The sequence below is a fragment of the Bactrocera tryoni genome, chromosome 4, assembly GCF_016617805.1.
Source record: "Bactrocera tryoni isolate S06 chromosome 4, CSIRO_BtryS06_freeze2, whole genome shotgun sequence".
Classification (NCBI taxonomy): Eukaryota; Metazoa; Arthropoda; class Insecta; order Diptera; family Tephritidae; genus Bactrocera; species Bactrocera tryoni.
In genome coordinates this window covers 22,365,321-22,437,409 of record NC_052502.1, presented here as the reverse complement: position 1 = coordinate 22,437,409, position 72,089 = coordinate 22,365,321, and the positions used below count along the sequence as shown (strand labels likewise).

The 72,089-nt window shown below is 36.3% G+C and overlaps 3 protein-coding genes across 3 annotated transcripts in view; all 3 read right to left on the bottom strand.

Annotated features, from left to right (window-relative positions):
- Positions 1-1,912, bottom strand: part of LOC120775662 (SET domain-containing protein SmydA-8) — a 24,495-nt gene extending 22,583 nt beyond the window's left edge. The window contains exon 1 of the mRNA XM_040105931.1: positions 1,008-1,912. Coding sequence (XP_039961865.1) covers positions 1,008-1,871 — 864 coding nt within the window. The 5' untranslated portion in view covers positions 1,872-1,912. The remainder of the gene's footprint in view (positions 1-1,007) is intronic.
- A 12,410-nt stretch (positions 1,913-14,322) lies between these two features.
- On the bottom strand, positions 14,323-23,811 carry LOC120775766 (SET domain-containing protein SmydA-8). Its single transcript, XM_040106099.1, has 2 exons — positions 22,621-23,811; positions 14,323-15,176 (listed from the first exon to the last, which is right to left on the bottom strand). Exons 1-2 carry the CDS (start codon positions 23,470-23,472, stop codon positions 14,730-14,732), a joined length of 1,299 nt encoding a protein of 432 aa, XP_039962033.1. The 5' UTR covers positions 23,473-23,811; the 3' UTR covers positions 14,323-14,729.
- A 26,381-nt stretch (positions 23,812-50,192) lies between these two features.
- On the bottom strand, positions 50,193-52,927 carry LOC120775059 (ubiquitin carboxyl-terminal hydrolase MINDY-3 homolog). Its single transcript, XM_040105040.1, has 8 exons — positions 52,741-52,927; positions 52,174-52,320; positions 51,941-52,074; positions 51,489-51,881; positions 51,130-51,421; positions 50,909-51,068; positions 50,670-50,829; positions 50,193-50,579 (listed from the first exon to the last, which is right to left on the bottom strand). Exons 1-8 carry the CDS (start codon positions 52,778-52,780, stop codon positions 50,433-50,435), a joined length of 1,473 nt encoding a protein of 490 aa, XP_039960974.1. The 5' UTR covers positions 52,781-52,927; the 3' UTR covers positions 50,193-50,432.
- Positions 52,928-72,089: the final 19,162 nt, after the last annotated feature.

Below are 72,089 nucleotides of genomic sequence, written 5' to 3'. Positions count from 1 at the left end.
GCTGCTTTTGACTTTTTGGAGAAGATACTTATGTATTAAAGCATTACTTCAGCACTTCAAATGGTCTAACTGAAATATTGCAAATGATTCAGGAGGATGAATAACTTTATTCGGACAAAAACATTTTATTAAAACAATTACATTAAAAAATTTCCATTTTTTTATTTTGTTATTTTATATATTTAGTTTACCGAAAATCTTTTCAAATTTAAAAAAAATTGTCAAAAAATAATATTTCTATATCTTAACCCACTGTGCGGTAATTAATTTTGATCGTGCGCGCTAGCTTACTGACTGTAAACATATTTGTTGCTATGGCATGTGCCACACGACAAATCAGTATTGCTTTACCGCTTGAAGACAATAAAAGCCTGAAAACGACGAATGGAGACGACAATAACAAATTGTTGACATGCATGGCAAAGAGTCGGCAACAGGTGTTCGCTTACTTTGCATTGTTCGCTCTATTTGTTTTGTGGTGTTAATTTTTCTATCTGCTATGGCTGAGATGCTGAGGTGGAATGGCGTATAAGCAAGATAAATGAACTGTGTGATGTCGAAAGAAGAAGTTTTTGATTGATATGAAGACTTATTGTGAGAATATTAGATAATATTTTATAAAAATGTTTCAACTTAGTTTAGTATTAAACATTTTTCGTTTTTAATATTAGCAATTTTTGAAAATTTTCCAAATTCCGCCGGTATCATAAATTATCAGCTTTCTTAGTCATTCTTTTTGAAATATTAGCAAAAATTTTGTATATGCTTGCCATTATTTGGAACTCACGGAAGCTTCTATGAATATTTAGTAGTTTTACTAAGATACATACACACACGTACACTTTTTTGATTTATAAAATTCTAATCTGATATTTGTGTTCGCAAACATTCAGCTAATTCCAGCCCACACAAATGTTTTTTTAAGAAACACACACACACACACACTTGCACAACTTATAATATTTCACAGTTGAATCAAAAATTTAATTGCTTTCCTCATAACTCACCGCCGGATCCAAGCAGCGTTTACACCTACAAGTAAAGTGTTTGGTGCCGCGCAGAAAGAGTTGACGCGCCAAAGTGTTCCACAAGATTTTGGTATATGTGGCGGTAATCTCCTCGCCCTGCGCTATATCGCGCGCGGCCGTCACCACAATCGTTTGCGCGTTCTCAAAGTGATGCGACACATTCGGCGTACAGTTATGATTCATGAGTCCTGCCAATGCGAAAAGCGCGCGCACGCTCGTCTCATGCCCGTCCACAATGCTGCGGCCCTCAAACGCGTTTGTATTGTATACACTAACCGTGCGGTAGAAGAATCCCAGTGTTTCCTTATCTTTCGGGAAATTCTCAAAACACTCCGCGGCGCGTTCCACTTCACGCTTATAGTATTTATCAGGGTTCGCCTGCATGGCCAGCAGTAGCCTACGTTTCTCGGGGCACAAAAAGTAACAACGCATCACACTTAGTATGCGCAGCGCATAGGGAACTATGCGCGTCGTGTCCTTGGGCACCCAGTAGCGAAACAATTTGCACTCCATATCATGCGCGCCCGATTGCTGGCAAGCGACGCAAATTGGCAGCGCGCAACCGGCGGCGCAGAGCGCTTTGTCCTCGTCAAGCAGGCAAAAACAGACGGCGCAGGTATTAAGTACCGTGTCCTTGGAGGCCGTCGGTCCGTTGAGCAGTGTGCGCTCGCGAAATATCAATTCGCCGCGTTTGATGTCACGACGCGCAAATATGCCACGACCCGAAATCGGCGAGTCTACCACTTGCCAACTGGGTTCCTGCTCACACAAGTCACCCAGATGGAGGTCAATCAGATGCGCAACCTCCGAGGTTGGAATGGTATTGGCATTTTCCAAAGCCATTTTATTTTCAAAGTTTCTATTGTTTTTTATAAATATAACTTATAGCTTAAACGTCTGCACGCGTTTGATTATGTGGCCGTAAATTCACTTGCAACGCGTTCACTTGTAATATTCATACTAGTTGCCACTAATTAATTTAATTGCTGATTGCGTAAAAATCTTAGCACAAGCATGATATATTTATACACATGTACATATGCTTGCACTTTATCTTAATATTCGCCTTTCTTTTGCTTTTTTGGCAACCAAACCACGACGTAACTCAAACGCGACTAGTATCGTCGCCGTTTGTTGCAGGCATTCATGACGCGTTTAGCCGCAACGGCGCTCTATAGCCGGTTCTTAGTTTTGAAATGATATTTTGAAGATAGCGCTCTGCTCTCTCCCAGTTTCAGTTGTTGCCTATACCTTAACTCAGTTCAGTTCATTTGGTTCCAATCGTACAGTTAAACTGCCAAATGATCATCAAAGCTATCTCACTTCCTGACATATAATGTGCATGCTGCGTTGGTGGCAAACACAGAGGTCGCTGTGTGACAGAGGCTGTGTAACTAAAATGATTAGGGGGTGCGAAGTAAATATCAAGAAAAACTTACCGCAACCTAACAGAAAGATAAAGCAAGCGGAATTAAATATTAAAAAATGTCAAATGTTGTGGGAATAAATCAGCGAAATAGATTTGTTTGGAATAATTGATATCAACCTTCGCGTGCCGAAGTGTAAGGAGTCTAGGTCGAGATAGGCCAAAAATATATGTATTCTACTATTTTCTGCCGCAGAAACTATATTTATCAATACTTATACAATCCTAATACTTATGTATCCGTCCACAATTTCTAAAATCGAAGCCCAACTGTAACCCCTTGAAAACCCCTTGAAGGTGGCGCTGGCTTCTTAAGAATCAAGGACCTGAGTTTTTTATTAGAAAAGTGGACTATTCAACGGTTAGGGCTAGTTTTTATACCCTGAACAGGGTATATTAAGTTTGTCACGAAGTTTGTAACATCCAGAAGGAAGCGTCGGAAACCCTATAAAGTATATATATAGTTGATCAGTATGTCGAGCTTAGTCGATTTAGCCATGTCCGTCTGTCTGTATACATACGAACTAGTCCCTCAGTTTTTAAGATATCGTTTTGAAACGTTGTAAACGTCATTTTCTCTTCAAGGACCTGCTCGTTTGTCGGAACTGCCGATATCGGACCACTATAACATATATCTGTCATACAAACTGAACGATCAGAATCAAGTTCTTGCATGGAAAGCTTTTACATTTTACAAAGTATCTTCACAAAAATTGGCACAGGTTATTTTCTGAGATAATAATGTAATCTCCGGAGAAATTGTTCAGATCGGCTCACTATAGCATATAGTTGCCATACAAACCGAACGCTTGGAATCAAGGGCTTATATGGAAAACTTTCGCATTTGACGTGGTATCGCCACGAAATTTGACATGGATTACGGTAATAATATAATCTCCGAAAAAATTGTTCAGATCGGATTACTATAGCATATAGCTTCCATACAAACTGGACACATAGTTACTAAAAGAAATGCACCTGTGAAGGGTATATTAGCTTCGGTGCAGCCGAAGTTGACATTTTTTCTTGTTTTTCGATATTTTCAAAAAACATACAACTGGCGTTCTGTCAAGATTTCCATAGGAAAAGTCTTTGCTACTGTGAAAATAGCAAGAAAAAGCACCTGGTCAGCGCTGGGCCACCATCGGTACATGCGCTACGCAAAAGTCTTAGTAAGGCTAGCCTCTCCCTAGGAGTCATTGTCCTATTGGCGTTCACGTAGTAAGGCTGAGAATCCTACCAGATGCCATCTGCAGAAGCTTTATGGAAGAAGATGAGGTGGAAACAACTCAACACTTCACTTCTTGATTGTCCCTCGCTTGAGAGGTTAAGCCATAAGCACTTGGGAGCGTATACCTTCAGACATCACACCGAGCTGGCGGTGCAAATTTGTATTGGCCACTAAGCGTTTTGCTAATTTATAAGATCGAACACAGGAGTTCTTCTTTTCTATGGCCTCACAAAGGACTACACTTGCCATTTTTGATCAACTGTTTAACCTAACCCTAATCTAACAATCACCTTCCGGGAAATGCAGTTTGAAATCCTTCTTCTAAAATGGATAACTCATATCATGATGACGACATTAAATTATCAAAACAATTAGGATATCTGAAATGTGACAAGACTCCATAAAAATTGGACCATACATTTCTAGTTGCCATAAACCAAAAATGACAATCATTAGCTCTAATATATTTTATACCACATATATAGAGCAATGAGAGGATTTCGTTAGGTAAAATTGATATAACTTGGAGGTAAGGTGAAACCAAGTCGAATTTGTCCATCGACTATGAAAATTTTCGAAGTTGCGATTTCTATTATAATGCTCACATATTATAAGTCTTTATACTACGTATCTCCATAAATTTAAACGAGAATAATTTGCTTTGTGTAATGTGACTTTGGCTAAAAACTGTGAACTTATCAAAAAGGCGGATAATTGGTCAAAATTTTCACGAGTAGGTAGTGTTGAGTATAGTAATAAAGTTTTTTAGTTCCTATGGCAGCGTTTACAACAAAATGCCACTGTAAAAGATGCATATGCATGTATACACTTAAAAAGTATGAGGCCCAAGAACACACACTACCCCCCACCAAATACCGCCACTGCCACACAATTCGTTTATTTACTTTGTTGCCTGACATGGATTCGCACGAATGTTTTTATGAATGCTTATTTCACAATTTAATGGATGGGTGGATTCGGCCACAAAATATATGTGCGTATGCTTATGTGTTTGTAAGCACATGTACATATGTATGCTTACATACAAAATATACAAGCTAATAGATGGGCGCATGAGATATATGAACCATGGAATAGCATGAATGGGCGCGTAGGTGTGAGCGAATGAGGCAAAATTAGGCAGCAGTTTGTGGCAAATGGCTAATTTACATACAAACAATATAAAGGTTGGCATATGCAATAGTGGCGAGAGTGTTTACATTACGAAGTTCACATGGAAAAATGCCACAGCTCTGAAATTGAGAAAAGAAAAAGAGAGAAACCCAGCATGTTTAAATGTATGTATGTATTCAATTATTTTATTATATATAGTACATATGTATTGGCGATTTATTTAAATAATTTATCAATGAATATGTTTTGTAGGTGTGTATATATTTTTGATTAATGGTCTAAAATAATTTATGCTGCCGAAATTGATAATTTATTAACAACATTAATTTAATTAACTAAAAAATTTAGACAATTTCAAATAAAAATCAAAAAACAAATATATTTCACTAAATTTAAATAGTTCATTTCGCCTTTTTCATTGCCTGGCTACTTAATATTCTGTACTTCTGTAAAATCATAAATATACCCACATACATATACATATATGTAAGTAAAATTTCCGATATATTCGACAAAGTGTTTATAAGTCAGCGAATTATTTTAACAGCGACAAAAATTTGAAAAATCATCCAAGTGATTGACAGCCGTGTGATGCTGCAATATTTTCACTTCGATACAGCATCTCTAATTTGTCGAACTAATGACCATAACCATTGACATACTACATATATCGATCCATAATGTCATAAGCATCTAAAATATTGTATATTATTTTTGTCCCGCTCGTCGCCTAAAACTATGTTACATATTTTGGAAAAGCTTTTGTTTTGAAATCGGCAGTTTTTGAAAAGCTGCACGGAAATGAGTACAGGGTGCTTATAAAAAAATTTCGAAATAAATAAAGCTAATATCCGTAACAGACATTTAGTAACAACACCATGGGTAATGAGCACCCTGAAAAGATTCAAGAGCTTCCATGTCATCCAGAAAAAAAAAACAACGGTTTAGTGTGGTTAGTGTGCCGGTGGAATCATCGTTCAAAAATGATGCTGGTGAGAACGTAACCGTCAATGTCGACCATTATCGCGCCATGAAAAGACTATTTGATGTCTGAAGTCGAAGCTCGTGATAAGGGCGACATTTGATGTAACAATACGGCACCACATCTCACACATTGCATCAGTCAATGGATTTATTGAGAGAACCATCGGTGAGCAGATAATTTCATGTTTTAGACCGGTCGATTGGCCACCAAGATCATGTGATATCACACCGCTAGACTTTTTCCTGTGGAGATATGCAAAGTCTAAAGTCTATGCGAACTACAAGGTGGGTTCCAAAGTAAACATGACTTAAAAAAAATAGAAAAAATGGTATTTTCGACAAAACCAATTTATTTTATTCAAAATAGTCCCTTTCTGCTTTAATACAGCTTTTTGAACGGTCCAAAAGCATGTCGAACGAGTGTTTTAGCTCCTTGGCCGGTATGGCCGTCAGTATGCCGGTGCAAGCCATTTGAATGGCCTCTACGTCTGCAAAACGCTTTCCTTTTATGGGCAAATGCATTTCTCCGAAAAAGAAGAAGTATTATGGGGAGTGGTTAATGGTTAAAATGTGATTTTTGATCAAATAATCGGTCACAAGTGTCGATCGATGAGAGCAATTTTTGGTCATCAGTCAATTTGTGCGGAACAAACCGTGCACACACCTTTCGTAAGCCCAAATGTTTGGTCAAAATGCGATAGATCTATGTTTTTGAGATGTTCAATTCCATTTCCATGAATTTCAATGAAGATTCGGCTGGTTTTTAATAAATTCGCGCACAGTTTCGATGGAATTTCCGGTGATCATGGATTTTTATTAGCCCACATGTTGACAGTCATTTATGTCCTCACGACCGCTTTGAAAACGTTGAAACCTCTCGTGCACTCTACTACGGGATATGAAATCAGCGCCATAAACTTGATGCATCAATTGAAAAGGTTTGGTAAACGTTTTCCCAATTTTAAAACAAAATTTAATGTTGGCTCTTTGTTCGAAGCTCATTTTCGCGCCGAAAACACAAACATACTGACACTTAAAACGCTATAGCTTTACTTCCATTCAATGAAATGTCATGAAATTCACACTGGACAATCGATATGGATAGCAGTTTTAACACACCAGTCGACATATAGATGGCGTCAACAGGGGGCGCTAGATTTAAAAAGTCCTATTTACTTTAGAAAGCACTTTGTATTATGCTGCTTGTTTTTAGGGTGGGGTAGGATGAGAAAAATGCCTTCCGCATTATCAATAGTATGTGCCGTTTGCAGGTCACTTAAAAATAGAGAACGGAACCGTTGCCCACACTGGACCGCTTTCACATTTCTTAGGGGTGGTGTTCCATATTTCTCGTTTAAAGACTCATATGTCATGGTCTCGTTTTTTTAACCGTAGAACATTTTCTATGTAACTTTTCCCGTTCTTCCATGTTCAGGGGACCGATCAAAGTGAGTCAACGCTTGCATTTGACAAACCTGTGTTCAGCGTCGTTCACGATTGATGTAGGTACTTCCTAAACTATTGGTGGCCGAATTGCATCAGTGTACTTTAATAATTCACCTCGCCATGTTTCCTGCTAGACAACTCTTTGACGTTTTTGATTAACCTAGCCGACTAGCACGACGTCCTTGCTCCCAACGAGTTAGGCATCGTTTCAAAGTATTATTTTTTCCTCTCTTGTGGAAGTGATAGTTGTTTCTTGTTCCTTCAAGGTGCACATTTTCTTCCTTTCAAATTCTAGTAAGTCGATAGAGCTTCGCCAGAAACTGTGCGGTATGCCGATATTGTACTTAGAGCTGCTGTGTGATACACTTTTTCTATGGCTTTACAGCGAATATTTTTCTCAATGAGTCTGTCCATAAGTCTGCTGTGTAAAGCAAGACATTCATGGTGATTGACTTTCTCCTGTGTCGGTTCTCAGATGTTGGCAGCATTCTAATTTGGAAAATAATTATAAACGCCTTTATCAACAGCTTGTAAACGTGACCCCCGAAAGATGGGAGAGGCACGTCAGGGATATTATACCTCCTAGTGAAACCATTTCAGTTTTACTTGGGTTGACGGGTAAGCCGCTTTTATTTGACCAGTTGGATACAACGATTTAGGAATTTTCCTTTAAACCTAAGCACAAGAAGGAGATTATCACCCTGCTGCCTCGCTGCTCAAGTTCTTTAAGTTGGTCGTTGACTAACATGACAAAAAGCAGTGAAAAAAGTACGACACACTGTGTCATGCCCCTATTAACATTTCAGAATGTTTTTGCAGTCGCCACTCCATTACGGCTATTCTGTCGCAAATAAGACTATATATGAGACGCATGAGATTCGATTCCACCTCAGAGTTTTACAGGGCTTTAGCCTCTGCCTCCGACCGCATATTGTTGAAAGCCCCCTTTATGTCGACCGTCCAATCATCACTGAAGTCCCTTCTACGGGATTTGTTGAAGAGTCTTCTGTTCGAAGATCTGATCACCGTTAGCCCCGATGCCCACAAAGTTGGTTTTATAGTGTTGCTCATTGACTGTAATCGTGACCGACCATAATGCCTTCATTTTTGAAGAATTCCAATGATTCTACACAGCACACCAAACAGTTACTTTTTGATGATGTAATGGCGTCTTAATAATGGCTTGCGGATTATCGTCACTCCAAATGCGACATTTTTCTTAATTGACATACCGATTGAACCAAGTGTGAGGCCCACGAAATACTCTTGTCAAAATCAGAATTGATGGCCATCTCTATTTGAGCCCATTCACCGAAGGTGCGACATGCTTCGGTGTCTGTTCAGTTACAATTATTACACAAGTTGAATTTTTTAACCCTGCAAACCAAGATTCTTCCACAAAGTCTCACCAGATTTAATTATATATGTAAATAGTTACTAGAAGAAATGTGTGCTGCTAATGTCAATGTTACTAATAGTCTGAATGAGAATATCACACTCAAATCCATATAATGTAGTAACAATTTCCAGTGTAATAATCTTTTACCCTAACTTGAAAGAAAATTCATATTTTCTAATTATTTTCATTTTTATTAAGACATAAATATATTTTACACATTAAAATTTGCTTCTTTCATCCAACAAATGCTGTACTGAAAAATAAACGCTTTCTATACTTGCCCGAGCACCCATGTGTTTATCTATCTGTGGGTGTGTTGAGTCATTAAACGCAGGCGAAGAAAACAAAAGACAATCGAAATTAAACAATTTATTGTAATTTTGCATAAAATGTAAAGCTAAATATTCTCTTAAATATATGGACTCGAAATTAACCCAGTTTATTATCGTTGCAAGCAAGTCAAATGTCTAGAAAAGCGAAAATTTATATTGCAACAAGCCATTAGCAGCCAAGCCAAACGAAAGCAAATTTTCATACTATGAAAAGAGGCTCTTTGCACATGGTACAAGTATCTCATATTTAAATTTGTTTAATTATTTGGCGCGCAAATGGACTAAACCGCTGGCAGGCTGGGAGCATATGTCGCGGTGGCGGTCGGCTACTGAAAAAGTAATATTATTTTGAAAATAAACAGAAAAAATTTAACAAAATCTTTGTAAAAGCTGTGAGAGAGCGTTTGGCAAATGGATATGAATGGACACATGTGTTATATGTCGCTATTTCTTTGTTTTTGCTGTCATGTTTGTTTAGCAAATAACACGGCATATTGTCAGCACACTTTCGGTACGACAAATTGGCGTTAAGACAAGAACATGGAAAAATAATAATTGTGCACAAAAACTGAGAACATAAAGGGAAAAATGAGCTATGAGTTCAATAGAACACAAAAAAATCACGCAAAACTGGTAAACAGTGTATAAGGTTTAGGAATCATTATACATAATCTATAGCATTAATTTATAATTTTTAAAAACAATGAGTTAAACAGTTAATGCCAAAATTATATAGTTTCCTTATCACTAAATTATAAACACTTTAGCCTATTGAGATAGTGAGTAAATTCCTACCTATAGTTAATACAAGAAGAAGAGCATTAATATGTTATATACATAGATGACAGTCGAGCGAAAATTGTAATTGTAAGCCAGTTGCGCCCTTTCTTAAAAAAATTTCTTCCTCAAGTTTCCGGTTTATTATTTAACAAAGCTGATGCTGAGACAATACACTGATTACAGCGATATTTTAATTTCTCGATACCCATTTTTTTAAAGTCTTTTGTCCTCTACTTCAAAATAATCTCCAGTTTCTGCGAATATTTTTACACTGTTGCCCGCATGTTGCTGTTGGGAGCAAACAAGTCGCTGTGTACTAGATCCAGGGATTATGGTGAGCTTGGAAGCAATCCGGAGCTCAATTCAAACAAATTTTCGATCACTTACATTTATTTTGACAAGGTTTTGATGAAACAGCGCTTTCTTTTTCTTTAAATATGGCCGTTATCTCTCCATTCCGAAATATATTTCAGTCTCGGCGACTAACTCTAATTAATTAGATTAATTTTGAGCTCTGAGGACAGAAAAAGTTAATGTAAATCAGGTAATCAGATCATGGTGAACTTCGAAGCAATCCGGATAATTTTCCGATCTTTTCCCTTCATTTGTGTCAAGGTGAGATCTCTTTATGAAAAAGTGCATCATTCTTCTCCAAAAGGAGCGGGTTTTCATCAGTTTCAATAAAGACTTGAAGCTATACCCCCGCGTCGGCGGTCAACTTTACATTCTTGCCAATTTTCTTTCCAGCGAGCTTAATGTTGAGATCTAAGAATTCATTCTTAAAATGGTCAATAATACTAAATGTATTAAATGATGGTGGTTTTCCTTTATCGAGATAGTTAGCCTTCATCAATCAATGCACATTCAAAAAATATAACCGCTATAACTTTATCAGCTCAGATGACTATCGGTTGCACTTCGAAGTAAAATGGTGGATTCACTACTGTGGGAAAAGAATAGTTCTTGGATGAATGACTGTCAGTGATATCTGTACCAAATGTCAGTATAGTTCAGTATACGCTCCTCTTTCTGGAGTACATATAAAAAGTGCATTAGGCGATTTTTACGATGAGTGAAATTATTAAACAAAGAAGTTCCATTAAATGTTGTGTGCGGAATCAAATTTCTGGTGCCGTAACGTTCAGCATGTTGGAAACAGCCTTTGGTGATAATTGTTTGTCGCGAGCAATTGTTTTTGATTGGTACAAATTATTCACGTCCAGGACGAGCCAACGAAAAGTGAAACCACGATTGGTTCCAAAATCACTAAACGAAACGACGAAAAACAGCGTCTCGATGAGTCTTGAGCAACGGTCTCGAGAATTGCAAAAAATCGTGGGCATAAGCGTATTGGTGGCAAGGGGGATTAGTTTGAGGGAGACCACATAGATTTCAAAGCTGCTTTTGACAGCACGAAAAGCCGCCTTTATGTCGAGACGTCTGAATTTGGTATTCCCACAAAAATAAGCTGTATAAACCAAAAGCTCCGTCAGGATCTGGAAGGACCTTGCCGAGACGTTTGATAAAAACGAGTTTTCAGACAAGGCAACTCACTATCGTGCGACTTCTTCAATCTACTGGTGGAGAAAATAGTTCGAGCTGCAGAACTCTGCTAGTACAATCTTCTATACGAGTAAACAGATGCTAGCCTACGCCGATGATATTGACTTTGAAGGTGTAGATAGTTTCGAATATTTGGGAACCAGCATAAACACCACCAACAATGTCAGCCTCGAAATCCAACGCAGTATAACTCTTGCCAACAGGCGCTACTTTGGACTAAGTAGGTAATTGAGAAGTAAAGTTCTCTCTGGACGGGCAAAAACAAAACTCTATAAGCCACTTATTATTCCCGTCCTGCTATATGGTGCAGAGGCATGGACGATGGCAGCATCTGATGAGTCGACGTTGCGAGTTTTCAAGAGAAAAGTTCTAGGAAAGATTTATTGTCCTTTGCGTATTGGCCACGGCGAATATTGCGTGCGATGGAACGATGAGCAGAGGAAGAGGAAGACTGGCTTCGCTTGGAATCTTCAATTGGCACAACCTTGCGAAAAGAAGAAACGACTGGTGCGCTGTTGTTAACTCGGCTATAACCGCGTAAGCGGTTTCTACGCAAGTAAAGAAGAAGAAGAAATAATTATGATCTTTCCGATCTTTTGTTTTGAACTATGATAGGTGAGCATAGTTATTAAACGTCTTTGGCTGATTTATGAGTTAGAGGCATTCAACTTTTAGAATAGGCTAGATTTTTCAAAGATCTGAACGACACGTGCACATTTTTTGCAAGTCATATCCTTGATTAATGTATCTAAAATTTGAATTACTTAATTAATATTGGGCACAATATTTTGGCAAGTAAAGTATTAATGTAAAACACAAACAAAATCGAGCAGACAAAACAAAAATGTAATTTGAAAACGACATACAAATGCAGATAATGCAACGCTGAGTGCTGAATAGCTCATTTGTAATAGCCACACATTTCGAAACTGAGAAAATGTGCAAATAAATAATTAATGTAAATAAGTTGTAACTTAACATATATTAGCCACATAATTAGCTTAGCATTGTAATTTAGCGCAAAAAGTATTCATATTCAAAATTATTTGGCAACAAAATAAATTTACTATAATTTCAAAATTTAATTGAAAGATGCAGAAGCTTATATACATATGTACATATTATACAACCTAAGTGAAATTGAAAATAAAGCGTGCAAAGAAACATAATGATATAGCTAATTTAAAATTGTATTAATATATAAATAGTTTGTGTTCTACATACCTAAATTATAACATAAATATATGAAGTGAGGCATCTGCATTAAGGTGCTTAATTTTTGGGCGATCTTTTTTTACCAGAGCTACTTTGAAAGCTGATACTTTAAAGAGTTTATGCCTACCAAAAAAATTGTAGTCGAAAATTAAAAAAAAATTAATATTTAATGAGCTAATTATAACAGCATACTTTTTTGTTTCCTATAAAGTAAAATCGTGACACAGAGAAGCATCTTAATCTATCTACAAATTAATATGCTTAGTAAAATGTCGCGTATACGCCCACGCGCCTTCAGAAACAAAACAAACAGATTGGCCGGCATGCATACTTGCATACATATAAATATATACATTTGTTGGTATACACATATTTGCTTTTGCCCATTAATTATGGTGACAACTGTAACGCTTGAATTCTTCTGCGATAAGGATTAAAAGCACTCACATACATGCATATACATTGCATTTGCTGCTATGCCATCTAGAATGACTAGGCCATTGGACTAAATGGGTGAATAACTTGGAAATTATGTGAGATTAAAAATTGATCGGGGAGGATTAGTTGCTAAGCGGGAATTTATGTGGGAAAAGTGAACGAAAAGGAACTTCAAAAAGAATGCGAAATATTTGGAGACAAATTGTTTGAAATGTTTTGCAACAGTTGTTAAAAATGGCTTTTTCGCATAAATAAAATATTTATGGAATTTTTAAAAATTACTAAAAAAGTGTTTACGAAAATTTTAGAATACGTAATTAAAGAAATTTTAAAAAATATTAAAAAATGAATAATGAAATTAAAAAAAATTTAAAAATTAAAAAAAAATAATCAAATTAAAAAAAAAAATTTAAAATTAATTTTTAAGAATTAAAAATGTTAAAAAATAATTTAAATGGTAACAAAAATTAATAAAATAGTTACCATTTATATACATATAAAATATTAAAAATAAAATAATTATTATTAAAAAAAATAATAATAAAATTAAAAAAATAAATTTAAAATTTAAGAAATTTAAATGCTAATAAAAATTAAAAGAACTTTAAACGTTGATATATATAACTTTTGAAATTAAAAATAATTATTAATTAAAAAAAATTAAGAATAAAATTGAAAATAGTTTTTAAGAAGAAATCTTAAAAAAACGGTAACAAAATTGACGAAATTGTAAACGTTTATATATATACATATACAATTTTAAGATTGAAAACAAAGTGTTACTAATGAAAGAAATTAATAATTAAATTAAAAAAATAAAAATTAATTTAAAAAAATTAAAATAATTAAAAAAGAAACTTAAATGGTTATAAAAATTAATAGAATTTTAAACGTATATATGTATTTAATTTATACAATTTAAAATATTCCAAAGATTTGATAATTAAAATGTTAATAATAAAATTTAAAAAATTAAAAATTAAGTTTAAATAGTAATAAAAAATTTAAACGTTGCGTATACAATTTGAAGAATTAAAAAAATATTAATTAAAACACTTAATAATTAAATTTAAAATTTAAAATTTAAAAATTAAAAATAATTCAAACTAAAAGCTTTTAAACAAATCTGTACAACTTTTAAAAGTAAAAAAATATTAATTTAAAAAGTTAATAATCAAATTTAAAAAATTAAAAATAGTTATTAAAAAATACAAAATTTAAAAAAATGTAAATGGCAATAGAAAATTTATAGAATTTGAAACGTTTGTATAGAGGCAAGTGTACTATATCTTAAAAATATTTTACTAAGAAAATTATTCAAACATTTTTTTATAGTTTTAAGTACTTTTATTTTCATACACATAAATAATACACAATACAAAGTACTAGTACCACTATTTACAATGAATATTCGAGGCACAATTAATTGTACGTTTTTTTGTTGTTTTTGTAATGTTATTTGGTTGCACAAAAAGTGTTTTCTTAAGAGTTCAGTGTCAGTGTGTCTTTGCAGCATAAAGTAAATTTTCTACTAAATTTTTTAACAAAAAATACATAAACATTTTCTTACATCTTATAAATACGCTAACAGCATTTTTGTGTTTTTGTTTAATTTTTTTCAAAATTAACTTATATATAAACATGTTTTGCAGCTAATTTTAGACATATGTAGCTGTGATTTCCGTTAGTTTTTACATACACATACTTCCTCCATCAATATAAAATTTTCTTCCTTTGCTTTTTCAACGCTCGCTTACTTTACCTCCTTCGCCTTCTCGGCATCCAAATAGCTACGCATCACGCAATCACCCAGCCCCAGCTTGTCCATAATCTCCAGTATATCCTCACAGAATTTCGCCTTTGCCGCTGCCTCTTCATCCTCGCAATCCTCTCGACTCTTCGAAAGACGCGCTATTACTTGCAATTTAGCATCGATTACAACATAATTGCTGTCCGGTATGAAGCCGGAGCTTTTGTCTCTCAAATACAGCACCACCGATTTGAGTGACTTCGAGTTGAATTTCGAACTAATCGCGCCTGAAGCGAAGTCTTGTGCCTTTATCATTTGCGCATGCGTCGATTTTTGTTTGCAAACCAAGCAGTTCCAGTTGGGATGCGGCAGACCGGTGGTCTCGGGTACGGCAAGACCTGTACAGTTCGTATCGCGACAGTAGAGTGCGGAAATGAAGGCGCCTTTTTCCTTTGTTGAGGAGAAGGTGAAAAGAGAGTTTGAGGATATGATTACTATTTGAAGAAAATGTGAAAATTTCTGTAAAAATCTACGCACAGAACTCACACGCACTCAAATAGGTTACTCATATCAAGCGTAAATTGCAAAATGCGTTCAGCCTGCTTTGTTTAACTTCGGGAAATATTTATTTCCAAGAAACAAGAATGAAAATCTGACATAGAAATATAAATTCTATTTTAGTAAAATTTTCAAAGTATACATATATATATCTGCATTTCCTCAGCACAAGAGAAAATTATAAAAATACATCCGCTTTACTATAACCCATAAATATTAAAGTTAATGCTTAGTCTGCTTAGGCTTTTGCTGCCTGAAGATATACTCATATTTATACTATAATACATATATCCCCTCTTCAATTTTTCATGTTGTTCTTTCTTGAACGGATATTCTGCCATCTGTATTTGAACTCATAACTATACATAAATAGAAGAAAAATTTAAAAAATAATTGCTTCCATAATAAACAAAAACAATTTATAGGAATTTTTAATATAACCTATGCCAACCAAAGCACATAACTTAACCTTCGCCTCTGATTCGATATTATTTAAAGCTTCCTGTCTATTCTTCAAAGTGAAAAAAAGAAATGCTGCGAAGCGATACAAAAAAATTAAAAATAATTTAAGAGAGCAGAATAATTAAAAGAACACTATTGCATCATTATTCTTATATTTTATTTAAAAAAGTTACTTGAAATTTATCTGTATTTAACAGCATTTTAGTTGTGTATATAACATAGGAATAGAAAGGTCGGCTTTAATCGAAATTCCAAAAAATATACCATACTTAAGGCATCTCAAGTTCACTTCACTGGATTCAAGATTCAAAATCAGTAAGAGTTAGAAGGATAAAATCATAGCCTGACTTCTACAGTTTTCTTATTGTAAAAATACCTTGAGTTAAAAATTCATTAAAAAAATTATATTTGGAGATGGTGTTGACACCGCGAAATTCTATCTAGTTTTCTTTTTACCATATGTATACAAAATCAAGCAAAAGCAATAATGATCCTACAAGAACCTCCTTAAACCTTCATATAATGCATAATATCATATTGATAAAACATTTTTTTCTCCTAAAAGGACAATTAAAAAGCTCTGGACGCTAGAAGAGTTAGATGATAGAAAATTAAATTGATATGATTTTTAGTTAGCCCTAACCTTCAAAAGACGTGTGTATAAATTCGACAACATTTTAAGTGAAGCCACTTTTGTTATTGTAAAAAAATGGACGCCCAAAGAAGCTGTTACCGACGAAAACGTCAGAAAACTCACAAGATAAGTTTGAATGACTGTAAAGTGAAGTTGTTCATGATAGCAGGCACTCTAAAGATATCAACTGAATGTGTTCAACGTGCACAGTGGGTGCCGCGCCAGCTCACTTTAGACCAAAAGCAAAACGATTTGATGATTCGTAGCAGTGTTTGAAGATGTTCAAGCTTAATAAAACAGACTTTTGCATCGATATGTGACAAGGCTTGAAACAAGGCTCCAAAATTTCACTATGAAGTCTGACTGCTAGTCATCCGAGTGGACTGAACATGATGAACCGGTCCTAAGGATGGGTGTTATGGGATGTGCATGGAATAATTTTTATTGACTAAAAGGACCATCAACAGCGTCTATTACATAGCACTGTGGGACCGTCTGAAGGACGATATCGCCGAAAAGCGGCCACAATTAAAGAAAAGGTAGTGCTATCTCACACAGACAACGGACCGTGTCACAAATGAGTAACAGCGATGGCAAAAATCTATGAATATCGAAATTCTTCCACATCTACCGTATTCTTCAGATCTGACCCACAGCGCTAATTTTCAGATTCCATACCTGAAAAATATGGGAAGCAATTTTCGTAAAATGAAAAGATGATTGCCGAAACTGAGTCCTATTTTAAAGCAAAGGACAAATCATAATGCAGAAATAGTATCGAATATTTGAAGGATCACTGTAATCATTGAAAGTAACTATATTAAATTGAAAAAAAAAGGAATTTTGCCAAAAAAACACATTTTTTATTTTTTATTTACATTTGCTCAGGTAAATCGGGGATTAAACTATTAACGATCAATTTTATGGATAAACACATTTCGATTAATATTTTGAGTATGAAGCGTATCAATGCTAGAGACATCTCTAAAGGCTTGCATCCTTGGCAAAAACTACATATAGTAGAGATGCTTGAGAATGTGGCTCAGAAGGGTATATTTTGAAGACTATAGTAAATATTTGTAATATGTAAAATTGTTGTTTTTTCAGTACGGATTAATCAGATCATATGATATTGGATTTGTGGTTGCCGTGTGCTGTAGATCCCTCTAAATTAGGTGCACTCAATAATCGGTCAGAGAAGTAAAATTGGATACAATGCTTTTGAAAAATGAAAAGATCGCGAAATATAATCTAACTCGGACGTCGAACAGATCACTCTCAAAAGGTCCAACAAATTTAGATTTAAATACTGTCTGAAGAATAATGATATACTTGTATTTTAATAATAAGTCTGTAAGACTAAAACTTCTTAACGGTCTGTTACGCGCATCAAGTCGACCACCAAGTAACGGTTGCAGAAGGATATTCTTTTACAAAGAATAAAGTATTTTATCGAATATTACAAATGTTATGAAATGACGGAACTTTACTAGTAAATCGCTTGTGAAAACTTAAATTGCCGATATCTCAAATTAATGGTGATTTTATTTAACGAATAGAGCGGGGGGCAGTCTTGAGAATATTCCAAATAAATAAATATAATACAATAAACATTATAAAGTTAAAATTATCCTATCTGCTGAGAAGAGATCAATTTTAAACTTTCGATATTGGCCAGAAAGCTGGTTCGCACCTAACTGCGTTAGTACGCACAAATACACCGAAACGATATCTAGTATTAAGGTAAATCCAGGATACATATGACAAACACCGCTTAAAACCTTAAACTTAAGGAGGAAAAAATTAAATTTAAGGAGGAAAATGTTTAGTTTTTAACATAGCAAGTGAGATAAAAATCAGTTACTTATGCATTATTACCTACCGATAGTCCAAACCAATGTAGAAACAAGAAACCATAATACTGGGAATTTTTAAGTTGCTTATACATTTCAGCAAAATGATTTCGGATAGAAACAAAAGAAAAACATGAAAAATTTATGCTATATCAGTACTACACTCAATTAGTTCCGCAATAAATTATCTTTCACTTAACGTACTTCTAACGAACTAGAAAATATGCCTTCTTGTAATTAGCCGAAAACTGTTCATGATTCTAGAAACAACGAAATAAACAAATGTTTTATGTTTCCTATTTAGATTTCAAAGCAATTCTCTCGTCACTGGAATTCCACAGAATTTGCCAACGAAATAATGAAAGAGATCTTCCGGGCAGCCGCCACTTAGTACTACTTAGCGAACGCCGATTGACTGCGTGTGGCCCAAGTTCAAGAACAACAACATTAGGTCGAAAATGATCGCACAACACGTCAGTCAATTTGACATGTATACGTCCAACAAGACGCCCCACAGCAGCCACTTGCTCGATTGTGTTTTTGTTTTGGCCGCCTTTTCCACACAATTAAATATTTTGTTTTCAGAAGAACATTCGGTATTTTTTTATTTCTATTTGAATTTTGCTTTTCACTTCGACCATACACACATTTAACGTACCGCTCGCTCAAGTTCTGAGCGTTTATTTTTATAAGAAAATATGATTGCTAATTAAATTAGCACCTTATTGCCGCAAGGCAGGCGAAAGCAAAAACGAAAATAAATAAGAAAATTTGTAGAATATACTAGTCTAACAATTTTCCTCCACTAAGCAGTCGTAGAAAAATAGTATGGCAAGTATTTATGTGTGTGGCTATTATTTATTGGAATTTCCTCAGAAAATCATATTTTGATCGAACTTCTTTGGCGTTGATTTCTTCAAATTTTGCACCCGACCAAGTGATTTTCCTGATAAAATAGAGTTTTTTAAAAAATGTTGCCCTCATAAATACTTACGAGATCAGTCCGATAAGTTCTTAACTCTAAGGTTTTTTATTTCAAATGGGATTGAGACGGTTGGATTCCAGCTTTTTAAAAGTAAATGGCCCAGTAAAATCACAAAGTGCTTAAAAACCTTTATGGTGACCTTTCTCCTTGTTAACTATCATGAAAAATTGGTTCAACGAGATATAAAATGGTTGGACGATATTTTTTGTTAAAAAAATGCCATGAAAACGGCTACCCCGAGGGCAAAGCAATAATAGCGAACTCGTTTAGATTGTAAGACCGTTACACAACAAAGGCCAAGAGACAGTAAAAATAGGGGACTTCAATCGGTCGACGATAAGGACTAACCTATCGGTCAAAAACATGTTGAGGACCATTTTGGGGGATTCACAAGGTATGATCTACGTAAACTACTTGGAGAAGGACAAAACTGTCACAGACCTACTACCATGCCGAAGTATGGGAGTTATTTTACCCCGACCAGGCTTACTTTGCAGGTAAATAAGTTGGAGCATGGCATGGAGGTAAGTGTTTCGGAATAAAAGGAGCCTTTGGGAGAATTTATCATCATTTACAATTTTTGTCGATATATTTTCTGGCTCAAGGACTTATCGGACTACCATCGTGTATATAAGTATGTATATTTTCTAATAAATATTTTTTTCTTTTCTGCCAATCGTAATATCCACCAATTTGTTATGCCACATACTTTCGCACGCATCGCAGACTCTCCAAGGCGCACTAATAATTTATTTAAATGCTACAACAATACTTTAGGCATTTTTGAACAGAACGAATCGTTTTGTATTCAAAATATATACCTATTTAAATGCCTTCGCCTAAATCGTTAAAAGTCTAAGTGACTGCTAAAAATCTAAATAAATTTATTTTATAGTCAACGGCTTAATCGCAGGGCGTTTTCGAAGCATCCCCTTGGAAAATAATATTTCAAAACAAATATTGAAAAAGTTACGCGTATATAATTTCAGAAATAGTCAATACATGTAAGTATATAGATAGCACATATTTTAAAAATATTTAAGCGAATTTATTTATTTTTGAGCGCCTTAGCGCGCTATTTTTGTCACATATTTCATGATTAGCGATTTATTTATGAATATATTTACGTTTTTGTTGTTAATTAGTAGACTATTTCTATAAATTGTTGTCATTAATTTTTGAAAAAAAGATTTGAACTGCGAGTAGTAATTCTCATTATTTTTTTGGAATTTGAGGTGAATTCTTAAGTAAATGGCGGCGTAGGATCTTTGAATATTCAAATCAACTAAATAGTATAAAATATTTGCCCATTGGCAAGAAAGAGTCATTAAGAACTCAGACATGGTCAAGGCTGAAAGTGGCAGCCTGCTCAGTTAAGGAATGCCTAGTATCTTAATTAACTGTATCTGCTTTTTATTAAATCTTATGTAAAGTATATAGGAGCCAGCTGCAACCGCTGAGGTTCGCCGATGAGCCCGAAAGCAAACTCACTTCTGTCACATTATCACCGAGCTAGATACCAGTCTATTATACTCTATACTTTATCCTTTTGCCTTTTGCTGTTTGATTTGGCGAACGCTGAGCGACCTCCAGTACATCTGCTATCCAATGTCAGTTAAGCCTGAAGTGATTCGCATGAGATCTGAGGTAAAATGAAAGCGTGCCACCAATTAAAAGGATTCTCAGCAAACACTGTCCCATAGAAAGATATTCATACAGTGAGTTACTGACGAAGTTGTTTTGTAGGAGAAGAGATAGAAGAATAATTTGAGTAATTCATTCTTGATTATTAGACCATCTTGGACCTAATACCTAGAACTATTCGGGCGTAACTATCACCTCAGCAAATTTGCGATGGGTTTAAGATGCTTTGTGGGGGCTTTAACTTTATCTTTAACAGTTTCTTATACCACAGAAAACTTCTCTGCTTTCCATGAAAATGTTGCACAGGTGTTTTGTCGACTCTATTTCAGCACAAAATCAAATATTTGAGTGCCACAAAGCTTTCAGTGAAGTCATCCAAAACTTGTGCCAGCGAGTCGTCTATCTACCGCTGTTAATAACAACAAAAAGTTAAAGAAACAGTTCTTGAAAATTGTCGTGTTGCATACAGAGAGATAGAAGCGGATCTCAGCATCTCAAATTGATCAACTAGACTCATATCAAAAAACTTGAATATTTTGCAAAAAGGACGTCAACGTAGCCGCATCATTATTGATGACAAGACGGGTCTTGGGAATCTGACGCCGAAACTGTCCAATAAACTAACGAGTGGCACTCTACAAATGAGTCGAAATCGAAGAAAAATAAAAATTGCTGAAGGCTTTTAAGGCGCTGAAGGGCATCCCAGTCGAGGCTTATAAGAAATGTGTTGAAAATTAGAATAATCAGCAAGCTTGTATTGACTCAGGGGCTTATTTCGAAGGTAAAAGTAAAGACTTGTATTGAAATATAATTTTATTTTGGTCAGTCCGGGTTAGATTTGATTTAAAATAGGAACGAGTAGAAAATCCTTTATCTTCTTGTATTAAGCAACAGGTTAAATTTGCCGAGCTTTGGCCAATCTCCAAAACATCTGTGACAGCAATTTCATTTAGGCATGAGGTTAATGGAAATAAGGGCCATAGTTGTAAAGGTCCTATATCTGGATCTGATATGGAGATATATTTCTACTACTCCAAACATTCTTCCCTTTGAATTTGTTTAGAAGAAGGGTATATAGACTTTTGGCTATTTTACTTTTGCAAGAGTAAAGGGAAAGCGACTTCGATCTAATACTTTCAATTGTCGCGGCGCGTAAGTTGAGGCGAAATCTATCACGTCAACAGATTTGTGATGGACTCAAGACTTCAATTTATTTGAAAACTATTTCTACTGTTTAGAATCCGACATCAGTAAACTCAGAGTTTCTGAAACATCGTAACGAGGAAAGTTAAGAATAACACACAACTTTAAACTCGAGTTTTTGGCGGTACGGGTAATAAAATTCGAAATATAACCAAAATATAATTAACATATAATTTATTAGAGCTGATTGGCTAAAATGAATTATGTTAAAGAAATTTAAAGAAGAAATTTTCTAAAAGACCACATTATTAAAATTAAAAGCCATTCTACAGAAAACTATTTCGAGAAACACCATCTAAAAAATGTACTAAAACTTCCACGAATATTGTCACACTTATTAATTTTTGTCAATTAAAAATCCTATTCACTATTGATTTCGCCACATTTGGTACAATTTTGAACAAAAAAAATCTTTTAGAGAAACACTTTCAGAAATTTTTAAATTACCCAACGTAGGCAATAACGAAACACATTTTCAAGCATTTAAGTTTCTTTCAAATAACACAACAACACAGAGCACTTTCTCTGCAATTTTTATCACACAAGCACACTTACTGTTGGATCGGAGCAACGCGGACACTTGCAGGTGAAACCTTTCTTCATTTTCAAAAACAAATGACGTGCAAGATTGCCCGTAAACAATTTCGTATATGTGGTGGTGATCTCAGTGCCTTCCGGTATATCCACCGAAGCGTGCACCACCATATTTCTGGTCTTCTCCTCGAACGTGTAATATGAATTGGGAATGCAATCGTGATTCATGACAGCGAATAATGGGAATAAAGCGCGATAAAGAAACTCTGCATTATCATTAGAACGATCGGCGGTCTCATCGAAACCATTCGTACGCAATACCGCAACGGTACGATTCATAATCTCGATCACTTTTTTGTCGGTGGGAAATTCGTTGAAACCCTTAGCGGCATTACGCACTTCAGTGCGATGATTATTGTCCAAATTTGCTTGCAAACAATAGATGAGATCACGTTGATCCTTGGTCAGATTGATGGCACGTCCGACGCACAGCAAACGTATAAGCAGCGAGTTGGCCACATCCGGTTCGCAAGGTTTCCACGATTTGAAGAGGGTGCAATCGGCTTTGTGTTGTTGCTTTTTGCCACACAGCGAGCAGATGGGCAAACCACAACCCTGGCGACACATGAATTTCGTATCCGGCAACATTTTAAAGCAATTCGAACACGAGTTGAGTGTATCCTCAGCGCGCGCAGAAGGACCGATCAGCAGCGGACTGTCGCGAAAGATCACTTCGCCACGTTTGATGTTGCGTGTGGCGAAAATACCGCGTCCAGCTATTTTCGAAACACCTATCTCCCAAGCAGGATCGGTGTCCTTGAAGGGCGCCAAATGGAGTGTGATTAACTCTGCGGTGCGCTTCGGACAAATCATAATTGTCGTGTGTTATTAAAAAAAAATTATTAAACTGAGAATCCGCAAAATCGTTAGTGGGTGTACACAAGCAAAGAGTTGCAATTAAACTTAATTTTTTATTTCAGTAAAAATTATTTTAAATTTCAAATTAAATAATCCTTTGTCAATGCACTTGTTTCACTTGTCTTGTTTTTTGTTGTTTTCTTATTTAATTTTTATTTTTGCACACGTCTACCGTTAAATCAAGCATGAGAGCTTTCACTTAGCAGATTTTTTAATATTTCGCGCTGCGTAGCCGTTGGCAAACTGTCGCCGTTTTCCAGTTTACAACGCTTTTATTCGAAAATCACAGAATTTTTCAAATAACTGTGTGAAATATGCTTGATCTCAAAATAAATGACGACGCGATCGCCGAGATTCAACCACTACCGCGCCCGATCATGAGCGCTATGCATATACTCACAGAGAGTGAGCGTGAATATGTGAGTGAAATTAACGAAATCTTTACAATTTCTTAATTTGAATTTAATTCGATTCAAATTGAGTGCTCGATGCCGTGTAGACCATTGAAAGTGTCTACAAATAGTGTTGGTATTCTTGCGGTTTTAGTTAATTAAGTACTCGGGGAGCGAATAAATTTGGACGTTCATTGAATTCTATGATTTCGGTTGTGATTTAAAACTATTGAAGTTTACTTACATAGACGAAGTTTATGAAACATGATTTTATAACTTGCCTAACCTTCAGAATACAAACAACGTAGTGATGGTACCATAAATGAAGACGATAGAGTAACTCCAAGAAAATTTTGTATATAACTTCCATCAGTACCGGGATGTAGAGCAGGTCGCCTCAGAATTGATGCGTCTTGAGTAAGGCGCCCTTCACGGCCATACTGACATCGGCTTTAACGATTTCGATTTCGGTTTGAACCCTGGGCTGGTTGTTGCGACTTTCTGCCCTCTGAGTATGTTCGGGTGACACTCTGCTGAAGTGGCTGGTGGGCTAAAGTCGTCTAAGGTCTCCGTCTGTTTAAAACAATGAACTGAACTCAGACTATGTTCCCCCGTCATCATTTACTTTGAGTGAATCGTGTTGGTTGAGTAGATTCTTTCTCTGCGCTGGTCGGCTATGCAAAGAGTCAAAGTTGGGACAATTAAAAACGACTACCTTTCAGGGAACGTAGTATAGCGCCACTGTATGGGGATCTATTTAGCTATGAGTTTTTCACATAAATCTAAAAAGAAGAAGACGGTATCGAGAAGTAAATGGAAGTCAGAACCGACACCTATGTAGATCTATATCTGGGAGCAAAGAACCAGGAGTGGCTAATAGATGCAGTCTTTATCTCAGGCTCATATAGGCTAGTCACACTAGGGAAGGAAAAGACGGAACAAGACGGAAGAAAACTACTGACCTCTTACAAGGAAGCGAAACACACCGGATAGAAAACAGAAGTCGAACCGATTTTTGGCAGCCAAAATGATGAAGTGCTACGGTAACAGTAAGGCAGAGCTGGAACAGTTCAGCATGCCAGTACGCTAGAGTTGACTAGAGGTTTCTGAGTGTAAGAAATGAGTATACCACCCTTCTCTTCCCTTGAAGAATAGAAAATAGTAGGTGCGGTCATTTTCGTGAAGGGAAACCTAGGCCGCCTTCAAGGTGTGAAAGTGCCGATGCAGAGTTGGCTAACCAAACTTATAACTCTCTACAAAGAGAAAGTCTTTCTAATAGAAGATGTGTGGAAATGGTCCAAGTTGGATCTACTGTACCCTCGAGATGGGTCTGACCCTGAACTGAGGAACCTTAGCAAACCGACCAAGCGCTGATACTCCTCCATATGGAGTCCAGGGATCATCTCAAGGATTCCAAGGGGTAAGGTAAGTAATGGCTAAAAATCCTCCTAATTGATGCCAGGAAAGATGGCCTTCAACCATTGGCCATTTGTACGGTGGAGGAGAAGAAAGGAAATGTAGACCATGGAGGTAGACATGGTTAGATTTTCTAATTAACGCTAATTGCAAAGAAATGTAACTGCCTGCGGGTACTCGGTTCGGCAATCTCGTTTTGCCAACATTAGACCAGATTAGACATCAATTTTTCACTCTCATTGCACTGACAGCTCCCACAATGCAACAGCGGGACACTCGACCACTCAATGAGCTGGCAGCAACCCAAAAGAACACAGCCACGACAGCGTAGGCGCACACTGACCGCAGGTAAGAAGGTGCACCAAATTATAATGCTGAAGATGATGATGATGCTGCAAGACGTCGTTGGTTTAGCGCACTGCTAGCACCTTCTATAAAACTGCAGACGCTCAGAGGGGATGTGGATTTCTCTACAACGACGATACTTGGCGATATTGCACTTCGGGTGTTGAGCCAAAACAGAAACAAAAACAAAATGATCCCACTCATTTGCTTGCTTGGCTGCCCTGTGGAATTATGAATTTATCGCTGGCGGATCAGCCAAACGCGCATGAAATTATGATGCTCACACAATGTTGGCGAAATATTCGTGAGGCGCTCGACTGTAGGATTACTTTGACGCTATAATAAATACTTTCTTTTCTTTTTTTCTTTCGGTGGTAATGTAATAATTATAAGTACTTAATATTATTGTAGAAAAGTATTCTTAACAAGTTGCCTACATCTATATATTATACGCGTATATTTATACACAAATATATTTGTTGTCTTTTTTTGTCACGAGCATTTTGACGTAAATAATTCTAGCTGCAGAAATTCGTAATTCTTGCATATTTTTCCGCTGATTCAGCGCTGTTAATACTGTTTCTTGTATTCCCAATATTTTTCTTGTTTTTATCGTAGCCGCCTACCTTTTACTGTTGTTGTTGTTAATATCACGTTTTCGTTTGCAATAACACTGTTGGCTTTTATAAAAATTTTGAATATCATATTATTTTTTTTTCTCAAACATTTCCTGGTTGTTTTTATTTCAAGAATCAAAATATTTTCGTTCGTCATATTCATCTAAATATTCGTTCAATAATATTTATGCGCATTTCGAAATCGAAAATTGTCAATTAAATTCTTATATCAATTAAAATTTGCACTTGCATTCCACCGCAACAAAACAAATTAAATATTGCGAAAAAATCATTAATAAAATCATTTAAAAATTCGTGCAAAAATTATTGCAAATTTGAAAATTTGTTTTCGTTTTTTTTCGACGAGGCATTTGCTATGCAAATATTGATTATTGTTGTTGTTTTACTTTTGTTTTTGGTTTTGCTTCGGCGACTTGCTGCTGGCGCTACCTGCCGCGCTGCACGTCTTCGCTTGAGGCGCGCCCAGCAGTCGGTGGTCGTCGTGCGCTTGCATATAGCTTAGTGGGTGGAATGTTTGTTTGTTGTTGTTATTCTAATATAGTAGTATGCATGTAAAATTAATTTAAATATTTGTTGGCGTAGTCTCGCCATGCTTGGAATTATTGGTGTTGCGCAAAATTAATTGCTACTGTCATGCGTGTGCGCAAGAGTTTATACGCGATAATTGTCGAAGAAAACTAAGAAAGAGCTTAGTGTAAAATTTTGCGAAGAGCCCGTTACAGAATATTCTTTATGCCAAAGATGGCTAGCCAATAGTTAAAATTTGGAGAAGGTTTGCCGCAACAACAAATTTATTATATCCTTATGCGATGAACAAGTTATACTTGTATGCTTCAGGTAAGCCTATAAACTTCCGATCTTAAATACATCATAAATACATAAATATAAGTACATGTATGTATATAAAAAATGGAACATATTTTTTGGATAGAATTTGATTTTATTATTCAATATAGTTACCTAGCTTTTTTTAACCATTTTTGAAATACACTTTTTCTTAGCCTAAAAATAAGCCTCTGTGATTACCTCTTCTTCGGTTTCTTTCCAGCGAGCATTCTCTTGTCACTGGTGGTCAGGTTTGTAGAATATGGTGGATGCAGAAGCAATTCGAAGCTCAATTCATGGATTTTTGTCATCGTTTTCACTGACTTATGATACGGTGCATTGTCTTTGAGGAAGCAATGCATTGTCTTTTTCTTCAAATGCGGCCATTTTTCGGCGACTTCCCCCTTCATACGGTTCATTAACGTTATAGTCGATGCTGATGGTCCTTCCTTTCTGAAGGTAGTATAAAAATTATGCGCATCCCGTAATACAAACATCATAACCTTGCCAGCCAACTGTTGTGTTTTCTACGTCTTGGATCGGATTCATCGTGTGCAGTCCACTTGGATGACTGTCGATTGGATTTGGAGTGAAATGATGGAGCTATGTATGTTACAGCCGTTGTCACATTTTGAACATCTTCTAACAATGCTGTGATGAGCTCGCGCGTCATCCACTTTGCACAAAGCTTTCTCTTACTCAAATATTTGCCCCCTTACGGTCACAAAAAATTATTTTGTGGAGTTTTTTGATGTATTTGTCGGTAACGGTCTCTTTGGGCTTTCGGACGTCGTTTTCGTGTATCGTTTATTATTAAGCCAAACTTCGGCTTCAACAGTATCTTTTTTTTAACCCAAAACTCTGCTTTATTAACAGAAAAAACTCCTTTTTATGCTTTTTTCTTCAGACTAACTCTAGTTGATTCAGTCAAAATGCTAAAGAGTATCCTGAAATGAACGCAAGATTTGAAATAAATAAAAAGTTTTACCAAAATGTCTTCCGCTGAATGTAAATAGTTAGCCGCTTACGTTTTTGGATTTAGTTGTACATACAGGGAAGAAAATCCGCCACGAGTGTACTTTGGGGCGTGCCCGCACCGACTCGATTCGGTAGAGGGCATTCCTAGCTAACGAACGAGCGGCTGGTCAGTTGTCTCCGAGCTCATGGAGACTCAGGACAAACATTTTCGTGCGACGTGCAGGCAAGAAGTGGTGTGTTTTGGTGGCACCAGACTTTTTTGGAGGGCCGGGAAGAGGTCGCTGTTGAAGACTTTGCTGGGAGACTTGCAATTTCGACAAACACCGACATTGTGACTCGTGTACGCAAAGTTTTGAACTCAGACCATCGACTAGGTATTCGTTTAATTGCCCAGATGTTAAATTTATGAAACTCTGTGGTTCATGACATTGGGACGGAGCACTTGAACAAAAAGTGCTCACTGATGACCAGAAATTGCGGCGAGTGGAAGGAACGTGACCCCCAATTTTTGAATAATGTAATCACAGATCCACCCTGACTTTTTTGTTTCCTTGCCTGAAAAGGCCGATGAAAGGCAAAAATTGTGCATTGGGTATCCAAACAGCATGCACCTCGGCCCTCAAGGTTATGCCTTCCGTGAGGTTTCAATGCTTAGAAAGCACGCTGGCAGCGCTGCATCGACGCAAAAAGAGCCTACTTTGAAAGTTTTTAAAAAACTGTAACGATTGCTTCAATAATTTTTTTTTTAAACCGAGTAATTTCTATTACGTTCCAGACTAATCCAGTATGTCTCCGAAGTTTGTTCTAAGGGTCATGAAAGCTAGATATGTATTTGAAGATGTCCGAACAAGGGCACGTCGAAATCCTCTTCTCCTTCAATTATATCCCTGAAAACTTGGATCACTGTGTCGCAGAGACCACTCTGGGGGACATATTCTCTGCTGACATACCGACGAGAGTGGACGAGGGAGATGTGGATGAGAACAAGTCGCTGAAGAAGAGACGCTGTTAGATTTTTAATGGATGGGTCGTAGCTACATATGTACGAAGGTTAGAGGGTGAGTTTTCTGTAAGAAACAGCGATACTAGCTCTGAGCTGGCTTACTGAGCGTAAAAAAGGCGGTCAAGTATTGCCAGTCCTCACTCACTGTACCGTTTGAGTGCACAGCGGAATTGCTTACAAGTGCAAAGACGATGAGCAGATGTGGAATCCTTGTCCCGCTCATATCAGAATGAAGAATGTAGAGTAGAAAACAGGAGATCTCCTGATCTACTTGTCTTGAACAAAGTTCATCTTGCAGCAATCGTACGAGTTCTTACTGGACACTGTCTAAGCCTAAGAATCTTGGCAGACGTAAGTTATCAAACTTATATGGCGGATCTTGGCACTTTCTCCTCCATTGTCTAGCCTTTGTAGAACTGAGGCCGAAACTTCTCAGTAGTCTAACCTTCAGCAAAAAGAAGACCTATCCGAAACTGGCTTTAGTCGCCTCAATAAATTTGCGATAAGCTGTAAGGGCTTTGTCGATTTGAAAGGTTCTTATTGTTCAATTAATAGGAGTTTTTGGTACCGCAAGGGACCGCCGTTGTAAGCTGTGCAGAAAGGATTCCTATTAGGATTAACCTATAAACGTATCCTAACCGTTTCCGTATATTATAAAGTTTCGAGTGTCTGCAATTTTTTCATAAATAGTCTTCTTATTATCATAACACGAGTATCTTTGATTATTAAAAAAACTGTAAAGAGAACATATATTAAACATAATAATGTAAACAAGCAGTTACGCGTTGGAATATATGTCATATGACGCTTACTAATGCGACAAGTAAATGAAGTGTGATATAGTTGTATACACACAGTTGCCGCTGGCACCATTTTCCATCGCGCCGGCACACTTCACTATAAGTATAACTTCCGCACAAGCGATGCACTTATGTAGAACCAGCCGCCAGCGTCACGCCGCAGTGAATGCCTGCCACGCTTGCCACATTGCTGGTGCTCCTGGCAAAGGCTGCATGCTGTTGCCACAAATGCCTGTCACGCGGCATGCAATCAAGTCAGCGTGAACATTTTTATTAATCGAGCGTGATTTATTAGCAATTATATGTGTATACAAACATGGGGGCTCGCGATTATTGCGGCGCAGACAAATTTGCAGTGCGAAATTCCAAAAAGTGAACACGCCGCAACAAAACAAAAAAACAAACAAGCGAAACAACAAAGAACAAGTCATTAAAATTAATGCACAAGAATTGCAGGCCATGCATAAATTACCAGCAAAGCACATACAACAACAAAACCAAAAGCAAAACAAAAACAAATATGAAAGCAAAAAATAATGTGGCCAAGAGGCCACACGAAATAATGCTGGCAAGTGGTGCCTCCATGCGCCACTCGGCCTGCGGCCTATGGCGCTCATTTCTAACGGCTCGCTTGCTGGCGCTTGCTTTCGCCTCGACAATATTGCCTGCGCGTATATGTGTGCGCTGTATTTGTTTATTTTGTATTTTGTGCGCGTTTACTTTTCTTGGCTGAGCGAAATGTTTGCCCGCAATGAATGACACGCGGCGGAAGCTGCAGCAATTAATGGCCGTTGTTGTTGCCAATGTGCGGAAGTTGATACTGTAAGCGCCGAAAACGCTTGAAGGCGAACGCGTGAGAAGAAATTTAGTATTTTCGCGCGATTTTTCCAAATTCAAGTGACACTTAACACACTTACGCTCGCCTGCAGCTGCTAATTTGTGTCACTGTTAGGCGACAGCCACTTAACATACGTTGCGTATACGCACTGTGTGCTCCGCCCGCAGTATTTAAACACCCACGCAACGTCAATCTTTGTTTTCGGCTGCTGTCTGGCATAGAGCTCAGCGCGTTTATTTGTTTAGCCGTTGCTTAGTCGGTGTAAACAAATGTTGCCGACGTGTCATTCGCTTGTGATTTGTGTGCACATTAACACCGGCACACACACACAGACACAACTACATCTGGCTGTGTGTACTTTCAGTAGATTTTCACTTATCACTTCACTTAGCGATCACTAATGAACGCGATTGTTGTTGTTAACGTTGATTTGTTTACATGCCAATCAAAATGTTTCGTTGATCACACTTCTTCTTCTGCTTTTGCGCTTTTCCAGCTAAGTAAGCGAAAATTTTGAATTCATAGCGCCATCATGAAACGCTTTCGAGGCTGGCAGTGATTTTTGAATGAAATTTTTCGATTTGATACAAAGTATTGCATTAAGTGGTTAAAAGTTTGTTGAACCCGTGAGCAAATGAACGCGTTGCACATGTGTCGTTTGCAAGCAAGAATAAATTTGTACAGAAAAAACTAAAATAGGTGAATTTGTTCAGTATTTTTATGATATTCAATCAAGATTACATATTCATGATATACTTGTGGTATATTTAGATATATTCCGGTTTTCGGAATTTAATTTTGAAAATTTTATTAAATTGGGGATTTTGTGATTATTAATTGAATTTTTGGGGGGTTTCAGCCTCTTCCATGCCATTGCTGTTTTCTTAAGATTTTGAATACCATTATGAGCAAATAATAGTAAGATTTTGTTCATAATTTTAAAGTTCTTACTTTATTCCTCAACATCTATATCATACCCCTCAAAATAATCGCCTTTGGCCCTAATACACTGGCGCCATCGTTTTTTTCTCGAAACATTTGTTAAATTCAATTACCGGAATGGTCTTCAATGCTCGTAGCGATTCACATTTAATGTCTTCAATTGATTCAAAAGGGTTGCCTCGAAACGGTCGTTTGAGTTTGTTGAATATCCAGAAGTCACACGGAGCTTAATTAGACGAATACGGTGATTGCGGAATGATATTGGCTGAAAATTTCCCGAAAACCTAAAGAGGAGTTGATGCAATTTGCGACGATGCAATATCGTAGCCCAAAAACTAGGAGTTGTCAGCCCATAATTCCGGCCGCTTTTTACGAATAGCTTCGAGTAAACGACGGATAACACTCAAATAGTATTTCTTGCTGACAGTTTGGACGGTTGGAAGAAATTCGAAGAAAATTTTCAATATAACTCGGATTTTCACCTACTTTGTTGTGGTTTTTTTGGCTTCGGCTCACCTTTGCGACGATTTTAAACCAATTGATCGTCTATTTTCGCGTCGTAAGTATTGAATCAAGACTGATCGCCAGTAATAACACGTTTCATGACGTCCTGGCAGTGCCGGATTAGCCACAAAGCAAAAGTAGCAAATGCTACGGGCCCCGCGAATCGGGGAGCCCCGCGTTCCTACTGACCGTAATTAAAAAAATATCAATTTAAATGGATCGTAAAGTATCCTTGCTTGCTTTAATCGCAAAGCGTTTAGGCTACTCTTCAGTTCCACCTGAAAATCTAAAACTCCATTTCGTCACGTTAAATCGTAAAAATAAGTAGGCATTTTACGAACTTTTTTACTTTAATGTTCTATTGTTTAATTATAAATATTATAATCGATATATATAGTATCTATACTAGGTACATTTCTACCCTTCAAGCGTCCAGATTTTTATTTTTTAATTAAATAAATATTTTCATAAAATAAAAAGTAAATAATTATCGAATATCACTAGATTTTTTATGCTTCATGGCGTCAAAAGAAAATAAGTATAATTATTAAATTTTTACAATATTTTTATTGAAAATAATTGTTTAGCCCTTTTCTTGTGAGCTTCCATATTATAAAAAAAATCATTATTTTATATCATAAAACACAGTAATTAAAATGTTTTATCTAGTTATTTCTTTTTCCAAGCGGACGCTGACCTCTTAACAGCGGAAAAATTTTTAGTTCAGCCCAGCCTATACATTTTTTTCCGCTTCTACCTATTGATGGGGTCGTCTTACGAACGCACTTAAAGATTCTTCTTCAAAAATTCCGATCTTGAAACGGTTATCGGACAATAGGTGCCCAGTCCAATGCGATCCACTTTTTCAGATATTGAGGCAAGAGCCAAAGATCTGACCTACGTGAAGAATACCAGCAACAGACATCACGACGAATCAAACGAAATACTAAGTACAACCATTTCAGCGGCTCTACTACACTCGACGACTTTGTTGAAAATCAAACACCTGGACAACGTTTCGAATTTGAGGTGTTTATTGTCATTATTGATAACGTACTGTCTTCTTTAGATAAACGTATGAAAGCATATTATAAAATTACTATTGTTTTTCGACATTTCGACAGCTAGAATCTCTTACAACAGAAGAGATTTTGGAAAAATCCTATAGTATGGTCAGAGCTTACGAAGATGATTTGGAGAACAGCCTAGGCGGCGAATTAGTGCAGTTCGCAGAGCTGCTGAAACAGATGTGGCTACTGTTATTGACAGCAAGAAACAGGAGCCTCAAGAACAGCAATTTTATAAACTTTTATTGAATAATTCTTTAGAATCGTGTCTCCCAAACTTAAAAATTGCTTTGCGAATATACTTACCTCTCGTGATCACTAACTGCAGTGGCGAACGTTCTTTTTCAACATTAAAACGTATTAAAAATGAATTAAGGAACACGATAGTCAAAGAACGTCTTAATCACATCACTTTGTTGAATATAGAGCATGACTAAATTTGCACATAATAAATCCAGAAAACCTTATTTGTAACAATTTTGTTTTATTTAATACCCTAAACTTGAGAACCTATAGCAAACCAAAGGCCCCTTGACAGAATTTGCTACATGCCCTGCTTAATCCGTCACTGCACCCTGGTAGTCAGGAAACTTAATTTCACAGACGATAACGCAACGCTGTTTTTCGAAAAAAATTTGATCCTTCAAAATAGTTTTCACTAATCCTTCCAATATTTCTACGATGCCAGTAAGATGTTGGATTGTTAATCGTCGATTCTCAAGCACCAGTTCCTTTATTTTCTTGACGTGTTGCTTATTAGTTGATGTTAATGGCCATCCTATACATGGTTTTCGACGCTCTTTGCATTATTTTGACCAATCAAAAACACTTGCTAGCGACTAACAATTATCACCGAAGGCCTTTTCCAACATTGTGAATATTTCGCTACCAGAAATTTGATTCCGCACACAAATTTTAAAGGAATATCTTCGTTTAATAATATCGCTCGTCGTAAAAATCACCGAATGCACTTAAAAATTCCATTCTAGTCTCAGTGTTTCAAAAACGTCGTTGGTTTCGTATAGGCAATACCTTAAAGATTTATAACACATTCCCAAAAATCACTCTTTTCGTAGTCGATTGAAACAAAATTGACGAAGTTATGAGTATTTTAATACATGTCTGAACGTTTTACCACACTCAAAGCAGTTCCTTATAACATCGAAACTGTTTTGAGCACCGATCCTTTAGAAATTTTGTACACTATTACTATATATAATTCATAAGGCCACGCGGAAAAGTTTTTTTTTTATTTATTAATATTTTGCAATAACAAATGAACCGATTTAAAAAAAAAAATCAGTTTTGTCCCAATAAGTGAAAAATTTAATTTCGAAAAACCTCACAGCGTTAGCTGGTCAAAACATTTATGTAGGTTAAAAATTAATGTAAAGGTAACTATTGAATTAGTCATTTTCTTAATCGAAATTATTTCGGTGAGTTTCTTCACAGATCTCTTAATGCTTGATATAAAGGTAGAGGGAGGTAAAGGATGAGGAATGCGTTGGCTGTGGTACTAGTAATATTTTGTCTTTGGCCAAACAAGCAACAATGCGTGATCAGGGCTGTTATCATGGTGTAAAGACCAATTTTGTTCTAGCACAAATCCGGGCATTTCTGGCAGATTGCTTCGGACAAATTGCGTAGTATACGTACTCGTAAGTAATATTTTTTATTGACCGTACGACCCTTGATGCATGACAGTCTTGTAATCAAAGAAAGCTGTTAATAGTTATCAAAACCTTCAAATTAGACTTAATTTGAAGCGCTTTTTTCGACCAAGCGCTAGCATCCATTGATATGGTTGAGCTTTGATTTCTACGTCATAACCAAAAAACCATAATTCATCCTTAGTTATAAACCCGTGGAGCAGATCTGGGTGCAATATCTCCTGAGCAATGTCAACGCGCCGCTGTTTTTGGTCGAAAGTGAGCCATTCTATCATAAAAATCGAAAACAAACCCGTACTTTTTGCAGATAGCGGCATCAATGCCGCCGACGGGACCAGAGCGCTTCTTCACAATAAGCTTTTCTACGAAATCCTATACTGTAAAAGAGGAACTAAGACATGAAGAAAAGAGACATTGTCGTGGCACAGACGGCATGAGTCAATCGAAGCAACTAATAGACGGCTACAACTCCAGAAGATTTAAAGATATTATTTTTATTTATTAAATGCAAACATATGCACATATCAAAAGTCAGTTCTGACGAAACTTGTGGCCACTGTGATCTAAGACCTGCGGCACCAATGCCCACATTGTTGAATGCGATACTGTAGCTAGAAGAACACTGATACGTCTAGGAGTCATGCAGCCGGAGCAAAGTCCTTAAAGCATGCTTAATTTACTAAGAGTTTTAGGCATCCATGCATCTGTCTATCTATCGACATTTTGAAAAATTAAAAACTCTTACTTATAAAACTCCTGAACAGTGCAGCAATCTTAAATGGTATTTCACAGGAGGACTTGCAAATTATACACAAAGACTCCTAAGTCTACAAAGACGAATTTGTGCAGAAATTGAGCCATAAGCCCATCGTTTGCGTTAAAAGTACTGTAAATTGTTCAAAAATCAATTGGAATTTGAGCCACAGTTGCACCGGCAAATTATTTTTATTGATTTGGCACGTACTACACTTATTTGGATAAAATCTACAAAATAATACTAAGAAAGGGGACTGTCAAATGACTACCTATGTAAGTTGTCTGATGTGACCCTGTTCGACTTAGTATTGTGGTGGTATGTTATAGCCTCTTCGCACAGGAGTTAGTTGCTCCATTAATCAGCCCTTGCTCAATTAACTGCTTACTAAGATCAAATTAACCGATTTCAAGTCGGTAATGGTTATTATGATGTGCATTGATAAAATAGCAATCACCTGATGAGACTTAGTTATTAGAAAAAATATAAAATGAAGAACACAAGCAAGTAAAGGGTGAGCCATTTCGAGGTTCCCAACTTTTTTAAATAAAAAACACAGAAACTTTAAATGTAATACGGGATGTTTTTATTATTTAAAAATTATCATTTTGCATTTATTTTTTGTCGACTATCTTTTTTAAATGTTGGCCCTGGCTACGTCTCCGATGTTCCATTCATTGAGTCCAATTTTCAATAACTTGTTCGAGCATTTCGACTTGTAACGAGCGAGTGGCACGCGGGATGTTTTGATCCAAAACCTGAGTCGAAACGGGATTCCACATAAGTTTTAGATTTGACATATCCCGACAGGAAAAAGTCGAACGGTTTGGTACTACACGATCTTGATGGCCAATCGACCGGCAAGAAATGTGGAATTATTTGCCCACTAAAGGGTTCTCTCAACAAATCCATTGATTGATGCGATGTGTGAGAAGTGGCACCGTATTGTGGAATCCAAATGTCGCTAAGATCCCGAACTTCAATCTCAAGCATCAAATAGTCCGATTTTCATGGCGCTATAACGGTCACTATTAACGGTTGCGTTCTCACCGCCATCATTTTTGAAGAAATATGGGCCGATAATTCTACCGGCCGGCAAATTTCTTGTTTATATAGTATACCCACAAAGCGAGAAATAGGCCTAATCGCTGAACAAAATTTGAATCTTCTTTGAAGTTTTCAAGAGCCCATAGAGGGAGGCAATGTTACTTCTGAAGGTCGAACGGCTTCATTTTTGCACAAGCTGTATTTTGTCCACTTTCAATTTAAGATTTCGACGTAAAATGCGGCAAGTGGTTTCATGCATCAGTCCGTGTTGCTGCGAACTGCGCCGGATCGAGTTTCCACGGTCTTCATGTACACTCTGAGCTACGGCTGCTATGTTTGCGTGCTGGACGTGGTCTATTTGGTCGAGTATTATCTAATAATGGATGCTGCGTCTCAAAAGGGGTGATGGTGATAGTACGCTCAGTAGGCCGATTATGTTGACCATAAGTTGAGCGGAGCGCGCGAAACACATTCCTTACAGTACGTGAATTTTCGTAATAAAGTTGAACGACTTGTAATGTTTTTCAGGCGTCAGTGTTTCAATGATAAAATGCCAAACAATAAAAAACAAAAATAACATGTCAGCTTGACACGACTCACGCCTGGTGCTTAAAAAAATTGTACTGAAAGAATTACCTCTACTTGGATTACCCGTTAAAAGTGCCGCATTGAGAAAATCAAAAAAGTTCAAATACACCACTGTTCCAATACATAATTTTTCCCACGAAAAAAAGTTTTATGGCAGCAATAATCACCTTTAATTATTACTTAAAAAATATATAGCCCTTTAAATCATTTGCCGTGGCATGTGAAGCCATTAAAGTGCCAACCAATGAACGCAAGTAATAAATAAAATACAAAGTGGCAGCACTGCATGCACGAAAATGCATACATGTCGTACTTAACTGTAAAATCTTGCATGCGCGATCACACGGCGATCGCCAGTGACGTCGGCCGCAGACTTATTTATGCGTTAAAACTTAAGAAAATACTTGAGTCATACATTTCGCCTAAATCAATTTAATTTAGGTGCAATTAAGATCATTAAAATGTATCATTATATTGGAATTGGCAATAATTCGCAACTTATTTTGAATGAAAGTTTAATTTATGCCGCAGAGGATAAACTTGTTATAACTATATGCTGGGGATATAAATATTTGTGGGTATAGGGATGTATGTATATTATAGAGATGGGTAAGATTGCAAGAATTTCAACTAGATTAATGAAATTACGATGCACATATTAAACGGTGTTGTAATTAATTAAATTGGTTGTTGAGTATATGAATTAAATCGTACGGATATATCTGTATGTACTTATATAATAAAATGTAGTTGAGTATTTCTGTGCAATTACATTATTTTATGTTAATTTAAGTCAATTGCACATTTGCTCTCTGCGAGAAAATTCTAATTTTTCCCAAAATGAAATAGCGTCAAATTTTAATGACAGTCCAAGTCACCAGCAAACGCCGAACAACGGACAGCGGCAGCTGCAGTGCGCTTATTTCATTAATTATTCGAGTAAAATTGCAAAAGTAAGACACAACAACCACCAAAAACAACACCAACAGCAATGCACAGTGATTAAATGCAAACATACTTACTTATACACATATATGTATATAATAGCATACTTAGATATTTGTATATACTTTTATATTCATACATAAGTGTTGCTGCGCCTGGCTGATGCTGCGTGCAATGCAAAATTGAATTTACATGCAAAAATTAAAAAAAAAAATAAGCAAAATAAATACTGTTTCCACACAATTTTTGTAAAATGTCAGACATTTAAGAAAACTTATAAATGTCCATTTATCAGTGTTCTTAAAGAGGTGTGAATTCGACTGACAACAGACATGTATGTCCATATATTTGTTTGTTTGTGTAATTGAGCAAGTGGCTAATGTCGCTGTCCAAATTGATTGATGTTTATGAGCATCGTAACATATAGGCATTATTATACACTCAAGATCAAATTTGACTCGGACTGGTCTAGCTAAGTCGTTGTTTAGTCTGTCACGCTGGGTGTACCCCTTAAACTTGCGTAAAAATTGCTATATTGCTATTATTTTATATCTTGTATTTATAAAAGGTAAAGCTTCATTCCCATATGATGATTTGATATTATGAAAAAAACATCAACAACAAGTTTGCTTCAAATTTTGTGTTTCCAATGAAATCACTACCACGGTTATAAAGTTGTAGAAGTCTTTTTGGGAAGTCTACTTTATCACGAACACAAGTATTTGAGTAACACAAAGTGGCCATTTAGTGTGTGGCATTCAGCGAAGATCGTGAAGTCATCAAAGATTTGTCGAGTAGAGTTCCCTAAAGAGATGTTTGAAAACGTAGCTGAAGACCCCACATTCATCACTGCTTATGTGACATAGATAGATAGATAGATAAATAAATGAGGATTGCACCTCTACCTATGGTCCATTGTGCCCTCTCCTAAGTCACAATGACTCAATTATTATTATAAAGGCGATGTGATCACTATTTGGAAACATCGATTCAATGGCCTTTATTCTGCGTCTATAGACTGCTGTACAGTCAATTATAAGGTATTCTGGAGTTTCAGGTGCCATGTGGCAGAATCGACTATTTGTACAAGAAGCTAGGCCCACGTTATACAAGCGCTTCTTGAGCTTGCAATGGCAAGTGTAAAATGCGATAAATTGCCGAAGTTTGCACGTTGGGAGGTTGATTACATATTTAAACCTACTAAAGTTGTAACCAGCCATTAGCAACTTGGCATGCATTGGAGTGGTTGTCAATCCTTCATCCTTGTGGAGCAGCTCTTTTATGGTAGGGTGCTCCGGATGGTATGGTTGCTACGGAGCGAGCGACTCAATTCATTCCAGGCTATACGTTTGTCACCTGTCACCCAAACTAAGTACACTTTGTTGCGATCTAATAGACTGCTCAGCCGTTCTATACACTCCTGCACCAGTAGCGATGTGGTATCGTACGCAGAGATCGCTTTAAGTGCCGCTTAACTGTCACTGAGTATGATTATAGGTTCGCTGCGATAGTTGGAGGTTTATCTCTACGCATCGACTTATAGTAAAGACCCCTGCTTCGAATGTGCTCGGAAAACTTCCCTTGGTATGAAAAATTTATAGTTTCCCTCCGACATTTTCCAGCCGTCGGTATACCACTTGATTGTACTATACCAAAGCAGTAGCAGAGTAACCTTGAACTTCTTAATGAAGCTTACTCTTTTGGTAATGGTGTCCCTTGGGAGAAGAGCCAATGGGATTTCGCCACTTAAGTTCTTCATACGCTGGGATGAGATTACATTCCCTCTGCCAAACCTTTCTGCTGTCATTTTAAACAGTGTGAGTTTGGCTACCTGACTGATTACTAGGTGAAGCGGTGTGAGTTCTACCATGACGTCGAGTGCTACCGTCAGGCATGTGCGCATAGCACGACACGCAGATGCAAACGAGTCATTGCAGCTTCGATAGTTAAAGTCCTAGCAAAGTTTGTAATTCTTTCGAGACCCAAGTCAACGCTCCATACGTGGTAATCGGTCGCACGACCGATGGTGTACAATCACCTGACAATGCTTGGACTGCAGCCTCAAAATTTACCAGCCAGTCAATTGCACACCATTAGTACTTCTGTAGATTTGACCATGCATGGTCAAGTCAACATGATGCTTCCACCGCTGAATGGAATCCAGCGTGAGACTAAAATATTTGATCATATCAGTCATCTCTATATCTCTGCCATGAAAGTTTAGGCTCCTGAGGCCAGGCAGGGATGGACAGTAAACGGGACGATGGTCATCTTCGAGGGATTAATGGGACGTAAGTTTATGAATATGCTTTTGACACTGTCCAACAATCTGGCGTGTGGTGCTCTAAAATTGATACGAAACAGAAAAAACTAAAATTCGCTGAAAGTACTGTAGGTCATCCCAGACGTGGCTTATAATAACTGTATGAATTGCGTTGGCATGCTTGTATTGATTTGGAGCCTATTTTATAGAGGGTAATAAAGATTTGTATTTAAATACCTAAAAATATTGTTTCTTTTGGTCAGTCCAGCTTAAACCTAATCAGAATTATATGACATATAATTATTATATGCAGAGTCTTACTCAGACGTTCCAAATCTTTCTGACAATTTGTTGATTTCATCCCAAGGAACTACGCTAGCTTGGCCGCCAAGAATAAATCTAGCTAACTTTTGAAAACCTGCTCTGATGGAAATCGTATTACAGTCAAGGCATTTATGAAGGAAAATCATTACCCTGTGTCTAGTCTAGTCTGGTTTATGAAGGAAAATCATTGCCTTGTGTCTAGTCACAAATTTTTCCGTAGCGTGTCCGTTTTGTTCTTCACTTTAAAGGTTAATCGGTCTATTAGCCATTCTTCGACAGTTTATGAGTATACCGCATATTAAACAATGCGCTAATTGGGAATTTTACTTTTTTAAAAAACAAATATCTTCTTCTTTCTGCACTCGGTTTCGCTCTAACTACTGACCCTGCGCCTAGATGTTTGTACATTCTTCAAAACATCAACGGGGGCTAAGAATTTATAGTCGTTTGTAATTGTAGTATATATAATAATAATAAAATTGTCTATATTAAAACATCTGTTTAATGTTTAGATAAAAGAGATCACATTTGGTATTTAAAGCGCGGTCACTGCAAAGAAAAAAAGAATTTCAAAACAGTCTATTCAAAGAATAAACACATTAAGTGAGCGAAATTAAAAAAAAGCGGCGGAACCGCAGCTATAATACCCTTCACATGTGTATTTTTTAAAGCATAAAAGGGTATGCCAGCTGCATCCTATAATGATGCAATATCGGCGATTCCGACAAATGAGCGGCTTCTTGGGAAGTAAAGGGCGTATGCAAAATTTCAAAGCGATATCTCAAAATCTGAGGTTTAACTTCTTATTGTCACATAGTACCATAAATCCTCAGCAGAACCTTTCTCTCGAAAACTCGTAACGTAGACTCATCAGATGTTCTCATCGTCCATGCCTCTATACCATATAGCAGGACGGGAATAACGAGTGACTTATAGAGTTTGGATTTTGTTCGTCGAGAGAGGATGTTACTTCTCAATTGCCTGCGTTGGTCTGACATTATTGTTGGTGTTAATACTGGTTCCAAGATAGACGAAATTATCTACGACTTCGAAGTGAGGACTGTCAACGCCAGTAGATGTACACTCTTATAGAAGATTGTACTTTTTCTCTATTCAGATCAGATCTATTGTATGAAACCTCGTTTGGTATTGAACGGCTCGGAGAGGTTCTTCCCGATCCTGACGGAGCTTTTGGTATTGCTCAACGTCAGTTTACAGCCGTATTAGTTTTGCAGGAATACGAAGTTCAGACATAGTGGCATAAGGGAAGCTCCTTTTCGTGCAGTCGAAGGCAGTTCTTTTCAAGATTTGGCGCCACACTCATAAGGTCTAATCAGTTTGTTGACGGTGTGCTCGAAATTTCAAACAGTACCCTCAATAGAACCTTTATGCGATATTGAGGTGGCATATCTCACGGTAGTTGTCGCAGATTATGGGGTCTCGCCTTTTGTCGATTGGGCAGAGCAGAACGGTTTCAGATGTGTAATTGCAAATCGAACGTCTTCATGATCGGGCATCATCATCGATTGGGGAATCGGGCTCACTATCTCCTGGTGTTATGCTTTTATTGCAATTCAGCCGGCTGTAGAAGTGTTCGCTCCATAATTTCAGTAAGCCTTGGGCATTAAAATGTCACAATGACCTACTCTTCTCAGTCCTTGTCGCATCTATCGGACTGCTTGAACAGCGGTGATGTCAGCCTTTACTCTTACGAGGACATCAACCCGCTGGGCAGCGGCACCTTCCCAATTAAGAGACCAGACATTCCAGATGCAAGCCCTTAATTCGTCACGTTTGCAGTGGTCGTCATTAAAAGGGGGGTCTTTTATTTGAAGCAGTTGTTGCTTTTTCATTGGGAGTGTTTTTTCTACTTAGTGGGTCCCAAACATATCGTACAACCCTGGGGAGGGATATTGCGCTTTCTTACTTTAGCTCGCCTTCTAACGGTTGCTCTTTTTACTACCCAGAAGCTCAAGCACTACATATAAATAAGATTCGTTTCCTCACTTGCGTGAACTTCTACACATTTCTCCATTCTTGCTTCCGCTGTTCAGGATATATAAAAAGTTTCTACATAGGCATTTGCTAAAAATACAAATAAATTATATTTACAGGCACTTGCTATTGTTATTACTCTGGTTTGTGGTTGTTTTTCTTTTAGCTTGCTAGACACATGTATTTTATAGTGTGGTTTTCCCGACCTTAACCAAAAAAATTTCAACACAAAGGCGCACATGATAAACAAATAAAACGGGCATGGAGCACAGCTGATCATTTTTAATATTAGCTGAGAGTTAGCTTTGTTATTGGATGACTGGAAGTGCTTTTCAAAGTCATTGCAACAATACATCATTATATGTATAGCATTGTATGTGCCATATATTCTTATTAAATGTACATATATGTATACTTATACATGTAAAGCTCCACACATTTGGCTAGATGTCACTGTGAATGCCCGAAAATTGATGGAAATCCATGTTTTGGCACGATGACAGGGCGCATGTGTTGACCGACTTTATGCGATTGACAAATTAGCTTTAGCCTTCATCATTAATATTTCATGCCTTGTCGCAGATACCGCTAAGCAGAACCAACGATCGATATTAATATGTTGCAATGGAATGTGAGCTATCACATCGTCGCACATACATATACTCACATACATACATACAGATACAAATGCAAAGCACTTAACTTGCAACAAATAGCGAAATTTGTCATTTACGTTCTTTTCTAGCTTTTAGCTTAAAAATTCAACAGCAAACAGTTGATCGCGTCAATAAAAATTATAGCCGAAAATCAAAAGCCAAAGCCGCAAGCAACGCATGTCGATCGCTTGAACGGTTACGAATATGACAGCATGTTTCCTTTTTCATTTATTTATTAATGGAAACAAACACACATATATTGTGTGTATGTACATTATATGTGTATGTCTGTGTGGTATTAGCGGTGGAAAAAATTAAGCACGCTGTTGTCGGTGATTATTTTGAAATCAACGTAAAATTTTTGCTGACAACGCAGATCCATTGAAGCGTTGCATGCAAAGTGAAGTGCGAACAGCTGAAGACGGCGCGCAGTAGCATCCGTTGCTTCCAACATTTGACCGCTTGAAGGTTGGCAACATGCATGGACAGCGGCGCAACGAATTCACAGCGATTTTGACTAAATCTTTTATATTTGGGTCCCATGCATTGGATTAGTTACAGGTGTTTGTCGACGACATACATGTATGCGCCTGTGTAAGCAGTGGGTGGTGCCGACGACAGCAAATATTGGATATCAACGTTTTGCGTCATGGTCATTTGTAGCGTTCAATACTCCGCATTTATGTGCAGAATATCAACTGATATATGACAAATGACAGAAATTATTGCGCATTTAATATTTAAGAATTTCAAAGAAATTATTAAACTGCTAATATGCGTGAATATTGAATATTTGCAACAAAAATGCAACAAAAGTGCGCGCATGCAGTTTTATTTCCATATAATGTGTATTCAAAGTGGAACTATAATTATTTTTGTTGCTAATTTTTTAATTTAATTTTTTTAAATTGACTCATTAAATTTTTTTAAATATTTCATTTATATATTTCTTTTTGTAATAAACTTAGAGCAAAATAAGCAGAAGTAAGCACATAGTTTATTCTGCCATAGTCCGGAGCAATGCTGTCATCTTTGGAAAAAATGATTTTGCTCATTTTTTCACATATTTAGAAAATGAATTTATAACTTTATTTCAAGCAGAAGTTATGGGGTATGGTTATGCTTCTGGGTAAGCAGTTAAAGTTGTAGGACCATACCAAATTTTCACTCTTTCGTCCTCGCAGGGCACCCTCGAAACGTGGGTAAACCGTTTGTAAGATGCGGTAGCTAACCCGTGTAGAGCCTGGGGTCACGGCTAAAAGAGAGAAAGATTTCTTCTATAAACACTTGAATTGCACCTATGAGAGCTGCCGCCAACACGATGTCAAAATCGTGCCTGGCGACTTTAACACCAGGGTGAGCAAAGAAGGTATATTTGACACTACGGTCGGTAAATTCAGTCTCCATGAGGAAACATCCTCAATGGGTTGACGCTGATCGACTTCGTCGGGGCCCGAAATATGGTTATCTGTAGTACTAGATTCCAGAATAAAAAAATTCGCCAAAAGACCCATGAAAAGAGAATCGGCACGCACCACGGCAACCTCTATAAGTATCTCAATATTCCCGTCCTGCTATATGTTACATAGGCATGGACGATCACCACAACCGATGAGTAAATTTACAAATTTTCGAGAAAAATACTATTGTGCGAAAGATTTATGGTTCTTTCTGCTTTGGCCACGGCGAATAACGCATTTGATGGAACGATGAGCTGGATGAGATATATGACGACATTGTCATATTTCAGCGAATTAAAAGACAGCGTCTTCGCTGGCTAGGTCATGTTGCCAGAATAGAAGAAAACACTCCAGCTCTGAAAGTATTCGACCGCCGGGGAAAGCAGAGGCAGAGGAAGACCTCAACTCCTTTGGAAGAACCAGGTGGAGCAGGACCTGGCTTCGCTTGGAATCTGCAATTGGCGTCACGTAGCGAAAAGAAGAAACGACTGGTGCGCTGTTGTTAACTCGGCTAGCGCAAGTTTCCGCCCGATTTTATGCATTTTAGGCACAAAGCTACACGCAAAATTTGTCTTTTTATTTTATTTTTATTTTGTATAAAATTATTTTTTTTAACGAAATTGGGAGTAAACTTACTTTCTTATATCCGAAGCATATTGCATTTTTTTGTTAAGGAGAAAACCTTATTTAACCTCAAAATCGAAAAAACCCAATTTGCAATAAAAATTTCTAACGTGATTTAGTTTAGGTGTTTTTTAGTTTAATAAATATTTTCGGCGGTGTACACAATATACAAGTATATTTGAAGATAAAAAAATTATACTAATGTTTATACACATACGTACATATGTATATAAATAATATGTTTAATATATACGAAATGTCACTTGAACTTGTACGGAGATTTCTCGGTATTATTGTAACAATGAGACGCAAATAGCGAGCGGGAGATCGTGCCACAAACAAAACAATTTCTAATATCATCAAAGTGTACTAACCGTAAACTCAACTAGAATACTCTCACAATTTCATGACATTTCATCCAATCATTAAGAAATCTTTGGGCTCAATACCTTTCCCGCTTTTATTTAGAATGAAAAAAATATATTAATTTCGTGTATTGGTTTGCTGAAGTTTATCTTAACTGTTCTAGGACAAATGTTGCACCCTTTCAAGAAAGAGACCAAGAGGCAATATCGTCCGAAAATATCAGAAAAATTTCAATAAAAATGCTATGAGTGCGATTACTAACGCGCTTTTTGACCATCGATCTAAGTTCCTTTTTTTGATACAACTGACAATTTGAAGGAACTACGCTACACACTGATCCATCACCCACCTTTTTCGTCAGATCCAGCGCATCTAGTCAACTTCATTCCTTCCCAGTAAAAAGCGAGGTTCGCTGGTAAAGTGTATCACTTAAATGAAGACGTCAATATGTAAATAAGCGGCTTCTGAAGCTTTGCACTATTGAACCAGAATCAAGATGTTGGAAGACTGTTTCATTATAAGAATTACTCTAAACAACCTCCTTTTCGTCGAAGAGTAAACCCATATCTTCATTCAAAAGTCTCATCGAAGAGTTAAGTCATATTTTCATTCAAAAATATTCTTCGTTCGTTAGGGTGCATACCCACTTCAATTGCATAGACCACAATGATTAGAATGGTGTATAATAATTAATTTAATAGAATATTGCTTTCATATAACCTTCATCTGAGTGTAAGTGTATGCCATTGTATAAGTATTTCGACAAAAATCATAATCTTCATAAAATCATAATCTCACACCCTTTCCTACATAATCAAGTAGTTATTCCCTCTATCATAGATAAACAATAACTATTAGTTACTTTATTATGGTTTCAAATGTAAAATGAAACACATTTATCATTACATATTGTCCAAATATAGTATATTATTCAAAATCCACTTACCTCGTGTCAGCCAAAATAATTTTAATCGCTGAAAAAATTGGTTCATGCCTAAACTAACTTGTTGTTGATGACTTGTAGCAACGCCGCCTTTTTCTCGCTCGTTGCTTTTGTGCTTGGCAACTACGATCATTTGTAAATGACAGACAAACTTTTTTGCTTTTTTCACTTTTATGCTCCATATGTATAAACTTTGATTTGATTATTTTCAGCACAATATTCACTTTTTATTCACTTCAACACTGATGGCATAATTTCATTTTATTATATAATAATAACCATTTATTAGCACATTCTCAACAACATTTTATTAGAAATTCAAACATTACGCACTTTTCGCTTCCTTTTCAATTCTGATACGGAAAACTGAATGACAGCAGCTTTGATGGCAGCGGAAGTTTTTGAAGGACACTGTTGCATTTTAATATCAAAAACAATAATAGCGGTATTCACAAATTATAAACGCTCTGAAATCCTTATTTTAGATTTTGTTTAAAAATTTCAATATTATTCGAGTTTTTTTCTCAGGCGGCGCAAATTCGTTTTGAATTTCCTTTCTAATTTATGTGTAAATGATTTCTAATTATTTCAAAAATATATTTTATAATCATTATTATTTGGTAAAAAAAAAATGGTTTTGAATTGAATTTACGAACCTGTAAATGGAAAATTTAAATTATTCGCACACTTTAAACATTTACCAATATTTTATATTTACTTTTCGATATTCTTTATACAAAATTATTTTCACTTCACTGACTAACTGACTATTTGACCGATTTCACGATTTTTACCCGATAAGTGTTCCCGTACTTTTTGCAAGCAGCTAATAATTGCACTGGATATCACTACCATTTTTCACTTTTTTGTTTAAAATTTAAAATTGCTTTATTATACTCCATTTGACGGAAAAGTGTACATGTATAAATGTAGATTATATATGTACTTTTTAATTTTTAATATGAAAAAAGCCACCTCTTTTTGCTTTATAACGTTTTTTTAATTAAATATTTTTTAATATTTTTCATTGCTGCACCATTTATTAAATTTTATTTTATTTTAAATAAGTTTATTTTATTTCTTTTCAATTAGTTGCAGTTTATTGTATTGTATTTGATTTAATTTTATTTTATTAAATAATTTACTTCTTTCCGTTTTTTCCGTATAATATTTTAATTAAATATTTTTTACATATTATTATTTGTGCATCACTATTTACATATGAAAAAACCTTAACACATTTCCAGCGTCCGTTATTCGTGCAAAGCGAAGTTCATTTTAACACATATCGGCTCCGTTACTCTATTCGTTCACATAGTATTCATTCGTTGTTACTTTGTAAAAACAACAAACCTTAAACAACGGCGTTTTCTTATTTCTTTGTTAAATTGCGTGCTGCGCAATTACAAAACTGCCAAGTTTTATATTTCCAAGCATAACATATAGTGAATACCGTTATCCAAATTCTTTGCTTCCATGTACTTATATTATTCTGACATTTCGCAAATATCCGCCGCCTTTTTAAAATCGCGTTCTAGCATCCGTGTCCGCGCGTGAAAAAGTGAAAAAATTAAAATTGTTAAGTAAATTTAGTTTAAAATTGCATTTTTCTATTTTAATATAATCCTGTGATCGTTTAAACGCTATAATCAAGTGAAAAGTAATAAAGAAAAGTGAGTTTTAAGTGTGTGGTGCAATTCCGCGTCGGTTGTGAAAAAGTGAATGAAAAGTAAAAAAAATCGGTGAATCGGTGTTTAATGTTAAGGCTTTTGTTTAAAATATATGTGTGTAGTGTTAAAAAGTGTTAATATAAAGTTCAAAATGAAAAGTATGAATAGTTGTGCGTGTTCTTGAAAGCCAAAACAATTTATTGCAAATTGCTGCCCGTCACAGCAGAGCGCCAGATGTGCAACAATTGAGCATGTTTGCATTCATTTGTACAAGTTTGGCTTATTTAATACTAAAGGTAAGTCCATACTATTAAAAGAGTTAACAAATATATGCAGTAACAATAGCTCCAACACATAACCTTAAAATACCTGCCAGTGGTTTTTGCTTCTGTATAACTTTTCCAAGCATTTTATTTTTAGTACATATTTATATTCGTGCTTATATGCACTCTAATAACAAATATCTACTTACTCCGTTTTGCTTTATATAAAAATTAAAAAAATCTTGGAAAATGTGTACGTGTGTTTTTATTGTTTTTCTATATTAATTTTCATGTATTTAATTAAGACTTAGATAATATGCACAACATGCTTGTTTTAATTTTTTTTCATTACTTTGATAATTGTTTTCTGTGCAAACCCTTTATGCCGTACAATGTTCGTCTATTTCATACGTCTTGAATACCATAGAATTCGAAATATATTATAATAATCATTATTAAATTCTTTACTTTAGGTTTAAATATTATTGAATGTTATACTCAAGTTCTTTTTTCGTTTGCTTTATAATTACAAATGCATTTAATTGCATTTAAAGGCCATGAAAGGAATTTATTTACGTGAAAAGCTAATATTTTATTGTATAAAATTTTAACGAAATAAATAATAAAAACAAGTAAGGAAGTCACATTCAAGGAACATAAATAGCTGTTATGAATTTATACAAATAATACTATAAATAAAGATTTGATCATTTTACGATATATTCAAAATATGGCATTCCGAATCCACCTAATTTTGCACTTTCAAATACTTCGTTACTCACAAAAATGTATATGCATCTTTGAACCGTGTTATTGTTATTGGTTTGTCTTAATTTCGCTGTTAGTTTTTTTTGTTTTTTGAATTTTAATTTTCTACATTGCCAGCTAAGTTTGCCTTCGCTTTACTTGTGATTGTGTAATTTGTATGTTTATTTCAATGTGAAACGCTGAAATGCGTGATTACAAGCTGTTGCTTTTGTTGTGTTTTTGCCATTTAAGTTACTTTAATAAACTACAGTTAGTTGTTTAGAAGTTAATTTAATAAAACTTGTGTTAATTACATTAACTATTAATTTTACTTTCATTAACATTTTTATTACTTTTTGTATTGTTTGTTTATGAAGAGATATATTTGTTTTTACGCTGCTTTTTTCTTTATCATTTTTAATTAATTTCCTGTGGGAACTCTAAATAGGTTCGTAAATTGTCGCTAATCTATTGCAATTACATATTTTTTGAACAATAATATATTTCTCACGTTTTTTCTTGCAACTATTTCTTATTTCTGTTTGTTTTTTAAGTAGTTATTAGAAATTAGGAATAAAGAAGTTTTGAATATGACAAGAAAAATGCAAAAAATGTTAAAAAATTAGTTCTAGTAAGTTTTAACTGAAATTATAATCCTTTTTTGTATTCTGTGCTTTGCAAAAACATATCCATATTTCATATTTAGTATTATAACAGCTCGCCGCTTTCATTTGACTTTGTATGAAGTCATCTTGTATGCGGCAAAAATAAACAAAATTGCTTTAAATTAGCGATTCGATTTGTGTGCATTATGCATTATTGCATAGGGTATTGGCTTATAGCAATGTGTCGTCAATTCAACGATGGTATCCGCATGTCATGCCAATTAATTTCAATATTTGGCCACTTTGTCTGCAAACATGTTAGCATTGGATTGGAGATGCATACCGATTTTAAGTCGCTTTCAAGCAATATGGCAGAACCTTTGCAATAACGTACCTGCAAGTGAACGTACAATAAATATTTATTAATAAAATTTATACAAAACAAGAAAAATCATTGACTTCGGTTGCACCGATAATTTCATACTTTGTTGCCTTCATTTGAACCGGGTATGCCATTGTAGTGCATTAAATCAAATGTATCAGGTGTTGATCGCTGCTCCTGTGGGAAGAACTCGTCCATAAATGCATTTAAGAGAATAATGTGTAAGCCCTCCGGATCGAGACGTTTTTGCATGATTTCCACACTAAATAAAGATTTGTTAAATAATTTGTTTTTTCAAAATAACAGAATTATACATCAGAAGCAACTACACAATCACTTACTACTCAGGCTCGTTGACCAAATCCAATGCGGCCAAAACATCTTGTAGCACATCGGCCGGTATAAAATTATTACCTTCAGGATCATACGATTTGAAAACGCGTCTTGCCAGCTCTGAAGGTGTTTCGGGTGACACCAGCCTCTTTTCAGTACTAAACAGAACTGCAGTATACAAAAAGATTAGCCTTTAAGGAAAAACCAATAATAAATGGCGTCTACGTACCAGTTAAATGCGTCTCTGAACCCATCACCCAAACAGGGTTTTTGGGATTCTTATAGAATGAACCGACGGTGCAATAACGCATTTGCTCCATTAATGTGATAAAACCAATATCGCTTTGCTCATTAATGCCGCGCAACTTTAAGCCACCAACATCCTGATCATTATCCCATACATGCGCTACAGCGCGTCCTGTTAACATTAGATTTATGAGCGCTTGCGACCCATAGCCATATGTATTGTGTATCAGCGGCTCAGAGGTATCGGACAATTCCGAAATAACATTATCAATGTTCTGTTATTTTAAAAGAAAATAAAAATTTGTATTAAGAAAATATTTTTGAAGACTTAAAATAACTAACCTTCGTGAGCAGCACTGAATAAAGGAAGAGCATAACGCCATATTGGCCAGAGAGCACTTGCCAGTGTTCCGTATAATATTTCTCCACTTCTTCAATCGTGTCAAAGTTTAGCACTTGTAGACCCTCATGATATGCATCTGAAGAGACCTCACGTGCATCGGCTACACGCACGGTAGTTGCCGCACCAGCATCGACCGGTTCTGTCGTAGCCTCTTCCAAAGTTTCTGTACTCAGCTTTACATCTGGAATGTCACTTGCGGCGTTCACGACTTCTTTGGCTTCCGCGCATTGCTCCATCGGCAGCGAAACAATTCGAAAGCGTTTGGCACAGCACTTACTCAGAATGGCGCATAACGCTTGTATTAACAGGTGTCGACACTTATCTTGCGTGAGCTAAGCCATAAACCAAAATTAAAAAATATTACACAGTCTATGTTAAGAATTGCACTTACGTCTTTGAGAAAGTGACCTGGCGTATCCATAATAAGTATTTTTAACAGGTTTGCCTGTACGGGCGCTATCACAGCACATGGTCCACCCTCTTTCTGCACCAAAGCTGATGGTTCTGTATCACTAAATTCGAAGCCTACAAATATTTATCAAAAACATTTATTTTTAGATAACCACACCTTTGTTTTGTATGTGCACTGAGTCACTTTGTGTTATTTTAAAAACATTTCCTAACCTTGGGACCAACGTCGAAACACATCCACACGTATGTTGGGACCCCACAGTAATTTGCGAATCTCTTGTAATTCTCTTGCGGCATTTTCCGATAATTCGGCTTGTGTTAGTCCGGATCGCTCCTTACTAACTAAGCTGCATGCAATTTCTGTTAATATAATAAGATTTTGGTTTTATTTTCACTGTAATATGGTAAGAAAGTTACGTTTTGTTTTTCTGCCCATATTAGAAATTAATGTCACTAATAGTGCATTGTCTTATGTATGAGCTGTGTTGTTGGAGCTGCGCTTCCACACAAATTGAGGTTAAGTAGCCTCAAGGTAATTGGAATGTGGAGGTAATTCTATTTCTTTCTACTTCAAAAACCAAAAATATAAACATTACTGCTATTTATTTCATTATATTTCGTTTTCAATGTCAACACTTTTCACATATGCTATAAATATTAGACATTTTAGCATTAGAAACAACGACATTGGAGTAGCTAATACGCATAGCCGACACAAATAGTTCAGAAATTCCTTTCAACAATAAGATAGGAAAGCCACAAATATACGCATATACCCACCGCTCTCCATTCTTATCGATTGCGTTTCACTGGAAGGCATCTGACGCTTATTTTGGTACAAATGCAACTTCTTCTCGTCCTGTTTATACCATTTCAATTGGAATTTACAATGTTTATTTATAAAAATTACAAGTTTTGTGAAATGCACTGCAAAATTGAACACAAATTCAGGTTGACTCGATGCAACGCAAAGTTGCCAATTAGAAAGCTGCCAAATGCATTTTGCTTTGAGATATTTTAGATCAAAGAGCAGCATATTTTTGAAAGGAAATTGGTTTCTTTAAAAATATGTTAAGGGTTTGAATATAAAAGTATACGTTCTTTATTTATTTATTTTATTTAATTTTTTTTTTATTAAAAGTGCCATAAACATTGTAATAATAAACGATATATTGTTGAAAATTTTATTTATTAATATTACTAAATATAACTGGCAGCACCATAATCCGCCTGTAGATGTCGCACAGCACAGTAAGTTCGTACGAGCCAAAGGCGTTGTCAGTCGTAACAAAAATATATAAAAAAGTTGCAATATACATAAAAGTTTGGGATTTTTTGTATATAATTATTATTTTTAGTTATAGTGAAGTTATTTTCTTAACAGTTATTACAATTTGATTTCGAAATAGGTTACTTTCCTGCATGGCATTTATAGTAAACATCAATATATCTAATAGCTGTTCCTAATATAAATAACAGAGACTGATTGAAAATTAGTTAATAAATGCAAATCAAATTCAAAATTTAGCAACAAATCGCTATATAATTTCCTTACTAATGTTCCATAAATTATAAAAATATATTTTGCATAACCGACAAATGAAATTGAAAAGTCTTTTTCCAGTAGACATTGCAATGCAGAAGGTTGTTGTCTTTGCTTTTTACGGTTAGTGGAGCTTTAGTCGTGACCCAAAACCTGATTTTAAGCTTGATTTATAATAAATTATATAATTTAGTCAAAAGCGGTCCATAAATTATGAAGAAATGAAATATACGTGTAGATATATTTTTTATAGGGCGTCGCATGTTTCATGGCCACTATTTATATATGCATAAATACATACATAATTTAAGAAAATACATCTCTAGTTTTAATGCTATTATAATAAAAGAATGTTGCTGTTTTTCAACAGATAGCAATAACATACCGGAAGAAGAGAAAAAAAAAAAAACAAAATAAAAGACAAACAGTATTGTATATACTTACACCGTTATAGTTGACCAAAGCAATGCATAGATACAACAGTTATTCCTTATCAAATATTTACCATCAATCTGTGTATTTTAAATTTGCATATTACCCAAAGCCAACCCACCACAACCCATTCATCATTTCCCTTTTTTTACTATTTGTGTATATATGTATGTACGTTCGCAACAAAAAACTGTTGACTGATAGCGATGACATAATTGAAATCGCATGAGAGTATCTATGCATACATTTTTGTATTATTTATCGTCTTGTTATAGTTATTTAGGACAACAAACCGGAAATGCTAATAACGGCAAATAAAGATAAAAAGTGAGGCAAATGTGCCTAACGGAATAATGTTTTTGCAATATTATGTTGGTGTTGTTTGTGTTTATATAACATTTTAATACTTTTTTGGCAACGGTTGCTTTAAACATGGAGTTTTTGTGGTGGCCCAACGAAAAATGGGTGATATTAATCACGCTGAATGGCCGTGGGGAGTGGTAGCGATATCACGTGTTTTAGAGTGAGAATAACAGGAGAAATTCCAAAGTTAATAAATATAATAAATATGTGTACATATATATATATATGTATATACAACTGGATATAAATAAAAACATGTCTCCTTAAGGACATTATATATCTTTCGTATTTTTTACTATCCTTGGCTGAATATAAATTCGGGTCTGCTCTGGTTACATAGATCCAACAGTCCTAGGAGCGGTGTATGGAGTAATTATAGGAGACTATACTAGCTTTCTAACTGTTTCCTCAATGTTTGATTTCCATGAAAGTCTGCTAACCAGGACAAGCTCAAAGTAGTTCTCTGTCCTCAGGTAGAAGGCTAGGGCCTTGAAGGAGAGAAACATCTGTGGCTTTGTACGACCTAGTAAATAATGCTAACTCAGTTTTATTAGGATTGATGGTTAAACCCTTTCTCCATTCACTTGGTTACTACAGTCATGTACCATTGGGTAAAATTGTAGACGGCGTTTAAGGATTTTTCTTTAAAAAACAAGACATTCTCCGCATAGGCAATCATCCGGCAGTCTCAGTATCCAGAGCAAGGGGTTTTTCACCTCATGTCCGCTTTTACCATCCGAAATGCATGTGAATTACCACACTCTGCAGTTCTGTTGCAAACTCATCAACGTTTTCTGCAGTACATTGTTGAAATCTCCCTCGATCTCGACGTCGATATCGATATCGAGAAAGCATAGTTATAAGCCATACCTCCACCCATGACACCACCTAATGCAAAGCAGTCTCGACCGCCTTGAAATTGCTTTAGGCATTATAAGCCCTTAGATTCTATTTCTTCGTCTGGTAGTCTGAAGCTTAAACTGACGAGCTATCAGCTCTATTTCTTCTTGTGGTTTCGGTCTGGTTAGGTTAACTTAAACGACTGATCTCTCAGCATGACGAAGGGATCATACTTAGACTTCTGCAGTTGGATATTAGCTATCGACAAATCGTGCTGAACCTATCACAAATATGCTAAGGTATTTTATTTATCTTTTTCGTTTTTTCATCTGGATGTCGATAAGTTTGAGATCCAAGATGTTTTTGTCTTGATCTATAAAAGCGCGAAATTCGAGTAGTTAACCACAAGAACCCAACGAAGCTCCTGTCTGTTCCCTTTCCGCAGTTATTTATGGACCAGTGGAGTCATTGGGCCGTACTTCTTCCGTTATGATCACGACCGGGACTTTACTGTGAATGGGAATCGTTACCGCTCAATGATAACCGAATATTTTTGGCCCGAATTGACTGATATGGACTTACACAATATGTGGTGAAGTATCTGTCCTAGCAAGCTCATCAGCAGTTTCCTACAATATGGCAGGAAAAATGAGATAGAGATAAGAAGTCTGGACAACACTTTACTAGTCTTGAGAGCACAGTCAGCGAACTCAAGTCTAAAATTGCTACCTTACTATCGGAGTGGTTATTAAGAGGCTGCGTTCCGGAGCAGTAAATCTGTTGCTACCTGCTTGGAAGACGCTGCAGCGGTCAGGAAGCCTAAAATTGGAGCTTATAGAAAGCTCTCGACAGGGTATACTCCTCTAACTTCCTCTTCTTGAAGTTTAATAATACTTAATAACAGATATGTGTACCTATATGAAACGGAGAGAAATTCGAAAAAAGTTGTATGAGGTTATAAGGAAGCCTACCACGTTGACCATTACAGTTAACACTCGATGATTTCTCTTGCTAATTTTCCAGATTTCCTCAGAGTGTGCTCTGTAGACTTCTTATCCCAATCCCTTAAATAAGTACAAAAGCTATGGGTTCTTATGAGATATCGACTGATATTTTAAATTACATTTTAGCGTCTGAACGTTAAACCTATTAGTTCATTCATTGAAAATAAGTCTTTGGTTTCAAAACAAGATTTATTTCTTGCTTTCAGCCATTTTTCGGTTATTCATGGCCAATTCCAGAATCCTTCGATTCTTTGCTGAAATCAATATTTGTCTCCCGTTTCGTTTGCTTCCTGTCACTTTCAATTGATACGTAGCGCAGAGAAGTGATTGCGAGTGCCATGCACCTTCCAGCTTGTACCTGCGGCATCAGCAGAAGTTGTGTTGCTATCGGAGAAGATGTAGCGTGACAGTGATTAATAACATGACAGTCCTTTGGCATTTCGATACACAGGAGTTGCCTTGGTTTTGTGTTATTTTTATTTTTGGCAATTTGTTCCAGTTTTTAATTTGCGCAATGTCATTTGCAGTGACTTACGGGGAATTTATTTTTGTCTTTACATAATTTTGTTGGAGCAGGAATGAGTTAATTTATAAGTAGTGAGGAGAAATGGAACTAAAGTATGTACCTAAAAGTGGGAATATTTTGATAGCGAGTAATTCGCTTTGATTCGTTTCAGTACATATATGGTATATAACTGATAACGCACAAAAAAATTCAGCTTTTTGTGAATGCAAATCCGATGTCTTGAATATTTTCTTATTATTAACATACCTCCTATGCCCAGCTTAGAATCAAAATTACTATGAAACAAATTTTTAGAATAAGTTTGCTTGACATTTTTTGTTTCTAATTTAATTACGAGTACGAAAAGGTTAGAGGAGTGTTTTAGGGAATCACTTTAACACAAAGATAAGTATTTGCGTTGCACGAAAGATTCACTGATGGTTGTGAAGTCATTCAACACTTTTTTCATGCGAGTAGTCCACTCACCTCTGTTAAAGACGATAGCAATGAAAAAGTTTAAGAAACATGCTTGAAAATCGTTGCCATGGCATCAGAGAGATACCAGAGGATCTTAATATGGTCTTATGGATGAATTCAACATATTTCGGTTAATGTTTTGGTTAATGTTTTAGTTAATGTTTTGGGTATGAAGTGTGCCAATGCTAAATTCGTATCAAAAGACCTTCCTCGTTTGTAAAAAACGGCGCTAAATGAGATGCTTGAGAACGTAGCTAATATCGTGGCGCTCCAAGAGCTAGTCGAAATGGCAAAAACTAAAATTCGCTGAAGGCAATGAATCTCATCCCAGTCGAAGCTTATCACAAGTGTAAGGAAAAGTGGATGAAGTGTTGTATTGGCTCAGGAGTTTATTTTGAAGGCGGTAATAAAAATTTGTATTACGAAAAAAATTATTTTTTTTTGACAGTCCGGGTAAATTTTGATCAGATGGCATATATTTTTCCATAGTGCTTAGGTGGAGCGCAGAGGTGCGTCTTTGAAAATCTTAATTCATAATGACATTCATCCTGTCAAATTCCGTAAATTATACATAAAAGCCATGACAGAGTCTTGGGAGCCTGTGTTCTGTATATAATGCTCTTGATCTCGTAATTAAGCAGTCCTACCTTTATTGGAACAGAATGAAATACGCTTTAGATATCAAAGAAGAATTGTTATGTGTATAGACGTATGGCCCTCTTTAAGAAATACTTGTTAGGAGATTCATGGTAACTTAAATTTTCAGAACCTTCATTTTGGAAGCTTGGTTAGATAATTTGGATTTCGTTTCATTTTTAAAGTGGCTTCACTCCACAATTCGACCATGTTCGTCTGGAGAATGCACTCACTTGTGTCTTCCTTTAAGTAATTTATCTCTTCAGGCATCATTTACTTGACTCTATCCGAGTATATTTCCCTACAATTTAATGTTAGCTCATTTAAGTCCGTCAAATGCGCGTAAAGCTTTCGCCGAAAGTACAATGACTCCACACACAAGGTCATAAGCCATTAATTTTATGCAATTACACATGCTGGGAAATCACACTTGCTACAAATATGTCGTTCAAATATGCAAAGTTTCCATTCACGCTTCATTATCCGAACGTGTAAATGTACTCACATTACCATATCAAACTCAAACCTAAAACAACAACCAAGAAAAATAACGGAATCTGAATAAAATCAACTGGAGCGCCAAGTTGCACACACAAACACATTAAGATATTCAAATCTGGAATTACAAGTTTGTAGAAATAGCAATTGTTCTACTTATTGAGTTTTGAACTTTTCCTATAATCGGAAAACTTTTCGAACATTAGAATACAATGGCAACTAAATTGATTATCCATATTATCGCCCAATTGAATCTGCTCGCTTCATATCACGTCGATGGCTCTTCCGCATACGTATGTCTTATATTTACAGTTAGTCATCGTATGTATGTATAAGTGTGTATATGTGAGAAACGGTATTTGTTAAGTTTCAAAAATTTCACTCGCCAATGAAAGAAGAAGCATTATGATGCTTGTGTAATCTTGTACTTTATGTATGAAAGCATGCTGGCTTTGGGTCAAAATATTTACATTTCAAGTTTGGCAGCAGCCCCAATTTGATAAGAAATAATGGAAATCTAAATAACTGCGAGAAAAATGTGGTTAAGAGAGGGTAAAATAACGATATTCATAGATTAGGTCATGTGACTAATAAAACTTAATATTTTGGGCAGTATATTATAATATTTAAAATGCTTCGGTATAAAAATGGTGATCCATTTCTAGGTTCCCAATTTTTTTAAAGAAAACCACAGATATTTCAAATTAAATGGGAAATGTTTATTATCATTCAAAAGCACATTTCTTGGCATTTATTTTTTGAAGATTATTTCTTTCAAATGTTGGCCTTTGAGTCTAATTTTCGAGCGGGAAGCCTAACGTTGTGATGTCACACGATCTTGGTGGCCAATTGATCGGCCCATTTCAGTTAATAACGATAGCAGAAGATCTCAACATTTCTTATGGATCAACTTAAACCAGTTTGGTTAATGTTATGGGTATGAATTGGGTCATTGCTGGACTCCTGTAAGAAGACCTGAACTGTTCTCACTGAATCTTTTAAAAATGTGGCTAATAATACCGCATTCCTCGAACGCATCATGAATGGCGACGAAACTCTCGGAATTGTCCAAGAATCTTGCAAATGGCTATCCAAAAAGTCGATTAGAAATCAAGGTGATGTTCAACCTTTTCTTTCATTATGGTTTGGTATCTTTCAAACGGTTTACCTTATTATACTAGTTGTGAAGTCCTGAAGCATTCTAGCATGATTGTGTCTGACTTTTTAATCAAACACGAAACGAGAGTCAACGTTCAGTAAACCAATTAGGCACTCGATTTCAGACTTCTGCGTAGGAATCGAAGTGCTGCTCAGCCAATGTGTCTCCCATCGATGAAAACAAATAGTGTAAAAAAATTACTTTGTCGTGTCTTTTGGGGCATTATTGTAGCTTTTCGATCAAGGCAAAGTTTTCATTGATCCTATCTCCTCTATTATCAGTTTTACCAGGGTTTAGAAGCTCATTATATACCACACTCTTCTGATCACGCCAAACACAGAGCATTGCCTTCTTACCTAATCGATTAGTTTTTCCAATCGATTTTGTTGATTATCCCGGATTAACCCATGATTTTCTCCGTTTAAGATTCCTAAAATAAATCCATTTTACCGCCAGTAAAAATTGGATGCAAAACTGATTTTCTTTCGCATCTTTGAAACATAAGTTCTCAAGTGGTTTTTCGGTTTCCCATTTGTCTTTCATTCAATCATGGTGACAATTCCTTCGTAATATCCGGCTGAACTCACACATTTCTATTTTTTAATAATATTTTGTAGATCTAAAAGATATGATAAGAGTCTCTGTTATCTCGTTAATACACATTCGATGACATTAGAGTTAAATTCTATTTAAATTTTCTCAGGGAATTTAATGTGAAGAATACGCTGGCTGAGCGACGATTTTCGCTTGTGTTTTTCCTTGCCATATAATATTTGATGAGATGCTTCTTTTGATGAAACTATTTGAGGGAGTTTGAAATTGTGAATCTGCTGTGAATGCCACTTACATGAGCTGACCATTCCTTTTTTTTCATTTTGGTTCATACCATGGTTCCGAATAATGCGATGAGCATTTTTGGCGTTATTTAGCTCTGTGAAGAATATTTGCTGGTAGTGAACATTAAATTTATTTCATCCTTTTCAGTTAATTGTTTGGTTCATTTTTTGGGTATGAAATGCGTCAATGCTAAACGCGTATGAAAATAACTGTATTTTTTGCAAAAATGGCGCAAAATGATTGAGAACGTAGCCTGTGTCGTGGTGCTCCAAAAGTTAACCGAAATGGGAAAAACCAAAGCAATAATGTTGCTACTATTTTCTAGCAGTGAGCGTTAAATTTACGTTACCCTTTTTTGAAGCAGTCTCACTGAGACTATAATTTCTGCAGCTACCCGGAACCATCTATTTTTAAAACTTCTATAAATAGGACACGGGAAAAATGTAGATAACCGTATTCAGGGAAGAGACACTCAATTAAGTTGAAAATAAATTTAATTGCTTTCGTCTCTTTGTAACTTTTTAAGCGCTGAAACAGTCAAGGAACTTCCGGCGATAAGCTCTTACAAACAAATTAAAATGTCACAGTGAGCGTGTCGAAAATGAGACGAGTTGAATGCCTTGTTTGTAAGAGATTATCTGGCAATGACAAAATGCCACTCATGTGCCTCGTGCTAACATATATACTTTAAAATGGTAAATAGATAGAGTAAATATATAACATGTATATATGTAAATGAAGTGTATGTAACTAAATAAACACATAACTTGTTTTATAAATACATTCACATACCGGGGAAGTATTTCCTTCGCACAATGTTATATAAAAGTTGTCGTTGAATATGTGTAACACTACGGATGAAATTTCAAGCAACAACAGAAATACAAAAACAAAAGTTGCTCAAAAATTCACAAATGAAATTCAAACGGAATATGTGGGGGAAGACACGCGCGCACAAAACGAAAATGTTTACGAAATCCTTTAATATTCTCGCAAGCCCGGCAAAAATGTGCCGTGTGGCAAATTAAATGCGCAATGAACAAATTTGAAAGCGAAAACGAAGCCAGCAACAGGAAACAGCGGGGGCGATGCGTGTAGTCCCGCGGAGTTTGGCGGAAAACAAATTTCAAACTCAACGACTTGTTAAATGTCTAAAGAGTAACGATGACTACACACTTACCAGAGCTTGATGGTAGTATCAGCCAACACTTACACACACACATTCTCAAGCAACCACGCCCACGGACTTGTGTTTACTTTTGCACATATCCTCCAAGGCTTTCTGCTGTGATTTTAGATATGTGGCAAAGTTTCTGTTCGTTTTTGACGTTTGTCTCCCAATTTCCTGTGTACGAGAAATGTAAACACTTTGGCTTTCCACAGTATCCCAGGGATTATTTTTACTTTTATCCCGTTACTAACCTCTGCACACCGTTCAAATGCCTGCCGTTGTTGTGAGTATGAAACGAATTTGCGAAGAGAAGAAGCAGCAAGGTCAAAAAACGTGGATTGGGAATAAAAAGGGAAGATAAATGATAAAAAAGGTATTTAAAATAAGAAGCGTGCTAAGAGGAGCATATGGCGTGGCTTGAGTTTCGACGTGGGCCTGAAAAGTTTGTATGTGCAATGTATTAACCGCTTGAATTTGGCGTTTCTTAAATTCTTTGCCACTAATTAAAATTTACTCCCACAGGAATTGTTGGAAATTTATGAATGCTTGTGTCTATGCTGGAAAAGGGACATCGTATTTAATAAAACATTTTAAATGTAAGAATTTTCGTGTAGAAAGATTAAATTAAAGTTTTAAACTACTAATAGTGCAATAATTGTCCAAAGTATAACAACTACTATGAGCAAAAACTAGTAAGACTTTATTCATAATTTCAAAATTCTCAATACATTCTTAAAAATCTATGTCATCCCACTAAAAGAAATCCTCTTTGGCATTAATACACCTGTGTCAAAGTTTTTTCCAATTCTTGAAACAGTTGTTAAAGCCAATTTCTGGAAGAGCCTTCAATGCGATTCAATTTTAATATTTTCAATTGATTCAAAACGATTTCCCCGGAGTTTGCCATAGAACATAATGTGATTAACTCTGGTGTCGTGGAGCCAGAGAACCACTTTCAGTGAGAGGCTCCACCTTTTGTCAATGGCTTCTCTGAAGCAGTATAAGCCAATCGACGCCTTTGCTGCTCTCTCTTCGATATTCGGCTTCCATGTAAGCTTCCTATCCAGGATGAGCCAGACGGATGTCTCCCATTTGCGGCAGCGGTGCCACCGGGATCTTATATTTTGTAGTAAATAAAACCATCTCGGTTTTACTTGGATTGATGGTGAGACCACTTCCGAATGCCAAATTTGTTACGACGCTGAGATACGCTTGCGTTAACTCATCACGGTACTCAGGAACTTTCCTTTAACCATAAGTGCTACATCGTCTGCATAGGCAATCACCTGGCAGCCATGATTCATAAGTTTTTTAAGCAGGTCGTTAACGACCAGGATCCATAGAAGAGGAGAGAGAACTTTATCATGTGTGGTTATACCCTACTCACATTTCGTCGAGCGCATGCATTGCAACATTCCGTTTCAATCACTCTGTCGCACAGAAGATTGATAATGAGGTGTTTGAGATTTGATTCAACCGCAAGACTGTCCAGAGCAGTAACGACTGCTTCAGGCAAGATGTTATTGATAGCTCCCTCAATATCAAGGTAGGTCCCAACAGTGAAATCTTTAACGTTAATGACATCTACAAGCCTTGACACGGCAATATGCATGGCAGTGTCCACTGACTTGCCTTTAAAATAAGCATGTTGCGCTCCTGATAGATAGTCCTTCGAAATGCGTTTCCTTATGTACCAGTTCATCAGTAGTAAGAAGGAGGAGAGACTGATGGGCCTAAAGCCTTTGGGCGTAACGTGGCGCCCCTACCAGCCTTAGGGATGAACGTAACTCTGACTCGTCTCCAGGCCCCCGGGATGTAACCCAGTCTTATTTAGTTCGCTTAGATAAGTGCAAACCAGTTTCAATCTACATTGACAGCTTCCTGCAGCCATGATGCCATCCGGTCCCGGGAAATTGTTTGAACAAATTGATCGCCCAGGAGAAGTGCCGTTCATCCAAAAGGTCGACAAAGGCCGCGCAATCATCTTGCAGCATTCAGAGAGATATTCCTTCAGAGGACGTATTGCTCCAGAAATGAGCGTCACGCATTTGCGTTCTTAATATAATCCGGGGAGGCAGAGTTCTTTGCAAGAATACGCCTGAACTTAGAGGACTAGGTTGTCACTCCACACTTTCGTAGAAGCTTTTCCATGAGGTCCTCAGTTGAATTTATATCTGCATACCGTTCTGATTTCCGGTAGTTCTATAGTCCACCCGAGACGTTTTCCCTCAAAATGGCTAAGTAGAGTTCTTTATCGGCTGTTTGACCCTCAGCAATGAACTGATGGTGAACCGTTTCAATTTCACAGGTGTTTTTCGCTTTCGGTTAATTTTTGGAGCTCCATTCGCTAATGGTGAATAATGTAATGATGTGTTAGAGCATGAAGAGTTCTCAGTTCTCAGGACTTGATGTCGTTTTTGTAAATGATTGAGGTCTCTTGACATGAGTCTAGCATTACCAAACTTCATAGCCAAAATATAAGAGATATTGAGATTCTCTGCTATTTCTCTGATGACAACATGGAAATTTTCAAGCTCTTTATCCTTAAATTATTTTCATTATTATTAGAACGAACGATTCGCATGATATAAATCTTTGATGACTTCACGAACTTCAATGCACAAACATTTGTGAACGATTTTCAATGAATCCGGAGCTATGATTCGTTGGGAGGCAAAAATTGAGGAAAAAAACTTTTTGCGTCATACAAAACAGCTGGCAACTGTTCACACTAATTGTTAAGCGGAGATCAAACTTCACAGCCTGCAAACACACTGTGGAGATTTTCTTCAGGAAGGTAACTTCCAAAATTTGTCCAATAGCAGCAATTTTATATAAAAATATCATTAAAAATTTGAATACTCTCGAATTCATATTTAATAGAGCCTGAGAGTGAGAAATTAAATTATTTTTCTGTCAAATTGTCAAAGTTAAGCTTTTAAGTTAGCTCGTTTTTCCTTTCAAATATTCCTTTTGTTTGAAGAACACTGAATTACCCCGGCCGTATCGCTTTCACACACTCAAGCACACACACTGTGCGTCGTCCAAATACATTATTCACCTTAAGTGAAATTTGCTTGGCAACTGCATTTTGCTGATAAATAACTGTAACCACTCGCGGCAAAGAAGACGCGGGGTTGTGCCATCTTTGTTTGCTCTTCATTAAGCATAATTGTATGCATTCGCGGCGATATCATTTGCATTCGTTTGCGCCACCAGAAATCATACGAAACGCGGAATGGCGAAATGCGAAACGCAAAATGTGCATTGAACGCAAATAATTTATTTCCTACGAATTTTTCCACGGCAATGAGCATTGGCGCATTGGCGTGTTGGCGGTGAAGTGATGGCGGCAAGTGAAGTGCATAAAACCGCAGAAGATGCCGCCTTTGCGAGTGTGCATTACTTTATACGTTTGTATGTATGCGTATACGTGCTTGTATGTGTAGATGAGTTTGTGTGTGCAGAGAAATTTCATCGTTGCATTTTTATTGTTGCAATTCGACGCGCATTCTACGCTGCTGAGCAAATATTGCCTTGCGCACCGATGCTTGGCTTTTATGCGTGTGTGTATGTGTGTGTATCTGCATTTGCATGTGTTTATGTGCTTTGTGGGTATTGCGACGAATTGGTGCCAGGATTCAAACAGCGCGTTGGCGCCAAAACTACATATGTATATTTGTACACTTGATTTATATACATACATACATGTTTGTGTGCATGTAAATATGTATAAATGTGTGCGCTTTGCCGTACATTGGCCACAGACATTCACTTTTGCGGTAAGCCATATTCAAATGTTGCCGTTTCCGTCATTCTTATTTGCGAGCCGCACACTTGCTTTGCTTGTATGTGTGCGCAATTGTGTATGTGTGTATGTCTGTCTACATTTCGCTTTCTTCTTTATTATTGTGCCATTTTATTTGCTATTCCTTTATTTATTGGTATCGGAAATGATTCATGCTGGCAAATAAATATTTGACTTACACACACACTCACACAAACATCTATAAGCAAATACCACGCTGTCTTCGTTAACTCCTTGCTGTTTTGCCGCGTATGGCGGAAGCATTGGAAGTGTTCAACGTAGAAAAGGTATAAAACAACGCTTTCGTTGTCTGCGTCGGCGAAGAAGTCGCACGCGTGAGCTGCTGAGAACTGAAGAAATACGTTTCTGCGCGCATTCAGGTCGTTGCCTTTGACTTTTCTTTCCATTTCCTTTGCGGTATTGCTGCTGTCAAATTTTTATTGCTTCTGTGTGAGTACCTTTGGCATATTTTTCTTTTTCTTTTAACGCGTTGTTGATAAGCTATATGAATACATAATGAAAGTGCTTAAGTCGAGGTGTGATTGTTATGTTGATTTTTGGCGCAATCAAGTTGTTGTTTTAAAGTACGACTTAAAAATTCAGCAAGTGTATACGATTTGATTTAGCACTTCAGAATATTTCATATTTAAATATTTTTGCATGCCAAGATGTTTTGTGATTTGATATGTTGGGTGGAGTAGCGTATTAATGCTTAAGACGAATGTATGGGGTATCCGTTGTTTAAAAGTGCTATTACTACTGTGATCAAATAGTTATTCGTGATCATTTCGCCACATTTTCAACTAATATCGTGCCGCAGCCACCGTATTCGCCTGATTTACCTTCGCGTAACTTCTGGCTATTCAGCAAATTCACATCACCACTCCGAGGACATTGTTTTGACTCAATTGAGGATAAAAAAGCTGAATCGAAGAAAGCTCTGATGGTCATCACGACGGAAGAATTTTCCAAGTCCTATGATGACTGGAAAATTCGTTGGCATAAGTGTATTGCAGAGGGAGGGGATTACTTTGAAGGGAATGAAATGGAGAAAATTCACCTTTCAATTTGATCACAGTAGTATGCCTTCCAGTGGTTTAAACTCACCTTCTCAAGACAGCTTCCGAGCATTATCCAAACTGAAGTAGAAGTAAAAAAATAAGACGAAAGATCATCACCTTCTCAGTTAGCAGAACTTCTGGGTTTAGAATCAACATTTCAAAAGTTTTTTGAGTAATTCGGAGGTTGAAAAGCGTTTCTGCTTGTTCGAAATCTACCAGCAATGTTTTAAAGCGCACACCTAGCGTGACAGCCCAAAACCGTCGATTTCTGGGAAAAAACTACTGTATTGATTGTTTCTAAATTTTCAGTATACATATATTTATACCTACATGTTTCAAGAATATACAGTGAAATTAAAGATATTAAAGAGTGATTCAATACGATGTTCCCTCCTTTTTACAAAAGAGAGCACAGAAACTTCAAATTTAACCGGCATAATTTTTGAAGAAATATAATGTTTCCACCGGCGTACAACTAAACCGAACCCTGTGCTTACTGGATAAAATGATAGCTCTTCAATCTCTTCAGGTTGCATTTCGTCCTAAATGCGCCAATTTTGCTTGTTTACATACCTATTGAGACAGAAATGGGCCTCATCGCTGAACAAAATTTGGCTCGAAAACGTCGGATCTTCTTGGAACTTTTGCAGAGCTCATAGAGCGAAGCGATATCATTTGCAAAAATTGAGCGGCTTCCGTTCTTAAACAAGCTGTATTTTGTATGCTTTGAATTTAAGATCTCGACGTAAAATGCGCCAAGTCGTGCCACACGTCAGTCCGATTTGCTGCGAATGGCGTCGAATCGACTCTTCACGGTCTTCGTGTACACTGTCAGCCACGGTTGCTATATTTTCTTCACTGTGCTGGACGTGATCTATTAGGTCGAATACAAGTACTCGTATTATCCAATAATGAATGCTGGGTCTCAAGATGGATGATGGTGTTGGGAATAGCACGCTCAGTAAGCTGATTATGTTGACCATAAGTTAAGCGAAGCGCGCGAAACACATTCTTTTCAGAACTTTAATTTTCGAAATTGATCACAGGGTGGGGTATACGAATACTTCGCAATTCTTTTTAGTTTATATCGGACTAGAAAATCTATATTCATTTTAGCTTTCCTTCCATTTTTTTACACTGATCTGACTGACTGAGAGATTTTTTAAGCCTTACCTTTGTCAAGATCTCAATACCTTTAAAAGGATACATTGGTTTACGGGTTTCAAAAAATCTAGTTTTTTTTATTGTCCTATTAAATTCTACAACACCTCTGGAATATTGTCCCAAATTTTCAAGCTGACCTGAGTTATATTTCCAGAGATACAGCCTTGAGATCTTGTGCGCTCGAGGCTAACTAGGCTAAATGCGCCATGTTTAAACGAGTTTTTCTCGAAACTGTGTTTTTGAAGTCAATTGGCAAGATTTCTCGAGAACTACTTAACCGATCTGCATGCAATTTTTCAGGTCTTTGAGATACAATTCCTGAAGACTTGGAAGAAGGACTTTTTCGCTTACAACTATTTGAAAAAAAAAAATGTTGCGAAATAGGTTTTTACTAAAACATGTATTTTTTCACTTTAGATGATCTTGTAAGGAATTATCCTACCCACCCGGATGCATGTTTTTTCCGAGAGGTCACCGGGAATGGCATCACAATGATGGAGTTTAAAATATTTTTTTTCTAAAATTTCAGAATTTCTTTGTTAACAATGTATGTTTGTAACAATAAAAAATTCGAATAAAATATTTCATTCTTTATATGAGAAAAATTATAAAAAAGGCTGTTTTTTGCCGGTGAGAACTCATGTAACCCCTTAATAGAACTGCTCAGCTGGTGCTCAGTAACCAAGCGGCCTCAAGTGTGTATATTGGGGATTCGAGTGATACCTAAATATTTATTATCTGCAGCTCAGAAATGCATTCATAAAATGTTTTTCAAGCCTTGCATTCAATTTTCAATATACCGTTATTTGGCTAAATGTTTTTTCGAATCCTACTTTTACTAAAAATATTAAGCTATTTTGAGTTATGCATGTTCTATGAAATATTTGTACATCTATTTACATGCACACTTTCACAAATGCGTGTATGTATGCATGTAAATTTATTTCTGTGAACCCTACAAAAATTCGACAGGTCTCCAAATAAAGTAAACGTTCTAACACTAGCGTGAGGTGACTCAGCGTTACCACCTTCGAACATAAAAATAAGAGCATAAATAATTTATTTCAATAATAAATGTAAAATATGATTCCCTTTGCGATGCATAAACAAATAAAAAGCCATTTTCACCGTCCATTCCATATTTTATTCGTTTTCACTTTGGTTTTATGATTTTCACTCTTTTTCGTGCGTGTGCTGCTTCTGCACTGAACTTCCTCTTTTTTATGGATATATGGTATATTTATGTATGTATATGTAACGTAAAATATGCAGAATATGATTGATTCATATGCATTAATAAAATCGTAAACGAAATGAAAATGCCAATATTTGTTTATGTGTGTGTTTGTGTGACTCCGAGTGTATGTGTGTGTGTGTGACAGAGCTAAGTGATAAAAATATGCAGACTACAATGTGTGAAAGAATAATTTACAATTTACCAGACATGCAAATGATTGCCTACCTTTATACCCAACAGCTGATCGATTGCCAGAGCTTGTGCATGAAATATTTCGTACAAAAATTTAATTTTGCCTGTGTGGACAGACAGTCTAAAACGCTTTTAAAGCAACTTACACATACACACAAAACTTTTTTTGTAAAATTACGTAACTGTTGAGTTTATTTATGCACAGAAAAATGTTGCTGGCGCATATATTAGCATATACATGTGAGAAAATTACTTCAATATGGCAACTCTGCCCCAACAAATTTTTATGCGAAATAATTTTTTAACGATTTAAAAGCCTTTTATCAGCAAACTCAGTGTGTGCGAATTTTGCTGGCAACATTTTTGCCATTTATTATGTTTATTTTGGTATTTTTGTTGACTTTTTAGTGTTCGTAATGTTTTTGAAAATTTTTTGCCAGCAGCAAGGCGCTGTAACCGCCGGTGTTGTATAAATTAACAGCTTTTGGAACATGTCCGAGCAACTAGTTTATTTTTCTGATTTGTATCATAAACAACTGAGAAACTAAACTCTGAATAACATTTTTTGACTTTGGTTTAATTCACCCAAAGCTATATATTCACATAAATTATTTGATTTATTTATTTATATTTTTTTACTATGCAGCTGCAGGATGTGACTATAAATTATATGTATGAGTTGACAAGTTCATTATAAATTTTGTGGCTGAATATATCATAGCGGAGTAGTTGAGTTTTTTGGGGTTTGATGGGGACAGAAAGTCACAAACGCTTTGTTAAGTGTTCAATAGAGTACGCTCTGGTATTCAATAGAGTCTGGTCTGGTATCTGGTAGACGGATGATTAGCCGGTTTCTGTACTAGCACTGTACTGTACTTCTCCCGATAAAAATTAAATTTTGAAAAACAGATTTCAGTCTACTCTTGGGGTTTTTCAAATAATGATTCCGTTAATAATTTGGATATTTTAGCCTAAAGCCTCAGAAAACTGTACCGGTGTCGTATTATATATTTTTAAAAGATAAAAATTCTAACTATGTGCTAATAAACTATATAAACAAATGTATAGCCACTATTTGCACTTTTAATTTTGTTCCTCTAAATACTTCTTATTAACAAAAAAATGCACATGTATCAAGTTTATAAAGCGGCGAAATTATTCGAAAAGGTAATACAAATGCACACGCTTCCATGTATATAGAATCGGTGGAACGAACGATCAACGACGATCAAACGTAGTGACCTGCAAGATCGTAATCTAATTCAAGTATATGTAGGTGTTGTATGAGGGAACGGGTGATGACGGCGCCGAACATTTTGAATTTAATATATAAGGAAAGCAGCTTACTGATTTTGACGATTCAGAGCGGGTGAAAACGGTACCATAGATAAGCCTACCGGCGCAAGACCTGTGACGACGAATACCGAGGAAATCATAGAAAACATCGAGTTAGACCGGCATGTGACATCTCGTGACATCGCCCAGAAGATGGGAGTTAGTCACGAAACCAATTTAAACCATCTGCAGAAGGCTGGATACACAAAAAAGCTTGATGTTTGGGTGCCGCATTATTTGACGCAAAAAAATCTTCTGGACCGAATCAACGCCTATGATATGCTGCTGAAACGGAACGCACTTGACTCATTTTTGAAGCGGGTGGTGACTGGATCACATAAGACAATATCAAGCGAAAACGGTTGTGGTCGAAGGCCGGTGAATCGTCCCAAATAGTGGCCAAACCGGGATTGATGGCCAGGAAGGTTTTGCTGTGTGTTTGGTGGGATTGGATGGGAATCATCCACTATGAGCTGGTCCCATATGACCAGACGCTTGATTCTACCATCTACTGCGAACAACTGGACAGCTTGAAGCAAGCGATCGACCAGTAGCGTCCAGAATTGGCCAACAGTAAGACCACACACTTCGTTGGGGACTCGTCAGAAGCTACGGGAGCTCGGATGGGGGGTTTTATCGCATCCTCCATATAGTCCGGACATAGCGCCAAGTGATTACCACCTACTCCCATCCATGGCGAACGCCCTTGTTGGTGTAAAGTTGAACTCAAAAGAGGCTTCTGAAAAGTGGCTGTCCGAGTTTTTCGCAAATAAGGAGGGGGGCTTCTACGAGGGGGTTATTATGAAGTTGCCGCCTAGGTGGAAATAGATTATCGAACGAAACGGTGTATATTTGAACTAAATCCGATCATTGTAATACTTTTTATAAATCATTGAATAAAGAGCAAAAAAGCTGATGGGAGATATTTGACAACCTAATTTAATTTTTTAAAGGCGGGCTACAATTATGAACATATTGTTCCTCAAATTGTTAAAATTTCGAACGTACATTTTCTTTATATAATGTTCAAGTACCAATAAGACAAACAACCGCTCAAGTAGTGAAAATATTGCTGCAGTTCAAGCAAGTGTCGTCTGAATATCGCAAATTGTCGTTTCCAAGACGTTCTCAAGAATTGGGACTGTCTCAAACCACAAACTGTTAGGTTTTGAGAGAGGCTTTGAAGGAAAATTGATCTCCCTCAAGAACTGAAGTCTTTGGATCACCGTAAACGTCAAAACGAATTATTGCGAGAAAAGTTTGAAGATTCGAATATTTTAAGAAGTTGTGACATTAAATGTCCTCCAAGAACTTGTAATTTATCACCATTAGACTACTTCTTGTGAAATTATTTGAAGTCATTGGTCTTTAATAATAAACTAGAAATACTTCGAGCCTTACTTAGAAGTTAATATAACTTGATTTAGTGGAAAAAGTACTTGAAAATTGAGTTCATCGAATTCGTTCATGCAAAAGAAATGTTAAATGATGTTTTATTAAAAGCTTTGCCACATTTGAATTTCCTTAAAAATAAGTGTTTTTTTTTTGAAGAAATCATAACGCTCTTATTGGAAAATTCTGTATATTACATGCACCAAAACCTGTTGGATCCCTTAACATAACAGCAACAGGTTTATTAAAGATCAATTTCATGTGATAATTGAGCTTCTTACAGTAATATAATATTATTTTATATTTGTTATGGAAATAGCAAAGCAATTATTCATATACACCGTCAAACACAAAAATTTACGTAGTTCAGGTTACTCATACGACGTGGCGTCCTACATTTTCAGTTGATATTAGCATACATATGAGTTATTGTAACCAAGTTCTATATTACAAATACGGACGCACGTGACTAGTA

Excerpts from the sequence above, each read along its gene's own strand:
- LOC120775766 (XM_040106099.1), bottom strand. The coding sequence starts at position 23,472 with ATGATTTGTCCGAAGCGCACCGCAGAGTTAATCACACTCCATTTGGCG. Across the intron at positions 15,177-22,620 it reads CGCGTTGCTCCGATCCAACA|GAAAAAGGCGCCTTCATTTC; the intron begins GTAAGTGTGCTT and ends TCCTCAACAAAG.
- LOC120775059 (XM_040105040.1), bottom strand. The coding sequence starts at position 52,780 with ATGCCTTCCAGTGAAACGCAATCGATAAGAATGGAGAGCG. Across the intron at positions 51,422-51,488 it reads ATTCAGTGCTGCTCACGAAG|AACATTGATAATGTTATTTC; the intron begins GTTAGTTATTTT and ends TTAAAATAACAG. Across the intron at positions 51,069-51,129 it reads TTCAGAGACGCATTTAACTG|TTCTGTTTAGTACTGAAAAG; the intron begins GTACGTAGACGC and ends TGTATACTGCAG.